A 72,089-nucleotide genomic window follows, 5' to 3' on the forward strand; every position below is an offset into this window, starting at 1 on the left:
AGAGCAATATTAGTACTACCGGATGAAAAGAACAAGAAATGATACAATACAAAATTTACAAAATTTACACACCAACAGCCGGAAGGAGGGCAGGTTAGAGGGGTGGCCCGGCCCGGCCTTAAACATCCTTAGACGGCCTCAGACGGCCCGCCCTTTGCCCGGGCTTAGCCCGGCGCAAGTCCCGCGCGCGTCCCGCATGCGCGGGTGTAGGTGGAACTATATACAGGGCGGGGAGGAGGGGGCGGGAAGAGGACCAGCTGCGGCAGGTTAGAACCGCGAGGCAGGCTGGTCCTCGCAGTCCCGCTAATGATTGTCAAATCCTCCGGTCAGCCCGAAATCACCGCCGATGTCTAGGGATGGCTTGACTGCAGGTGTCCTTCGCAGTGCAGGTAAAAACGCTACCAGGGACCAGCGCAGCAAAAAGAATCCACACACCAACTTGTCCTTACGAGCGGCTCCCGCGGAGCGGGGGCCGCGAGAGGTATTTAGCTGCGGGGAGGAGGGGGCGGGAAGAGGACCAGCTGCGGCAGGTAGAGCCGCGAGGCAGGCTGGTCCTCGCAGTCCCGCTAATGAATGTCAAATCCTCCGGTCAGCCCGAAATCAACTCCGATGTCCAGGGATGGCTTGACTGCAGGTGTTCTTCGCAGTGCAGGCAAAAACGCAACCAGGGACCAGCGCAGCAAAAAGAATCCACACACCAACTTCTCCTTACGAGCGGCTCCCGCGGAGTGGGGGCCACAAAAGGTATTTAGCTGCGGAGAGGAGGGGGCAGGAAGAGGACCAGCTGCGGCAGGTTAGAGCCACGAAGCAGGCTGGTCCTCGCAGTCCCGCTAATGAATGTCAAATCCTCCGGTCAGCCCGAAATCACCGCCGATGTCCAGGGATGGCTTGACTGCAGGTGTCCTTCGCAGTGCAGGCAAAAACGCTACCAGGGACCAGCGCAGCAAAAAGAATCCACACACCAACTTTTCCTTACGAGCGGCACCCGATAGTGAGAAATTACTACCATAATTAATACAGGCTTAGTTACAAGGCAGGAAGATGAAGCTATTTCCAAAGGGCTCTAGCAGCAAGTCTTGAATCTCCCACCAGGTGGCTCCTCAAAACTGATGAACATCCCTCCAGGGAATCACTGGCAACCAATATTTATGAGTTAACAATAGTAGTAAAGTTGTGGTCTACAGGAGCCTCTGTACTTGGGAAATGTACAGTAGATGGGACATGTTTGCTGCACTACAACTGCGCACATCCCTATCCCTATCCACACTCTAAATGACAAGAGCAAAGCCCACATTTTTTCTTTTCATAGTCAGTATCCTTATCCGTTTTTCAGTTTTGTTTCAGTCCTCATTATTCATTCATATCATACAAATCGCCATTCTATCACCTTGGTTCACCCTACAGTTGTGTGTATTGTTATATATGTGTACTTTGTTAAGTGTGGTTGTATGCTCCAGATAATATATGAGAATTAGTACTTGGACTAATGTTCCTTGGTTTTACCCCTATTTCTTGGATGTGCCATCTACTGAAACTTTGGAGTGACCTGGATTATTTTGTGAAGCATCTTGAGCTATATGTTGCACTGCTTTCAAGTGTATTAATTGACATTTGCTACACGCATGTATCTTGAAACTCTCTTTTTATAGTCAATGACCACAAAAGTGCCTCTCATGTCTGGGTCACAACCCTTGTGGCAGATCTGGAGCCTACTGGAAAATGAAAGACAGGCAGACTAGCTAGTCTGGCTCTTATCAATCAATCAAGTCATTTGTATAGCGCACTACTCACCCGTAGGGTCTCAAGGCGCTGGGAGGGGGGGGGGTGCCGTTACTGCTCGAACAGCCAGGTCTTGAGCTTCTTCCTGAATGAGAGGTGGTCTTGGGTCAGGCGCAGGTCGGACGGGAGTGAGTTCCAGGTCTTGGCAGCCAGGTGGGAGAAGGACCTTCCTCCTGTTGTCGCTCTTCGGATGCGGGGGACGGCGGCGAGGGCGTGGCTGGTTGATCTGAGGAGGCGCGTGGGAGTGTAGAAGTTGATCCTGTTGTTGAGGTAGCTCGGGCCTTGGTCGTGTAGGGCTTTGTGCGCGTGGGTGAGGAGGCGGAAGGTGATCCTCTTGTTGACCGGGAGCCAGTGCAGGTCTCTCAGGTGTCCGGAGATGTGGCTGTTTCGTGGGATGTCGAGGATGAGTCTGGCTGAGGCGTTCTGGATCCGCTGGAGTCTCTTCTGGAGCTTGGCGGTGGTTCCGGCGTAGAGGGCGTTGCCGTAGTCCAGTCGGCTAGTGACGAGGGCCTGGGTGACAGTCTTCCTGGTCTCGGTGGGGATCCACCGGAAGATCTTCCGTAGCATGCGCAGGATGTTGAAGCATGACGAGGAGACGGCGTTGACTTGTCTGGTCATGGAGAGGGAGGAGTCCAGGATGAAGCCCAGGTTGCGTGCGTGGTCCGTCGGTATGGGTGCGGTGCCCAGGGCGGGGGGCCACCAGGAGTCGTCCCAGGCGGAGGGCGAGGAGCCCAGGATGAGGACCTCCGTCTTGTCTGCGTTTAGTTTCAGGCGGCTGGTCGTCATCCATTCGGCTACCTCTCTCATCCCTTCGTGCAGGTTGGCTCTGGCGGCGTCGGGGTCGTTGGTCAGGGAGAGGATCAGCTGGGTGTCATCGGCGTAGGAGATGATGTTCAGGTTGTGTTGGCGTGCGATGGTCGCGAGGGGGCTCATGTAGACGTTGAAGAGGGTTGGGCTCAGCGAGGATCCCTGGGGTACGCCGCAGATGACTTCGGTGGCCTCTGACTTGTACGGTGGTAGACGGACTCTCTGTGTTCTTCCGTCGAGGAAGGAGGTGATCCATTCCAGTGCCTTGTCCTGGATTCCGATGTTGCCGAGGCGCTGTACTAGGGTGCGGTGGCAGACAGTGTCGAAAGCCGCGGAGAGGTCCAGGAGGATGAGGGCCGCTGTTTCCCCGTTGTCCATCAGAGTTCGAAGGTCATCGGTGGCGGCGATGAGGGCGGTCTCGGTGCTGTGGTTCGCTCGGAAGCCAGACTGTGAGGGGTCGAGGGATCCATTCGTCTCGAGGAAGGTGGCCAGTTGTTTGTTGACGGTCTTCTCGATGACTTTGGCCGGGAACGGGAGGAGCGAGATGGGACGGTAGTTCTTGAGGTCGGTGGGGTCTGCTGTGGGTTTCTTGAGAAGGGCGCTGAGTTCGGCGTGCTTCCAGCTCTCCGGGAAGGTGGCGGTGCTGAAGGAGGTGTTGATGATGTCCCGCAGGTGGGGTGCGATGACAGCGTCGGCCTTGTTGAAGACGTGGTGAGGGCAGGGGTCGGTCGGAGATCCGGAGTGGATGGAGTTCATTGTGCGGATGGTGTCTTCGGTGCTGATCGGAGTCCAGGTGCGGAGGGTGGTGGTGGGTGGCGTTGTTGCGGTTGTGGCTTCCGTTGGTTGGTTGCTGAAGCTGTTGTGTATGTCCGCGATCTTGTTGTGGAAGTAGGACGCGAGGGAGTTGCAGAGGTCTTGCGACGGGGTGATGTCGTTGTTTGCGGCGTTAGGGTTGGAGAGCTCTTTCACGATGTTGAAGAGTTCCTTGCAGTTGTGTGCGTTGTTGTCCAGCCGGTCCTTGTAAGTATTTTTCTTGGTGGCGCGGATCAGTTGGTGGTGTTTCCGGGTGGCGTGCTTATTCTGTCCATACATTAGTTGCAATGTTACTGTGTTACGTGTGCCTTTAAAATGTAAATACTTTATGTTTAAAAACCGATTAATTTTGTTCTGAAAACTCCATATGTCAGTTTTGCTTTTGCTTGTGGTGCCTTGGCTATGGTTCGCTCCTCCCACACTCTTCTCGTTGTGTGGATAATTGTGCTTAGTCGCTCATTTTTTCTTCAATGATTTCACACTCCATAGTCCCTGAAGCAACTTGTATCAGTCTGTTCGAGCAATGTTTGTTACAGCATTTTAATTGGGCTTAAACATCAGATAAGTCATTAAAATGCATAAATATATTTCATGTAAGTAGATGCTTTATTGCTTGATTAATTAATCATTACAAGAAGAGACAAGGACAAATTAAAACACAGAACAATCCAAGACTGTGTTAACCACAGTGGGTGGGTTAGAGCCAACAATTTTTTTGCATATTTCATATCCATTAAATCAATATATATGTACAGCTTACTGGGTAAAAGAGCTAAACATTTATGGATTCAGAATATACACATTACAAGACATGCATATATGTGCTAAACTGTAATTTAACAAATATTTAGCATCCGTCCACACAATTGGATATCTTCATTCATACAAACCTGCAAGCAATCCTTTATGGCTGGAACTGCTAATACCTGGGAGATTAGCCCTAATAGGCAATTTCTCTTTACACTCTATTCTTAGATTTTGAGGATTTCTTTTCCTGTATCAACAATCAAGGCTTGTGTTTTTCTCACTTACACAAAGTACAACCATGATATTTTTCTACAAAACGCAGCACTGTTCCTACAAAAAGAAATGGAGAAAAACAGCACACACAATATGAAAAAGCACCTTTTAGTATCTGGCTTGGTAGCACAGCTGCCTATTGATACCAGTTCTGTAAAATATGCATAGAGTGGGATTTGGCTCCTTCCACATAAGTATTTTTCTCTCCTCTCATGTTACATGCTGTTGGGTGTATTATTCCACCTTTTTGGAGAGCTTGCATATTAAAGCATGGATCATTATTTTACATCATAAAGTTACACTGAATAATGTCTCATTAAATTATTTCTCTCATATATATGATATAGACATGAACACATATTTTTGTATTTTTTTCGCTTTAGGGTGCTTTTTAAAAAAATATATTTTAATCAGGATTCAAACTGCAAGCCAGAACAGTTGGCTTGGCCCATGTTTGGTGCTTGCATATTATTTTCCGACAGAAACCATTTTCTTTAAAAAGAAAAAGACAAAAAGAAAAACCCTCTCACGGTGCAGAAGCTCAGCGATAATAGTGTGAAATAAACATTTAAGATTAAATAGTTCTAAAACATTAATTCCTCTGGGGGCGTCTGTTTATATTGGGCCAGGCACCCTTTGCCCTGCATTTAAACAGAATCTTTGGAGCAGTGTAACCCAAAGGCCCCTCACATTCATTCCTCCTTGTGGTCTGCTTTCTGTAAAACTTGCCAATTCACGCAATAATTTCCAAGTCGTGACCCTCTTTGACGTGCTTCTCACAGAAAGCATTTGACAAAGTACGCGCTTCTCTCACAATTCATTAAAACGGTTTACTGTTAACTGCCACCAAATTATTACAGAAACACAAACAAGTGTGTTTTAGGACCGCCTCGGTCAACTAAATTAAAGAATAAAACAGTTCTTTATTAGTGCAAGGTGTTCAGGATTAAATAAATGAACACTGAAAACATGCGTTCATGCTTTAATTGTAATGCCACGGTTGGATGCGCCAATCAAATATATATTTTTTTTTAATAGAAAGAAAAGGTTAGTTCCTTTTAGGAGCCTTTAGCTTTGTTCTCTGTACTTCCCGCGCTGATCCTTATCTGAGGAATTAGGTTGCAGCATGAGATACAGGCAACCACAGAAAATCTCTGTTAAATCACAGCCCTCAGTCTTGAGTGGCTAAGTGCTCGTGCCAGGTTACTTTGGGGAAAGAGGTATGCGCTGCCAGAGTTTATACAACAATGTTCCTGTGCTGGTAAATCTCCCGCTGCCACTCCCCCCACACACAAGACGAGATGCTCAAAGCGATTAAGACAAGTTAAAGCGAGAGCAGCTCGACCTTAAAAGCAAAGCGTTATCTTTGTTTCCTATCCTGCCTGCTGTAACGTTAATGATGTCTGGGCACTGACTCTCCAAGAAACTGTTTCTATATCATAGCTGATGGTTTTGATCGGGTTAATAAACTTCTTTGTCAGAATCTGCGGGGCTTATTTATAAGCCCCTTGTGCCGCGGTGCGTTACTTTTTGTGACGCTCTGGTGGCGCAGCAGCCTGCTTCGTATTTACCAGGCAGAACTAAGCCATTTTTTGTTTGGCTTAATGCTGCCTTGTAAATATTGTTCCCTTTGACGCAGTTTTCTGTGATAACAGGGCATGCAATGGGTGTTGCTGGTGGCATTTCCAGCAACATCCATGGCTTTTTGACCCCCACTCAGATTTATGAGAAATTACTACTCTGAAGCAGCGCCAAAAACGTACACCTTCCTAGGGGAGGCACAAGGGAGGCACAACGAGGAGAAATATTTGTATTTCTCCTCGTTTTTCCTTTTTCTATGCGTGCTGCATTCTGCAGCAAGCATAGAAAGAGGAAAAAGCCTCTTGTGATTGTTTTTGTGCAGGAACGTTTCCCTTCCTGCACAAAAACAATCATCCCCTCAACGTAGGCACCCTTGCACCATGGTGCAAAAGTGCCTGCGTTGGTGCACGACAGCACATTGTGTGCCAGCGCAGGGAAAAAGGACAGGAATGTGCTGTATCTGATAGATATGGCGCATTCCTGCCCTTTTCTTTTGCATTAGGGCAGCGCAGCAGGAAGGCCTGTGGTTGCGCCCTACGACAAAAACTCATATATGATGCCCTGCGTCTTTAAGATTTCCAGATTTTGCAAACATATGTTAGACACAAGTGAAAGCCATAAAAAATGGGTTTCTGGGAATTCCAAGGTCCTATTCATAACTTGAGGTGAATTTAGTATAATATTTCTAGAAGAAACTGTCATGGGCCTGAAAGTAAAATCAACAGTGGTGCAGTGCAGTTACGCACCAAGGGGCAGATTTATATTAACTGGCGCATCCCCAGGGATGCGCCAGTTAATGTGCGCCACAGTGCGCCACTGCTCCGCCATCCATGGTGCACCGCATTTACAATGCGGCGCACCATGGTGCAAGGCAGTGAAGATGCGTGACGCATCTCTCGGCGCACGGGCGGCGCATTGCAGGAGTCATGTCGCAAGTGCGACATGACTCCTGCAATGCACAGGGGCCACCTCTTCAATGTATGGTGCGTCACCCTTACGCCTGCTTCAAGCAGGCGTAAGGAATTGACGTAGAAAGTGACTGAGTGAAATCTCATAGATTTCACTCAGCCACTTTTAGGAGACGTTCCTGCGCAGGAACGCCCCCCCTGCGCAGGAACGCCTCCTCATGGTGCAGGGGTTTCCAACGTGACGCATCTCCTAGATGCGTCATGTTGTAAATAGGGCGCATTGTTTGCGCCGCCGTTGCGTCACATTACGTGATGCAATTGCGGCGCAAGGAGGCGCAAGAGCCTCATAAATCTGCCCCCTACTCTTTAACTGATTCACAAATATAAAAATTGCCATTTTGCGTTGGTCGTTTTAAATGCATAATTCTATTATATTTGTTTTGAATGATTTTATTTGAACATACAAGGACAAAATGAGCCAGAATGCTTTAGTAAGATGATTTACAGGCCACACACAAAAAATATAAAATAATGGCGTCCGTGAATAAAATGGAAAATAACAGCTATAATGACAAGAAAATGAAGGGGCGATTTATATATTGGGGGACGGAGAATTAGCCATCTGCGTGGTGAGGTACTTAACAACCGCCATGCCGAGGGTACTTTACCAACTGTATTTATATATGTACATCAGGCTAGCGGGCTGTGACGTGGGGGACCCGGATGAGGGGCCCCCTGGTATGCCTATTAATGTGTCTGCCCTTTTTGTCCAGCATACAGAGGCATGGAGTACATCTGATGAAGTACGACGACGGTCCGATGCGGAGGAGCGACTGGCGTACACCTTTAAGGGGGCGGATCCGGAATGGCGGCACGCCCTCCCCGAAGAGGTAAAACCCATCCCAGAATCAAGCCAGGTGTGCGAGACACCCGGAGGCGGAGTAGGAGACTGGTGGCGTGAGTGGAGAGACAGCGGAGCGGAGTGGACGGAGGAGGAAGACGAACGGAGGGCGGAGGAAAGACTGAGAACAGAGGAAGAGGAGGACGGAGAGAGCAGCACGGAGGCGGAGGAAGCAGAGGAACACCGGAGGACCTACGAGGGCATACCAGCGCGACCTCGGAGGAAGACGGGGAGAGAAGCAGAGGCGGACCGGAGCTACGACGAGACTCCAGGGGAAAAGGCGACTACCGGACCGGTGGACAACGCTGAGGGCGGCTACCGCAAGAAGCAAGAAGGCTCTGTGGAACGCGCATCGCCCAGCCACACTAACACGGAAGTGTGGCTCGACCAGGTACGGTCCAAGTTCACAGGGTGGGCAGGCATCAGGCGAGGGAAGCCCCCTTAATGCACGATCCTCCTCTACACACCCTTGTTGTTGTTTGCTGAGCACAAGGGATCACGTCACTGAGCAGGAAAAGTAGCGAGCACGTGTGTTTTCCTCACCCCCTACCCTCACACGAAGTATATCACAGAACACGTGTACTGAGACTTGTTCTCCTTTCTTTTTCACATACCGGCACGTCGAGGACTACGAGACGGCGGGACAAAGACCTACAACTCCCAGGAGGCATTGGGATCGACGCTCCGGAGGGGGAAGAACCACGACGGAGGAGGCAGAACAACCCCTACCCTTTTACCGGGTGCCTGTACAGAAACGCAGGCTGTATCAAATAAAAAAACCTGCTCTACCTCGACAACCCGTGTGCGTGAATCTATTTGAGACCCCCCCTGAAGCCCCACAAGTGGTGGAGAATGCGGGCATTCAGCCAGAAGTAGACATCGAGGACACAACGATGGACGCGATCCTGCAGGCCCTCGTGAAGGGCCAAGAACAATTGGCATGGGCGGTTGAGCAGCAACTAGCCGCCGCCCAAATGGACAGAGACACGTTCCGGAGCACAGTAGTACAGAAACTGGAAGGAATGAGAGGTACCGGCGACCCAGCCAGTCTCCCCTCCCGTGAGACCCGGCCCACCCCTACACCCGCAGGCATATCCCTACAGAAATACGTAAGTGGGGAGGACCCAGACGCCTTCCTAACGAACTTTGAAAGGGTGGCTCTGGCCTGTGGTTGGCCTTTAGACAAGTGGCCCTTTTTCCTCGCCCCATTATTGACCGGAGAGGCACAGGCAGCCTACCAGGTTGCCAACAGTGGAGGCACCACACCATATGCCCAGATCAAGACAATAATCCTAGATCACCTTGGCTTGGATTCGGAAGCATATAGGGTGCGGTTCCGTAAGGAGAGGGGACAAGCAGGCGACAACCCCAAAACATTATTCTTCAGGCTAAAAACCGCCGCTGATAAATGGCTGACCCCATCGGTGTGCTCCAAAGAACAAATCATGGATAAAATATACCTGGAGCAATACCTGGAAGCCCTTCCCTATGGCACACAGCGGTGGCTTCGCCAACATTCCAACTTGTCTACTGCCCAGGCCATGGAGATGGCATCCACATATGCCAGAGCTCAACCTCGTCTTCACAACGCGGAACCAGACAGACCTGCTAAAGGACCAGCCAAACCCGAACGCCGAGTAAGGGCTCCACCTGGACCCCTCCCTCCCCCTCCTCGACCATCGGCTGCCGAACCTACTCCATATCGAGGTCCGCAGTGCTTCGACTGTGGACAGTGGGGCCACATAGCTCGCCTATGCCCCCATAAACGGAACCAGGAAGAACCGATGGACGTCAACTATCTACCCAAGGCGGTGCTTTATTCAGCGGAATTGGGCGGCTCTTTTCACGTGAGTGTTTCGGTCAATGGGGTGGTGGTCAGGGCCCTCCTGGATTCCGGGTGTAAGCAGTCCGTCATACAGGCGGATTATGTGACTCCCCATCAACTTCTCCCTGAGACCAGTGTGTTCATAAAATGCGTACACGGGGATGTAAAAGAATACCCGATAGCACGCCTCCCCATTGGGTTGGAGGGTATGGAAACGATGTTCGTAAAAGTGGGTGTGATGGACGCCCTGCCGGAAACACTGATCCTGGGTACCGACAACCCCAATTTCCTGAACCTGTTCAGAGCCCGTTTAAGCCAGGACAGCAGCAAGGAGGGAGGGGTGACGAACCTTTTGTCTACGGGTCCCTGGGAAGGTGATAGGTCGTTTCGCTTCGCCCAAGCAAACGACGACACCCTCCTCAACGCTTGGGAACAAGCCCATGTCGGACTAACCAACCCTTCCCTCTCGTACCCCCGTTTCCTGATCAAGGATGATCTACTGTACCGACAGGCCTCTCGAGACGAGCCAACACAACTGTTGGTGCCCGTCTGTTTTCGTGAGCAGATAATGTACTATGCGCATACTCACCTGTTGGCAGGACATATAGGGAGCGAGAAAACGACCCAAAATGTACTCCGGAATTTCTACTGGCCTGGCATCTATAGCGATATAAAAAAACACTGCCAGACCTGTGATCTGTGCCAAAAGGCGAATACCCAGCGACCACAGGCTGTACCGTTGCAACCCCTTCCGGTCATCGGAACCCCGTTTGAGAGGGTGGGTATGGACCTGATAGGACCATTAACAACCACAAAAAAAGGTTACAGGTACGCTCTCGTAATTGTGGACTACGCCACCAGGTTCCCCGAGGCGTTTCCCCTAAAAACCCCCACCTCCAGGAACATAGCCGACAAATTTCTTGAACTGTTTTCTCGAGTGGGGTTCCCTAAAGAGATCCTCACGGACCAAGGGACCCCGTTCATGTCCAAAGTCATGCAGGAAGTGTGCCAGCTGTTAGGATTACACCAGATAAAGACTTCCGTGTACCACCCGCAAACAGACGGGTTGGTAGAACGGTATAACCGGACCCTAAAGACGGTCATAAAGAAAATGGTGGAGGTGAATCACACCGACTGGGATTCCTTGTTACCACTTGCCCTATATGTGATCAGGGGCCAAAGACAAAGTAGTCTGGGGTGTTCGTCTTTCGAGATGCTCTATGGGAGACAACCCAGGAGCCTGCTGGATATGACGAAGGAGATGTGGGAGACAGAACGCGGAGGAGAGACTAGAGCTCTGCTCGAATACAGCACGGACCTAAGAAACAAACTGGGGAAAATCCGGGAACTCGCTTTCACTCATTTGGCAGAAAGTCAGAAACAACAACAGAGACACTATAACAGAGGAAAAAAATGGAGAACCCTGAACATTGGAGAATGGGCCTTGGTACTACTGCCGTCAACGACCAAAAGGTTCCACACCGAATGGCAGGGCCCCTATGAAGTTATCGATAAGATAGGCAAGACGACCTATCGACTGCGCCTCACAGCAAGGAAGTCCCAGATTTTCCACATTAATCTGCTGAAAAAATGGCTAGGGACAACACCAGTGGCAGCACACCTAGTGAAAACCCCCAAATCGGTCTCTTCAACCACTATTGATGATTTGGTTGTCAACGAGGAGCTGTTGAAAGACGAGCAGAAGGGTCTCCGAAAAGTGCTGCAGAAAAACGCACATGTATTCTCCGACCTTCCCGGAAAAACTAGCTTGGCCGAACACAGGATCGACACGCCTGCGGGGACCATCGTAAAGCAGCGTCCATACCGGATCCCGGCGGCCAAAAGGGAAGCCATAGCCAAAGAGGTGGCAGAAATGCTCAGGTTAGGTGTGATACGACCCTCCAGGAGCGAGTGGTCATCACCCATCGTTATGGTGCCCAAACCGGACGGCAGTAGCCGTTTTTGTATGGACTTCCGAGCTTTGAACGAAGTGTCAGCTTTCGATTCATACCCGATCCCCAGGATCGATGAACTCATCGAGAAACTAGGCGAAGCGAAATATATAAGCACGCTGGACCTGACCAAGGGCTATTGGCAGGTGCCCCTTCGGGAAGAGGACAGGAAAAAAACGGCCTTCGCTACATCAGAGGGACTGTTCGAATTTACTGTCCTGCCCTTTGGACTGCACGGAGCCCCCGCCACCTTCCAGAGGCTCATGAACACGGTCCTACGGGGCCACCATCAATACTGCTCAGCATATCTAGACGACATTATAATTTTCAGTCCCTCATGGGACGCACACCTGCAGCATCTCGAGGTAGTTCTACAACTGCTTGCCTCCGCGGGCCTACACGTAAACTCCAAGAAATCCAGAGTGGGGTACCATAAGGTCAAGTACTTAGGTTACCTTCTGGGCCATGGGGTCATAGAGCCGCAGATCGAGAAGGTGAGGGCCATCGCCGACACCCCTTTCCCCAGAACCCTGAAGGATATGCGCGCCTTTTTGGGCCTAGTGGGTTACTACAGGCGGTTCATACCTGCGTTCTCAGAGGTGGCGGCCCCCCTGACCGATACTCTCAGAAAAACGAGGACCGGCCCGGACTTCCACAACCCTACGCCAGCCATGTGGAAAGCGTTCCAAACATTGAAGAAGGCTATCACCACCGGGCCCATCCTGACATCTCCGGACTTCAACAAGACCTTCGTCCTACATACGGACGCGTCTGACTTCGGCATAGGGGCTGTGTTGTCCCAGGACGCAGATGAGGGGGGCCTTCGGCCCGTCCTCTACATCAGCCGGAAATTATTTCCCCGGGAGGTCAAATATCCTACTATAGAGAAGGAGTGCCTCGCCATCCGGTGGGCGGTGGACAAGCTGCGCTACTACTTGGAGGGGCGCTCATTCCTGCTCTACACGGACCATGCCCCTCTTTTGTGGATGGCGAGGAACATTTCGAACAACCCCCGTGTCATGCGGTGGTTTTTGGCATTACAGCCCTTCCGGTTCCAGGTCCGGCACCAGAAGGGGTCCGAGAACATCAACGCGGACTTTCTGTCTCGATACCCTCTCCCCGATCGGGAGAATCCTGGGGGGGAGGTGTGTGACGTGGGGGACCCGGATGAGGGGCCCCCTGGTATGCCTATTAATGTGTCTGCCCTTTTTGTCCAGCATACAGAGGCATGGAGTACATCTGATGAAGTACGACGACGGTCCGATGCGGAGGAGCGACTGGCGTACACCTTTAAGGGGGCGGATCCGGAATGGCGGCACGCCCTCCCCGAAGAGGTAAAACCCATCCCAGAATCAAGCCAGGTGTGCGAGACACCCGGAGGCGGAGTAGGAGACTGGTGGCGTGAGTGGAGAGACAGCGGAGCGGAGTGGACGGAGGAGGAAGACGAACGGAGGGCGGAGGAAAGACTGAGAACAGAGGAAGAGGAGGACGGAGAGAGCAGCACGGAGGCGGAGGAAGCAGAGGAACACCGGAGGACCTACGAGGGCATACCAGCGCGACCTCGGAGGAAGACGGGGAGAGAAGCAGAGGCGGACCGGAGCTACGACGAGACTCCAGGGGAAAAGGCGACTACCGGACCGGTGGACAACGCTGAGGGCGGCTACCGCAAGAAGCAAGAAGGCTCTGTGGAACGCGCATCGCCCAGCCACACTAACACGGAAGTGTGGCTCGACCAGGTACGGTCCAAGTTCACAGGGTGGGCAGGCATCAGGCGAGGGAAGCCCCCTTAATGCACGATCCTCCTCTACACACCCTTGTTGTTGTTTGCTGAGCACAAGGGATCACGTCACTGAGCAGGAAAAGTAGCGAGCACGTGTGTTTTCCTCACCCCCTACCCTCACACGAAGTATATCACAGAACACGTGTACTGAGACTTGTTCTCCTTTCTTTTTCACATACCGGCACGTCGAGGACTACGAGACGGCGGGACAAAGACCTACAACTCCCAGGAGGCATTGGGATCGACGCTCCGGAGGGGGAAGAACCACGACGGAGGAGGCAGAACAACCCCTACCCTTTTACCGGGTGCCTGTACAGAAACGCAGGCTGTATCAAATAAAAAAACCTGCTCTACCTCGACAACCCGTGTGCGTGAATCTATTTGAGACCCCCCCTGAAGCCCCACACGGGCATATCTAGCATGTCCAGGGACAGCTGTTAGGGTGGTACCTGGCAACGCATCGAAAGTTTGATGGATGGCTCCATCAACATGATGGAGCCGCACATCAATCTTTCATTTTTTTTAAAAAAACATAACCCCAAAACACGATTTTGTTTTTGAAAATAAAAAGATAATGTCTCCTTGACATGGGAGTTATCCCACGACGACGGGGACATTTTGCAGTTTTCACTGCCCCTTACCGCTAGGGTTTTCCTGGCAGTGACAGGAAGCGAAAACTGACCTGTATGTCTATCCATCCAAATTATGTGGGTGGACATACAAGTCAACCTTGGACGGCCCTTATTACATCCGGGCCATCGGAGGGATGTAACCACGGCAAAGATGGAGTAGATTCCACCTTTATTACACCAAAGGCCCAACGACCTTCAAATTGAGTGGACAGACTAGGCCGGCCCTAATATATCTGCAGATCCTGAATAGCCCTTGGGAAATCTTTAATATCGCAAGCTTTTTAGTAGCAGCAATCAGAGCAAGGAAAAAAGGAAATAATAAGAGTGTGGGCTCATGGGATTTGATTTTTTTAAATGCACATCTATCCCTTAATGATGAAATGTTTAGGTGTAAGTCTTCTCTTTTTTAATGTGTAATTGATTCTCTCCCTTATAACATGTATTTTATATCTTACCGTTTGTATTTTTAGAGATGTATTTTTTATGTGTATTTCAAGCTGGGATTGTATTTTATCTATGATGGATTATGTGTAAATCTTGTTTTCTTGTTTTTTAAGTGATGGGTAGCTTAACATGCTTTTATGGTTTTGAATAACCGAATTGAATAACCGAATGAAGTGATTTTGACTGACTGACTCAGTGGGCAGACTTATATTGGAGGAAAGGGTACTCCATCGCCATTGTGTCAGTCTACTCTTTCAATCAACATATAAATTAGTCCCCAATACAAGGTTATAAAATCGTAATAGTACTGACCAAAACGAAGCAAGGTATATATACTGTATATAAATGGTAATACACCTGCAAGAAAATTGCTCAAAAGAAAAAAATATATGTTCAGTTTTGGAATCTGAGAGTTGGAGGAGAGGGGAAGTGTTGTCACATAGGCCCAGAATACATTTATAGAGGAATTCCATGAGGAGATTCAGGGTGACCAGAATTATCATAATCAGAGCTAATTTCCTCATGTAATTCCTGCTATTATGAGTTATTCTCCATGGAATCAAACATTAGATTTGATTTTACCAGGACTTGGTTTTCCCAGATCTATGATCTTAGCAGATTGTAAATGTGGGTGCGGTAAGGAAGAGTGTGAAGGAGTAGGGAAGGAAAGGGGGAGATTAGTTCTAGGAGGGGAACACTAAATGCTCTCCCTTGTCAGAGATAATGCCAGTGTGGAGCAGGAACACTGTTTGGCTGCTGGAAAGGCCAAGGCTTCATGCTGGCATTACCATATGGCAAAATCGTGTCTGGTGTTCCTGCACACTGAGCCAGTCCTTAGCAGGCACCATGTAGCCCTAGAATGACTGGTTTACGGGACATTGTTTTTTTTAATGAAGATGAGGATTTCTTGTATGAGGGTATCAGGTCCACGGGGTTGGTATGAACCGCCTGCGATCCAAGTTATTTTTTCAGCTGGTTAGAGTTATCTTCATGTTTTAATTTGATTGGTATGCATGCCAGTTTGTAATGATATCTACCTTGAATGTGGAGCCATCTCAGTTTTTTAGGGGAAAGAGGTTGGATTTTGGGATTGCCAGTAAGAATGGAGCTAGTATAGTATACTTTGGGAGAGCACCAAAGCTTGGTTGCACCCTTTCAATCATGTTGTGGTAAAAAATGTTGATGCCCAAAATGTGTCTTTGCTGGTGATTGACATTTTAGCCATGTTGTTGCTTGTGCAAAGTTATCTGTGTCCAGAGTAAAAAAACTTGATCTGGCTCGCTAAGTAATTGAAAGTGTGCAGTCAACAATTCTTGTTGAAACCAGCCATTTTTGAAATAGTGTAGTTAAAGATTGAATTAAGATGAGTATGAATTCATCTTTTTAGCATCACACTTGAGGTGATGGATGGCAAGCCTAAAAAGGAGATGGCTTAGGAAGAGGAAACCTACTGAAAAAGTTAGTTATCATTCACGTATTGGTGATATAGTATGAAAGACTTTTGAATGCAGGTATCCAGCAGTTCGAGAGAGAGGTTTAAGAAGATGGAAACCATATCAGATCCTTGTGGAACTCCCTGAAATACTGAAACAGGGTTTGAGAAGGAGCTGCCCATTTTTAATATGCTGCAAGCAATTTGGCAGATGGGATTTGAACCACCATATTTAGAAATGTCTGTTGGGCCAGCGGGCATATCTATTATTTCCATTTAAACACCTTGCCTTCGAATCCCAGAAGATCCTTAAGATGAGGAATGGGAATGATATAATTAACCATATCAAAGACCACCAATAAACTACCAATATGATTGGGGTCTGCTATTCAGTATGTGTAATGCATAATTGATGCCTTTCTGGATAGCAGCTTCAGTTCAATGTCCTGCTCTGAAGTCTTATTGCATGTTGTCAAGAACACAATTAACCTTGTGGAACTGTTTCGCTTGATTGTTAACGCAGCAAGCAAAAAGACAGTGGAAATTATTAGCATGCCAGAGGCCTGCCAACGTTTTTCAGGTCTGGATTAAACACAGTTTTTGCTGCATTGTAAGTCTCATGCTTTCCAAAAAATCCAAAATAGAAATGTGTGCCCGGACTTTCAGTCAGCCCTTTTCTACAACTAGTCTGTTCAGACGTCATTTAAATTTTGCTTATGCATAGCACAGCATATAGCATGGGGAAATGTGCCAGCTCATTTCGTCCATTGGCTATTTTGTGCTGTGAATGATGGCCTATTTCCTGATTACGAGTACATAACTACCAGAGCCGGTGTGGCTGTGTTGCTGGATCCCGCCTTTATTTTGACATTTTTACCAAATTTTTGCATATTGCATGTTAGCAAAACAGATTATTAATAAAACAAAAAAATACAATCTTGCCTAGGCCACATCAATTGGCTTTGACAAGGCTTGAGTCAGAAATGGAGGCACATGAAAACCTCTAAGAATTCCAGGAACATTCTTTGTGAGTGAAAGATACATAATGTTGGAACAGTGTGGCACATATCTTTGGCTAGGTTGGGCGTTGGGCGTTATCTGTTAAGGACTAGAAACAGAGAAAGTCTGTTGAGTATCCCTCTTGAGTGGCCTCCATGTCAGAGATAAGGACAACTCCTCTCAATAGCCATGGTTCAGCCCTGCATAGAATACTACAAATGAAAGCTCTTAAGGGTCTCTTCAAGTGAGTCCTAGTTAAGAAGAAAAACTCACAAAGGAAAAGCACATGCTGTGTCAATCTTTTAGTTCTTGATTGAAGATGAAAATACAGCTTGAGAAATCAGAAAGACACCAAACTCCTCTCCTTAACAGCAGAAAAAATTAAAGAGATAGGCAATATCAGGAGTAGAATCCAGAAGAAAAAGACCCAACCTGCTAGAAGCAAAATCAAGGACAAAATTAATAGTAATAGGTGAAGATGACAAAGAAAAATCAACATACAAAATGTGGTGTGACATAACCTCTTGTCATACATTCTACTGTGCATATTCTTCAAGTAGAAACTGATATTACAGGAAAAAACTGCTACATCTCTGACTCAGAACTTATGACATCCTCCAATGGACAATCATTTTAAAAAGGCTGTCTATAAGTTTAGTTTCTAGCCCTTTCCCAGACCTCCTGCTCTTCAATCGACAATGAAGAAGAAGCCCTCGTTTGATATCATTAAGGCTACACTTAATTCTTAAATTCCACCACTATCCTTCACACTAATTGCTTCACATTACTTGGAGAAACCCCATGCTGGTCACCTTGCTTGTGGAGGAAGGCAGAGAGGATACTGAGCTTCCACCTGAGTGCAGTTTTTTACAACGTTCTAATGGAGAGCATCTGGAATGCTTCTTCTTCCTCTGAGCACAAGCAGTCTCTGGTAAACTCTTTCCACTGTCTCCTGGACAGATTTTGGTACCAATGTGAAAGTGTTGAATCCCCGAAACAGTTTGACGTTTAAGTTTGCAGATGGTGTTAAAAAGTGCAATTAGAGATATCTCTTTAAAAAGTGACAAAATGCTAAAAGTTTTCCTAGGAAGTTTTGGCTTTGGGGTGTGAGTAGAGATATTAAGTGAGGATTCAATGATTTGACATTGGCATTAAAAAAGTTAGCAAATTCCAAACATTTTTTAGAAGAATTTTCAGTTAGGTGTGTGGAAGTGGAACTGGTCACAGCTTTAACCATCTGAAAAAGCGTCTTACGCCTGCTTTTAGCTGAGTCAGTATAAGGCTTGATAATGAAGACCTCGCTTGGAGAATACAAATCCTGCATGCTTTTCTGCTATGTAAAGAGTGCAACATACAATTTAAAAAGATTGCGACACCAGCATTGCTCAACAGAATTAATGTTAACATCTGAGATAGCAGTCTAGCTGTCCTGGATAGCCAATGACATCACAGTTGACTGGGTACATTTGATCTGGTCTTACCCATTTTTGCAATGTTAAATATATTTACTTTTCTCATGTGTGAAAGATTCTAGAAACTTTTTTAAGCAGCCTTATGACTGAGTCACCAGTGAGACTTGAATATTTAAGCTGCAGGCGTAGAATTTAAAATAGAAACTGGTGGTAGTAACAGTTATTGGTTTCAATCCCAAATTGACATTCATAGAGAATTCACAGAGAATCTATAGTTGGGGGTAGGATTAAAATTCTCCCGTTACTTAAGACTGTGGTTTTATTTTTGCATCATGAAACCTATTGCCTGTTCAAATGCATGTTCAAAGGTTTTACATGAAACAAACCGTCCAACTTGTGCCACTGAATGCTTCTCATACTGACGCCAGAACATGAACCCTTGACTTTCACTCTGAGGGCATCATTGTGATGCTGGATGGTCGGACCGCTGACCACTACTGTGGCGGTGGGGAGAACACCGACATGTATGTCACCACTGTGATGGAGTAACCCATCCACCAAGATCCAAATCAGGGCCTGTATGCCTGAGGGCCGCCATGTGGGAATACTCACATTCAATACAGTAGACCTAAGTTGGATATTGTGACAAGCCAATGATGAAGGCTATAGGTCTGATTGATTAATTGGAAAAAGTTATTTCAGATGGAATAGGTATGATCTGTTTATTATGAAATGTTACGACAAAGGCAGTAGGCCTGATTTCTTCATTTGAAACACATATTTTAACAGTACTAGGCTTTTAAGGGTGGATTATTTTTGTAGTGATTTAAATCCTAAAGGGAGGTATTTTTCTCACAGGAAATCTCACATATTACCTTTATTTGCAAGGATTTGGGAATTGATTTCCTACTTTGACAAACCATAATGGTACAAGGTTTACATTGCACTAGTTCTTTGTAGAATCTCTTTGGAGGGCATTGCAAGATATGTTTCCTACTATGATATGATATTGTAAGCAAAAAAATAATTCTAATACATAGATAGATAGATAGATAGATAGATAGATAGATAGATAGATAGATAGATAGATAGATAGATAGATAGATAGACAGACAGACAGACAGACAGACAGACAGACAGATAGATGGATGGATGGATGGATGGATGGATGGATGGATGGATGGATGGATGGATGGATGGATGGATGGATGGATGGATGGATGGATGGATGGATGGATGGATAGATAGATAGAGCGACCGCTGAGCCTGTAACCAGGCGAGGTCGCCCCCACACACCCCTGCTACTGCCGCGCTTGCCTTATCTTGCCTTCAGTTGCCTTCAGTTTTGGTCTGCCACCGAGCCACCCCAAGACGCACCCACGGACCCTTCACCTGTCAAGCCTGCAAGTTCACCTGCCTCCGGACCTGCACCACAGCCACCAAGCCGAGAACCAAAAACAGCCACCTCAAGTGCATCCTGCTCAACACCTGCTCCATCCACAGACACGCCATAGAACTTTGGAACCTGCTCGACACAACAGCACCAGACGTCGCCTTCCTCACAGAAACCTGGATGAACGCCTCCTCCGCACCCGACATCGCCATCGCCATCCCAGACGGATACAAGATCACCCAGAGAGACCGCACCAACCAGACTGGAGGAGGCATCGCCATCGTACACAAGAACACCATCCGCATCACGACCGACTCCAACGACACCTTCGCCGCCGCCGAGCACCTCCACTTCCAGATACACACCGACCCAAAGACGACCCTCAGAGGCACCCTCGTCTACAGACCCCCGGGACCACGTACACAATTCAGCGAAGACATCCCAGACTTCATCAGCCCGCACGCCCTCCGCTCAGCTGACTACATCCTCCTAGGGGACCTCAACTTCCACCTGGAGAACGACAAGGACCGCAACACCGCCACCCTGCTGGACAACCTCGCCAACCTCGGACTCAAGCAACTGGTCAACACCCCCACCCACTACGCCGGCCACACGCTTGATCCTGTCTTCTCATCCAGCAAGCACATCACCACAGCTGCGTCCACTTCAGCTTCAGAAGAACCACGACCCACCCCCACCCGCAACAGGTTCCTCGCAGGAGCTGGAGCAAGATCACCGCAGAGCAACTCACCACCTCCCTCAGCCAGAACCCACCCGCCAGCACAACGGACCCCAACGAAGCAGCACGCAACTTCACGCAGTGGCTGACCGCCTGCGCCGACGACCTCGCGCCACTGAAGAACCCTCCCAGCAGACCCAGAAGCAAGAAGGCCTCCTGGTTCACTGACAAACTCAAGGACTCCAAGAAAAACTGCCGAACCCTCGAGAAAGCCTGGCTCCTCGACCAGACCACAGACAACATGACCACCCAAAAAAAGGCCACCCGCAAGCATCACCAGCTTATCTGTACCACCAAGAAGAAATCACTGAAGGAACGACTGGACAACAACGCCCACGACAGCAAGTAACTCTTCAGCATCGTCAAGGAGTTCTCCAAACCCAGCTCCGGCAACAACGACATCACACCTTCACAAGATCTCTGCGACTCTTTCGCCTCGTTCTTCCACAGCAAGATCGCCGACATCCACAACAGCTTCGGCGCACCATCCACGCACCCAACCGCCGAACCAACGCCCCCCACCGCCACCCTCTGCGCCTGGACCACGGTGACCACCGAAGACACAGCCCGCAGAATGAACACCATCCACTCCGGATCTCCAATCGACCCCTCCTTCAACACCGCCACCTTCCCGGAGAGCTGGAAGCATGCCGAGCTCAACGCCCTACTGAAGAAACCAACAGCGGACCCCACCGACCTCAAGAACTTCCGCGCCATCTCGCTCCTCCCTTTTCCTGCCAAAGTCATCGAGAAGACCGTCAACAGACAGCTTGCAGCCTTCCTCGAGACGAACGGATCCCTCGACCCATCGCAGTCCGGTTTCCGAGCCAACCACAGCACCGAGACCGCCCTCATCGCAGCCACCGATGACATCCGAGCCCTGCTCGACAACGGGGAAACAGCGGCCCTCATCCTCCTGGACCTCTCTGCAGCGTTCGACACTGTCTGCCACCGCACCCTAGTTCAAAGCCTCAGCAACATCGGTATCCAAGAAAAGGCACTGGAGTGGATCATCTCGTTCCTCGCCGGAAGAACACAGAGAGTCCGCCTCCCCCCGTTTCGATCCGAGGCCACCGAAGTCATCTGAGGCGTTCCGCAAGGATCATCCCTCAGCCCCACCCTCTTCAACGTCTACATGAGCCCCGTCGCAGCCATCGCACGCCAACACAACCTCAACATCATCTCCTACGCCGACGACACCCAACTGATCCTCTCCCTCACCAGAGACCCCGCCACGGCCAGAACGAGCCTACACGAAGGGATGAAAGACGTCGCCGAGTGGATGAAGAACAGCCGCCTGAAACTGACCTCAGACAAGACGGAAGTCCTCGTCCTGGGAACATCGCCCTCCGCCTGGGACGACTCCTGGTGGCCCCTCGCCCTGGGCACAACTCCGAAGCCAACAGACCACGCACGCAACCTGGGCTTTATCCTGGACTCCTCCCTCTCGATGACCAGACAAGTCAACGCCGTCTCCTCATCATGCTTCAACACCCTACGCATGCTCTGCAAGATCTTTCGATGGATCCCAACCGAAACCAGGAAAACGGTCACCCAGGCACTCGTCACCAGCCGACTGGACTACGGAAACACCCTCTATGCCGGAACCACAGCCAAGCTACAGAAAAGACTCCAACGCATCCAGAACGCCTCCGCCCAACTCATCCTGGACATCCCCCGACGCAGCCACATCTCCGGCCACCTGAGGGACCTGCACTGGCTCCCCGTCAGCAAGAGGATCACGTTCAGGCTCCTCACCCACGCACACAAGTCTCTCCACGACCTGGGCCCCAAGTACCTCAACGACCGCCTGACCTTCTACACGGCCACCCGCCAGCTACGTTCCACAAGCCTCGCCCTCGCCGCCATACCACGCATCCGAAGAGCCACTGCCGGAGGTAGATCCTTCTCCTACCTGGCGGCCAAGACATGGAACTCCCTCCCCATCCATCTTCGGCTGGCCCAGGACCATCTCGCCTTCAGGAGACAACTCAAGACCTGGCTATTCGAGCAATAGCGGACCCCCTCCCCCAAGCGCCTTCAGACCCTTCCGGGTGAGTAGTGCGCTATACAAATGTCATGATTGATTGATTGAGATAGATAGATAGATAGATAGATAGATAGATAGATAGATAGATAGATAGATAGATAGATAGATAGATAGATAGATAGATAGATAGATAGATAGATAGATAGATAGATAGATAGATAGATAGATAGATAGATAGATAGATAGATAGATAGATAATTTAGGGATTGGTGCAACTTCCTGTAGCGTAATAACACAATATTACGGGATAATTATGCAAGATTATGTGAGGATCGTAACTCTGCATTTAGCAGTTTTTTCTTAGTTCAAAATACACCCTTTCATCCAAAATGAATCTCAGGATGTGCTAAGAAAATAGTAATAAATACAAGAGAACAGGAAGAGGAGCAGCAGCAGCCACTCAAATTCTGTCGCTATGCTCTTGGGTAGTCATGTTTACCCTAAAATTAATTCACATTTGGAAAGTAAGTGACGGCCTATAATTTTCAATATTTTGCATCACAACATGATGCAAAATTACTGAACATTATTCCGATTACTCAGACGTAATAAAAATGTTACCCAGGCTATACAGATATAGGTATTCCTACATATGGAGGCATTTACTTTTTTTCATTTTATTTTGTATTTTTGTATTGATTAATTACAAACCAAACGTTGGGGCATCACAGATTAATATATACAGAGATTTCATCATAAATAAAATATACATTCCTTAAACTTTTCAATTAGAAAATGAGAAGGGAACGCAACAAAAACAGATAGTTCGGGTATCATGCAACAGATTGTAAATATAGCTCTTACACAAAATCTGATGCCCAGAGCACATATGAAGGCATTTACACTGTGCTTCTATCCATGAAAGCACAAAACATGAGGCAATCATCAGTCTACTGCAGCCATTGGCTCTCTGGCCCTGCAAGTGATGGCACTTGCCTGTTCACATGTATGCATCCACCTGAAAATGAGTTTCCTTAAGTGGCAGGTCAGGTGGGCCAATACCTTAGATTTCCATTTTCTGCTTTTATAGGTCATCTTTAATTTCTTTACTTCTCTCTCCTTTTTTCACTTTTAGAGCATACTACATCTGTCCAGACAGGGCTAATGGGCCACTTTCTTGCTGATCATTTCCTCTGCTTAAGATGAATCCAGCATGCTCACTGCCTCTACCCCAGGAAACTATCATGGAATGGTACTGCCAAGACTGAATCATTGTTTTAACCATTCCAAGATGGCCAACACATAGGTTTTAAAAGTGGTGGTTATGCTGGAATGCTACATAATAATACATTATGTCTAACAGTACAAGACAGCCACCAGTTTCTATGTTTAATTGTATGCCAAGCTGTGCCACGTTTAGGCAGCAACATGTTTTATTTTTTCCACGTTTATTCTTTACATTTTTCTTGCAACCCTTGTTTAATGTATGTGTGTATTTTGCTGTGGTTGTGTTGGTGGGTGAATACAAGAATGATCCAGTGGATGGATGCTTGGATGCATGAATTCAAAAATGAGTGACAGAGTACATGTATGACATACTGAGTGCCTAAAACAATTACCAACAGAAAAGGCATATTCATTTATAAGTCAGACCTATAGGCAATGCAATTGCTTGTTTTTAAAATGTTTTTCATTACTGTGTGAATTTTATCAAGAAATATGCTTCCATTGAATCCAGCAAATTACAAGAATATTGTTTTAAAAAACCCTCATCACTATGCCTCTGGCAAAGTAATTTTTAATGTTAGTGACAAAATATTTTATTATGTACCTGTACAGGCTGGCTCATACAATTAAAGAAAATTGCATTTGGTATAAAAGGACTCATTTTGGGGGTTTTCACTGTTATAAAGGACGTTTCCGGTCTTATATATAAATACCAAGACATAAAACTCAGAACCTTTATTGCATTCCTTGCCTTCAGGAGGACACCGATCAGTGGGCTGGATGGGGATAAAAAGTGTTAGATAGTGCCTTTTATATTTCCTATAACTAGCCAGTTTAATGAGAAAATGTACTTCTAAAACGTCGTCAGATTTAATGGAATTTGCAAGGATACACACATGAACAACCACTTAATGCAATGCAAGAATGTAGAAACAAAGATTTGCGTTTGCTCGGCCTTTGTCCTACATACAGATCTCAGGAAAGACATTTACCACAGAAATTGCCTCAGCAATGGAAACCCCACAAGAATGTACTTTAATGTGGAAATGGAATTTAGTAAAACATGAAACCACATCAATGCCAGCTTCTTGGAGTGAAGTCTAGTCTTTTTCAGGTCTTCCCTCATAGCTGCATCTTGTACCATGCACAGCTGCCTCTCTCCTTCCACTCAGTGCAGCGCTTAAAGCCCCCACCCCCTTTTGAAGTACACACTTTTTGTTGTAAAAACATGTTCTTAATCATTACTTCCAGATGAAAGAATTCTCATGAGGTCTCTGTTTCCCTAGTTTGATTTAATCTAAAATCTATTTAGGACCCTTTTTGCGACTGGGAGTAATTTATGGGTAATTCATCTGAGGTTCCTGAGCATCCAATATTTTTCTGAAGAGTACTGAGGTCCAAATTGTCAAACGGAATCTAAAACTACGTTTGCAGTAACTTATTTAGTGCCCATAATACTTTTCTGTGCTTACCTAATTAACTTTACAATGATTAACTCATTGGAAATTGGAAGTCTGAGCTGAAACTTTTCAGTTACAGATTGATTTCATGCTGTGGCTGCAGTGAGGACCAATTCACAAAAAATTAACTAGTCCTTATGAGGTTAGATATATGGTGCAATGTGTTCAGTTTTCCACATTACCTGTGACTAATGTTGGTACATTCAGAAAAAATATGACTTTTGCACTAAACCTGGCATGCCTGATAGCTCGAACTCTACAACGTGGAGGATTAATTTGCAACTTCACAGTTCTTGTTAGGGGAAACAGCATTTAGCTCACACTCTTAAAAATGTGGATTTTCTGGGGGTTTTTCCTCATACTTATTGCTTAACTCACACCTACTTGAAGTTGGTAAATGATTAAAAGGACAATGACGGTGGGACATGTTGTGGTATGTCCATGGTGCCAGTGTGGTGGACAGCTAACGTGGCATTTGCATGCTTCTGGGGACTGCGGCGCCTGCCTCTCATACTCAAGGTGAGTGAGAGTGTGCCCAAATATGAGTGGGTTGGGTAATGTTTCTTTAGCATACCATGAAGGGCTATTATGATAGTATAAAGCTCATGATAGTGAGATCACTCCTTTTTTTATACATTTAAATGTTATCTCACCTTCTTTGTTTTCTCTTTTTGTGTCTTCTCGGCATGGTATTTCATGTGTGCTGATGTCTGTTTCACCACAAAAGAAGAGTGAGAGGACTGAATCAGTTGATATCTTTTATTTTTTAAGCACTCACCCTTTTGAAGCAGTAGCGAAGTATAATATTGGTCCTGAAGAAGCAGTAGATACCGTTAGGATCTATTAACTGTAGAAACATGTCGACCTTACCGTACATTCAGTAGATATTTGTTTTCAACTACTGTTACTTTGCACTCTATGTTTTTAACCTTGGAAGTGGTTTGCCTCCTAATAAAATTGTTCTGGAACCACTATCCAATCTTAATAGAGCACTTTCTATCAATCACGTTTTTTGATTAGCACTGCTTCCAGTTACCACCTCACATCTACATATGCCCTGATATTCCAAGTGTTTATCATTTGACACCTTTGGAAGAACTTATGTCTACAATATGGACATACCACTTTGTGAAATGGCCCAAATGATGATAAAAAGGGCGGTTCAGTGTGCGTAACTGATGGGAACACAATCACATTGTGATCAGTCCCAATGTATTCCACTCAGTTCACTGAGGTATAAGTTGCAGACTAGACACTGATAGATCACAGAGTTACTTTAAACCCACAGTTATTTTTTGGTAGTATAATGCTTCTGGGGTCGTCAACAGTGTTGGCAAGCAAGTGGTCACCTGTAAGGATGTCCCAACAATGCCCACTGTGTCTAGTATGTGTCATCCCTTATCACCAATGTTATATTCTAAGTAGGGTTGGGTGAAATCTCCCTGTGTTTCTCTTGGCACACGAAATCCCTGAAATTATGCTATTTTACTATGTTATTACATGCTAATCATGGTAAAAATTTACCATGAGTACTTAAGAACAATGCAATCAACAGAACGTAAGCAGTTGTTGTTAGTGGTCTTTTGGTTTTCTTGCACGTTTTTTTTGTATGAAACGCATCGTCGCATTCAAAGTGGATATGACGGAACCTTTTAAATGGTATTTTTGCAATTTCTCATATTTTAATGTAATTTTATGTCATTTTTCTGAAATTTCATGTAATTGCACAATATCAAATTATGTGATTTTCACACACTCCTTATCAAGAATACATTTGCCTGCTCTATTCAGAGTCCGGCGGATCGTCATGTTTCCACCGGTAGTGCCTCTCCTGGTTCCACTCACTGAAACCTTATACCAATTGCCCGAGTTGACTTGGGTCATAAGTGTAAGTGCATCAGACTGTCCGCCCAATGTCGAATCAACAGTCTGATCCACTTTTTAAATCATTGTGTCAGCCAGGAAAAGCCTGGTGGTAGTCCCAAAGAGGAAAAAAGAAAAAGGACCCACACACCCTGGATAAAAACTCCTATGGTCTAAAGGGCTGCCCCAGCTGCGGGCACCCGCCGGGAAAGATGAAAGGGCAGCAGGGGGCCCGCTCCTGTTGTCACGGCACCCGCATTGTTACCTCATAACGTGGGTTCATTTCACCGCCTCGGAGGACCAACAGCTCATCGAATGGACGCCGTGGCCAATGCCTGCCCAGCCGGGAACCGGGAACAGCTCCCCTCTCATCTACGCTGCCTGTCTTCCTCCTCCCTGCCTCTTTGTGGGTTCCCCTGGTGACGGGCGTTCAGGCTGGGGCTCTCTCCTCCTGACCCTCCTGATTCTACAGCCACTGCTTTCCACTACCGCTGGCCCGCCTGCCTCGCTGGAGGCTTTGGTGGGGTGGGAACTGCGACGCTGCTCTCCGGGATTTTCTGAGCCTGTCTGTTTCCAACCCTGCCAGTGAGGCGCCCCCTCTGGCTCGAAATCTGCGGCGTTCCGTTCTCTAGACTGCTGCCCTGGAGTCTGTGTCGATCTCTTTCCAACCTGGGAGATTGAATTAGACACTGTTGCCACCGCTGCCTGGGACCTGTGCACATGGACGGTGCTTCGGAGACCGCCTGCCCCCCCTTTGCCTGTGTGACTCCATTTTCCCTTCTTGTTCTTCCTCCGTTGGTTCGGCTCCCTGGTTTTCTTTAGACTTGGCCCTCGTAACTTTTGGACTGGAAACACATGTGCACCCCGCCATTTTGGGACCGTCTCCTGTTGTCGCTCTTGTCCTTGGTCCACCATCTTGCGAAACAGCAGACATTCTACTGCCCTCCCTTGGTGCTGTGACTGAGTCCCCCCTCCGACCCCACTTAATGGTACTCTGCTCTCCTGTTTTTTTGGGTCTTGACCTGAGAAAATCTACTATTTTTATATATATATATGTATATAGAGATAACTCTAACCACTAGTATATGTAGTAGACCTTTGTACTCTCTACCATTCCTATGTGACTCTTAGAGTTTATCCATTTGTATCTCTTCCTTGAGTGACTTTACAACTTGTACATTTGCACATTTTTTTTCTGTTTGTATTTCTTCCTTGTGTCACTTTACAACTTGTACATTTACAATTTTTTCTGTTTGTATCTTTTATGTAACTCATGTAATCCTAAGTCCTTATGTATCGCAACTGGTTCTTATGTAAAGCGCTCTGACACCTTCGGGTAATGTTCGCGCTATATAAAATCGCATTAAATAAAAATAAAATAAATTACTTTCGTCTGGGCCACTCAGTTACAGTCATCTAGCACCACTTCATCTTGTTCATAGGTGCAGCACCTTCTGTAAACCAGAAGACGCCTTGCGAACTGGGATCCTCAAGAGGAATATAGGACCACATATATCAACATTAGGAATAGCCATTACCTAGTCGCGATTTTCTGCAAATTGCAAATAGGTAATCGCTAGTCATAATGTATGAAACTCATTAGCGATTCCTAAGGAGTCCCAAATTGACCTTGCTGATTAATATTAACAAGGTAGGTCACAATTTGCAACCCCCATGAAATACTAAAATCACAGGAATGGTGACCTGCTAGGGTCAGCAGACCACCATGTCCGTGATTGCTTTGAAATAAAGCAATCATTTTTTTAAATGCAGCCCATGTTCCTGAAAGGAAAACGGGTTGCGTTTAAAAGAAAATAATGAAAAGTTTTCTTTAAATTCTTTAAGAGCAGGCAGTTGCCCTTGGGACCACTGCCTGCCAAGGACCACTGCCTGTTCTTAAAAGAAATGTTGTCACCATTCCCAAAGGGGAAGGGGTCCCTTGGTGACCCCGTCCCATTTGCGAATGGGTTACCATTAACTTGAAGTTGGTGGTAAAATGTGAATGTTTTGCGTTTGCATTCACGGTTAAAAAACATTCATGCATACCACTGCGATTCGGTATTTGAAAGAGATGCCCTAAATATGCCCCTTCCAAATACCAGTCGCAAACCCGTTTTGCAATTCAGTAACAGGTTACTGAATCACAAAATAGAGTTTGATACATAGGAAAAGCCTTTTTGGCATTCGCATACAGGCCAATTCTACTAGTTGGACTGTATACAAAAGCAAAATAGCTTCATACTTGTGGCCCATAGTGTTCAATTATTTCCCAGTTTTACATTTAATAATGCATTGTTTGTTTATATGGTTCCATCTTTTGGGCGGAATATTTGTCATATTAACCCCTCCGTTGCGCTGAACGTTCCGCGCTGGTGCGGAACGTTCTATTGCGCGGGCGGGGCCGCGACATTCAGCGAATGTGCGCAGCACTACCGAGGTAGTGCACACGACGTCCGCTGATCGTGTGCAGCACTTATAGGGTTAAATCAGTTATTTTTCTCAAAGATAACATGTTTTAAGAACGTCACAAATCATTTTATCTTTTTTGCTTTGTATTAATTTGCTTTAAACAGATGCAGGCTCTACCTGATGACAAAAGGTGAAGCTCACTGTAGCTTCCTAGCTGCACTCTTTTAATATTAATTCATCACCACCTTGTCTCAGTCAAATACCACAAAGCAAATTTCACCAGCTCCAAAGAATGCACTTACAGGACAAAATCTACTGCATTGCGACATCCAATTTGTGACCACACCCCTGTGGAATTCAGTTTCCAAGTTACAGCACAGGACGCATATTTTGGATATCTCAGAAAGCATGTCTCTATTAAAAATAAATAACTTACAAGCATTGACTATTTAATACAGAGAAGAGAATGCCGCATGTTGCTCACATATTTGGCACATAGATATACAATATTTATTTTCAAAGTATTCACTACTTTAAGAGGGATTTGATTTGGGATATTTCCTGTTTGTGTGATAAACTGTTCTTTTTATCTGTAGAATGTTGTGATTGATGAGGAACAATATAGTCTCCAATTTGTTTAACACACATCACATATCAGGAAGATGGCTTAAAACAATTATAGAAGCAGTTAAAATTCCTCTATATTCTGCAATATCGAAATGTGTATTCTCATGCCAGATTTTTCTCTTGCTCCAGCACTGAACCTTGATTGTATGCAAGACTTTAGTAACACTAAAAAATGATGTCACAAAAGTTAATTATTTTGGTTCACGAGATATGCTTTAAACGTTTGACATTTTTTAAAATGCCCCATCTTTTATAAAGTCTGCAAAGGAACAAAATCAAGCAATTATGTCGTAATGAAAATGTCTGGCTGGGTTTGTGACAGAGCTGAAATGTGGTTAAGGAAAGGCAGAGACAACCCTGTTTACTAATGTTTACATAACATGATAATCTTGTGCTGTTACCTTTGGCCTTGCAATTAGTGTTAAGAGCGATAATGTCAGAGCTGAGAGAGAAATATGATTCCCTATATCATATCAGAAGGTATTTTCTTAAGGCTGGCGGTTTTGACCTTGGTGGCTCTTGACATCTCTAAGTAGACTCAGCCTATTTATTTCTTTTTTAAAATATTTTTATTGTGGTTTCATTTACATAGAACATAATTATAAAGACATACAAAAATATTTGGCCGTTGGTCTCTTCTTCTTTTTTTGGCACATAAAAATACATGTCCTGAGCAACTTGTTTGTGTCTGTTGGGTTTTTGGTTACAATACCCTCTTGGTTGGACATATCCGTGTCTGCTTTGCATTGGGCATACATTTCGTGGTTATTGCTTGTTCTTAAACATATAACAAGAAAACATATAACATATAGTTGTCTGCTCGTTGGAGATCGGCATGTGGTACCATACCTGTTTTAAAAGCAGGTGCATGTGCGGGTAGTGTCTATGGTGGCTTGAAAGGGTCTAGGACGATGTCTAATGAGGACCACATCTCTCTGTTGGGTTTCTTCCATGGAGTGTGTTTTAGAACTGTGCTGTCTGCTCCCCTTAAGAATGTTACCCAGTTTAGTCACCCCTTGAATGTCGCCTTGGAGGTATCTTTCCAATTGGCTAGTACTATTTTCGTGGCACTCGTTAGGAGGAAGTCTAAAAGGTTTCTATCTTGTTGTGTGCTGATGTCGGTATTCATGTGTGCTGTTGTTAGAGTGCAGAACTCTTTCTTTAGGTTGCAGTTTAGTGTCTGGTTTGTGAAGTTGAACACTTAGTCCCAGAACTTTTTTATCTTGTTGCACTGGAAGATTAGATGCTCAAGGTCTCCCGTTGTGGTGTTGCAGTTCCAGCAGAGGCTATTCTCTCTTAGGCCTAGTTTCGCTAGTCTAGCAGGGGTCCAGTGTACCTGGTGCAGTAACCAGAATTTTGTTTGTGCTAGTGCTGGAGATATAATGTTCTTTGTGGGGGATGACCACATGTTGGCTGATTCTTGTTCTGTTAAATTCCTGCCTATCTGGGCTTCCCAGTACTGTTTGTTTTTTTCATTGAGTTTCGAGGAGGTAGGGCGTAGGAGTTTATACAGGTGCGATACATGGTGTCCTGTCTTGTTCAGATTTTCCATAAGTTGGAAGATTGAGGGTGTTTGATTGCTAAGGTTCGCTTTTGTGATCGCTGTTTTGATGGCCAGGAAATTGTAAAGCTCCACCTCTGGGAGGTTGAACCTGCTCTTTATGGTGTTGAAGGTGAGCAGTGTGCTCTCCTCCTCTAGGTGAGCCGGGTGTGAGAGGCCTAGTATCCTCCTCGTTGATGGATGGTGGATGGATGGATGGATGGAATAAGACTTATATTGCGTAAACTTAGCCCGGAGGGGCATCAAGGCGCATACTTACACAGGAAAATAGGGGCCAAGAGGGCAGATACAGCAAGTAGTAGGTTAGTAAGCCTGAGAAAAGAGCCAAGTCTTCAAGAGCTTCCGGAAGATCGACAGGGAGGGTTGGCTAGACAATTCAGGGGGGAGACTATTCCATAATTTCGGGGCAATAGTGGAGAAGGCTCGACCACCCCATCTAGTCTTTTTAAATCTGGGGACAGCAAGGAGATTTTTCGAGGAAGACCGGAGCGTTCTGTTAGGGATGTAGGGACTGATGAGGGTTTTTATGCCATCCGAACCAGCACCAAACAGAGCTTTATGTGCAAGACAAATGATCTTAAAGGAGATCCTGGCTTGTATAGGAAGCCAGTGGAGATCCTTCCTGGCTTGGGTTACCGATGAACGCCTAGGTAAGTTTAGGACCATCCTGGCTGCAGCATTTTGGACAGTCTGAAGGCGATGGAGGGATTTCTTATTGATGCCCCCATACAACGCATTGCAGTAATCTAACCTGGAAGACACCAGGGCCACAGTTGACTGCTTGCGTACATCAGGCGACAAGTATGGGGCAATCTTTTTAAGCATCCGAATGATGTTACAGCAGGTGGATACTGTTCTATTGACCTGAGGGTCAAAAGAGAGGGCTGGGTCTATTAGAACACCAAGGTTCCTAGCCGAGTTCTTATGTCTAGGGGTTTGCCTCTGTATTTTATCTTGGGGTTTGCCCAAAGTGCTACCCATTTTTGAGGCTTACTTCTAGTTTCTGATCTACCTTAAGGAGGGCCATTTTTGTTATTTTGAAAATAGGGTTATTTTTGAGTGATTGTTTATTGGCAGTTAGGAGAGTGAGGGGGTCTGAGTTATTGAGGATGGCTTTCTCTAGGGCTAGCCAAGTGGGTGTGTATATCTGATTTTGTACTAACCAGTGCAAACCCTGCCTGGCAATACAGGCTGTTTGGAATGTCCTACGGTCTGCAACATTGAGTCCTCCTAGTTCTTTTCTCAATCTTTGTTTTTGTAGGGCTAACCTGGGTTTTTTGTCTCTCCAAATAAATTTGTTAAGAGCCTGGTCTATTTTCTTATGGAAGTCATCTGTTAGTGCTAGGGGGGGCATGCTGGCTAGGTAGTTGACTATTGGTGTCACCATCATTTTGACTGTCTCTACTCTTCCCCACCAGGTGATGAATTTAGGCGCCCAGTTTTCCAGCAAGCCTTTTATCTTTTTCAAAGTGCTCTCTTCATTTTGTTCAAGTGTGGTTCTTAGGTTTCTCCCGAAAATGATTCCTAGGTATTTAATCAATTGCGTTTGCCATGTCAGCCCCGAGTCCCCTAGTACTTCTTTGGCTGTGTGGATTCGTTCATGGGCATGTACTCATATTTGTCTCTATTTAATTTGTACCCGGAGTGGGAGGCATATGAGTCAATGGTGCGCATGAGCGAAGGTATTGATTCTGTAGGATTTTCTGTAATGATCAGCAGGCTGTCAGCATAGGCCGCTAGCTTGGCCGTCGTTTTGTTGATGGAAATGCCTGCAATATTCTTGTCAAACCATCCGTTTCTCACCACGGAGAGGCTCTTCCTCCTAAATAGAAAAAGTTCTACAAAAGGTTAAGTGCCCACAAACCTACAAGATTGTGGGTGTTCTCATATTTGTTGAAATAATTGCAAGCAGCACTGTGCCACCAGGGAATGGTCAAGCCAGAGCACTGAAAAATAGGCTGAGTCACTGATCACTAACCACTGACCAGTGCAATCGCAACGGTGGCACTGATGAGTGCAGCGGACACCCAGGATCCACTGTTGCACTCCGGGGAAGAGCAAAGGGACTCGGACTCTGAAACTAGCTCGAGCTCAGTGGAGGATGCCAGCCAGACCCTGCTACATGTAATTCCCAGATCGGCGGACGACTTGATGTGAAGTGGCTCGCGCAAGCAAGTGTTGACAGGTCTATGTTGTGGGGAAGTGGACATGATGTTCGTATAGCCCTACACATTGGCAGGAGGGGTCCCTTGATAATTACCCGAGACATTTATGCCGGGGGGTATCCTGGGGGGGTGGCGAGGACAGCTCTCCTCCAGGTGGACATTGACCTAGCCACCACTTGTGAACTTTGACTGTTCAAGCACGAGTGTACATGATTTGGATGGGGGAAACGTTTTCACTTGTCCTGGGGAGAGGGAGTTGGGATGGTTTACCTAGTTTTAGTTGGGGGCACTGCTGCCGTCCTCAATGGGGTGCCAAAGAGTATTGCGTGAAGGCTCGCATTATACAATATTGGGCACCAGATACAGGGTGGGGTAGGGGAAGCCAGATGGAGGGGGAGAGGCTAATTTATAATGCACACGCAGACTGACTACAATCTTCTTTCCTGGAACATCCAGGGGATGCACTCAATGCATAAACTGTACAAAATCTTCTCACAGCTATATAGACGGGGGGTCCACATAGCAATGCTGCAGGAGACGCATACACTAGCATCAGAGGTGGAGGCACTACATCGTAGGTGGAGAGGCCTGGCATACTACACCACGTACTCCACATTTGCCAGGGGAGTGTCTTCATTTGGATCAGGGCGGGAGTCCCCTTCCAGCACACTGCTCACAAGGTGGATCCGGAGGGCCGAAACACATTGGTCACTGGATGCCTCGATGGTCAAGACATTACACTCATCAATGTCTATGGCCCGAACACAGCGCAGGGGGCGTTCTTGGAACAACTGTCGGGGACACTGGCTCCATACCTGACGGGGGAAGTTATTGTGGGGGGCGACTTTAACTTTATAGCGGACCCAGTCCTGGATCACTCGCACCCACTACTTAATGATGCCCCAGTGAATAGGATAGCTAAGATGTTTAGGGATTGGCAATCCCGTTGGGGACTGGTAGACACGTGGCGAAGAACGCATCCAGGGGACAGGGTATACTCCCACCTCTCTTATGTACATGACTTACACGTCCGCTTAGATACCTTCCCATATTCGCCAGATATGCACACCCGACTCCACAAGACGGAATACCTTACCCGAACGGTGTCCGACCACACCATTCTGTTAGCCCGACTACAATGGGGATATAAACGTCAACCCATCCCCACCTGGTGCCTCAAGCCGGAGGCACTTGAGGACCAAGTGTTCCATAACGAGATTAAAGAGCACATGAGCACATCATCACATATTTCATGGATAATGCACACACCACGGACTCTAGGGTGAATTGGAGGCCTTTAAGGCAGTGATTAGGGGGCGTTGCATGGCATCGTCCATAGGGTTGAGACGTACACTTTGGACGGACGTGGAAAGGGTAGACCGGGTGTTGAGGGAAGTGGAGTGCAGACGTCCAAATGCTCCAGACCTACGGCAAGAATTGCTCGAAGCAAAAGAGGAGGTGGCAGTAAAGGAGGAGCGATTGAGGTGCTTTGACTACCGTGCCTACATGGATAGAACGCACGCAGAGAGAGATAAGGCGGGCAGATTACTGGTGTGGCTCGCTGCCCCTACCTGTAGGGAGCCTGCCATTCTAGAATTGACGGGACAAGGAGGGCGACATCTGTATCAGCAGGATGACATTAATGAGAGTTTCCGGGGGTACTACGAGCACCTGTATATGAGCATTGGGCCCAGTGGGGAGGAGGACGTGGAGGAATATTTGGCAGACCTGCCGATGCACGTCCTGACGGACGAGGAGGTGGAGTCCCTCGGGGCTGCAATCTCAGACAGAGAAATCCGAGTAGCTATCAAGGCAGTGGCTTGAGGGAAAACACCGATCACGGATGGGCTCCCTAAAGAGTTCTTTGCCACGTACTTAGATGTACTGACCCCCAGGATGGTGGAGATGTACGCGGAGGCCAGGGAGAGGGGCCACCTGCCAGGCACGACTAGAAAGGCGGTGGTAGTCCAGCTTCTGAAGCCGGAGAAGTCTCCCCAATGGGATTGTTACCCTATATGGTGCCTCTAGTACATCAGGGCCAGGCAGGATTCATACCTCGTCGAAATACAACCCTAAATATACGCAGGCTATTGTCTATTATTGAATTAGGAACGGCAGCAGAGCTGAGGGGGGCGGTGTTCACCATAAACATGGAAAAGGCATTTGATAGCCTCGAATGGGGATTCCTATACGCAGTTTTGACCAAAATGGGCCTGGGAGAGGGCTTTATAAGCTGGGTGAAACTACTATATACTGATCCAGTGGCAAGGGTCCGCACGGGTCGCACAATATCGGAACAATATCGAGTGGAGAGGGGGACACGCCAGGGATGTCCCCTGTCCCTGCTGCTGTTTGCCTTCGCAGTAGAGGCCTTGGCCTGTGTGGCACGGTCCGGAAGGGAGAACCAGGGTGTTCAGGTGGGAGGTATACGACACCAGGTGGCGTTATACGCAGATGACCTCCTACTATTCTTCAATGATGCTGAGGGCGACCTACCGGAGACTAAGGCAATGATGGAGCGCTTTGGCTTCTTATTGGGGCTACGTGTGAACTGGCTGAAGTCCAAACTATTCCGCCTGGTGAGGGACGCGAGGCCCCCTCTGAATCTGGGGAATTTGAGATGGGAGCCCCGTTGCTTTCGCTACCTATGGGTGCACATATTCCACACGATGGAAGACATGAAGGAGGGCAATATAGGGAGGGCTCTCCGCACGCTTAAGGATACTATGGTCTTCTCGTGATGGGGCGCATCTCGCTACTAAAAATGGTGGCACTCCCCCGGCTATTCTACTTTTTCGTAACACTGCCAATCTGGATATCAGCGGCCTGGTTCAGGGAGCTGGACTCCTGCATGTCGGCTTTTGTATGGGGGTCAGGACGCAGAAGTGTAGCCCTTACTACATTAAAGTGACCCAGGCTAGGGGGTGGCATGGCAGGCAATGCCTGATATGGAAGCTTATTACTTGGCATGACAGCTGCAGTGGTTTACACAATGGATTGCGGGAGCCAGGGACCCAGATAGGGGGATGCCTCCATTTGCCCCGGATGGGCCCGCGGTGTTTTGAACCCTGCTGAGGACGATTAGACCCCAACAAATTGGCAGTAATGAGCATAGGGTGATATATTGCTGCTGGGGCAGATGCCTACAGAAAACTAAATCAAAGCGCCCATACCTCCCAGAGATGGCGTCGCAGCTACTGGAGGCTCTCCCTCACGGAGGACAGTGGCAAGGCCTGCATGAATGGAGTGAGGCTGGGTCGACAAAGGTCGGGGATCTGTTCAGAGATGGGGAGCTCCTTCCCTTCGAGGACTTCAGAGCAGACTGGTATATACTGCCAGGGCACTTCCTTCTAGATGGCGTGGTCACGGGAGCAATACAGCGCCACTGGGGGGCAGGGACGGCGGAACCTCCGCAGCATTATGCATGTGAATATATGAGCTTAGTGGGTGGCACCATCAAGGCGGTGGCCTGCCTATATAGAGCTATTGGACGAGACTCTGCGCAACCACTAGATAGACTGAAACACAAATGGGACGACGACAATGGCAGGCCCTTAGAGGATAAGGACTGGGACAATGTTTTGGAGCGAACTGCCAAAGTTTCTCGAAATGCCCGGTTTAGTTTAATCAGCTTTTAGATACTCCACCAGGCCTTTTTAACCCCAGAACGTATTAACAGATACTTTGCTGGTGCGGATGCTAGATACTCGAGGGTCCAGGAACAGGGGGCGACGTTTATACATATGGTTTGGAGCTGTCCCTCCTTAGCCGAATACTGGCGAGAACTGACACAAGTAACAGCGAGGCTGACAGAAAGGGTGGTACCATGCACACCGGCCCACGTACTGTTTCATTTATTTTCACACTCTGCTAAAACCAAAACCACATCCAGATTTCAGGATTTGGCATTTATTCTGGCGAAGCGGGAAATCACTAGTAGCTGGAAGAAGTCGGGGGCCCTGATGTCCTCAGGTGGAGATGCGAGATGGAGAAGTGGGCGGGTTGCGAGAGCAGGGTCCTGCTTAGGAATGCACAGCGGGGAGTGGGCAAACCGGAGAGAGCCCAGACCTGGGAGGGTCTAGTGACAGACTTAATGAAGCTGGGCAGGGGCTCGGAGGTTTCCACACCAGAGAGAATCCAACAGGCAGTGCACCCCCCGGGATAAGGGTAAGATGGGATGCCCCAAGAGAAAAGCAAAAATGGGTCTAGCAACGACACCCACGGAGGTGGTAGGTGATCACAACAGAAGGCTTGAGCGCGCCATCACTGCCCACGCCTGGAATATCAGGGAGCATACCACCTGATCGGAACAATACTTAGGGGGAGACAGCAGTGCGGGTAGGGGGGTGGTGGTCCTAGTTGTTGTTTAAGGCCTAATTTTTGGGATGCACAGCATGTAATTAAAAGGACGATGGAGCACTTACAAACTACCAAGCACAGAGGAGGCATAACAAGGACATCGACAGCGGCAGCAGGTCCATGAGTTGGATTGCCCGCTCAGGGCTAACGTGCACTGTTCATGTAAAGATATACGATGTATGAAATATAAAAGGCAATAAAGGTTGTTTAAAAAAAACAATGCATAAGTATTAAGCTGCAGATTCTTCCTGCTAATTAATGAAAAAGAGTACTGATTTTATTAAAGACATAGGGGCAAATATTACTCAATTCTTTTAATAATGTTTTAATTTTATAAGACATTTAATTATTCAGGACTACATCTCCCTTAATGCTGCTCAGATGAGACTGACACTAAACAAATAAAGAAGAAAATTAAAATTACCTCTGGGAGGGTCCCAACGAAGCGCTGGGATAGTACTCACCTCTGTGTCTTTGCCTTTAGTGAAATCAGGATTATCTTCACTAAATTAGGTAGGAAAATCTGCATTTAGTTACAAAACCAAAGGTTCTATTATGCACATTTAAGGTCCACATACTGCTGACAGTTAACCGTGATATATTGGTTTACAATAAAACGTTCTAAATGTAGAGACCTTAGAGCAATCAGCAGACCAGACAATGTCTTTCACCTGCACTAGCCCAGAATACCATAGCACTACTAGCAGAATGGGCCCTACAAAAGTTTATATGCACAACTGCTAAGGACATAACCGATTTTACCCAGTGACTACGTGCAACAGAGGAAACTGGAAAAAATATTTTACAAAAAGAGATCAACAATTTGGGAGAAGATGTTCTCAGGTCCCTCATGGCTTATACATATTGCTTAATACAGTGAACCACATAAAAATGTGGGGGTAAGGGAAAGAAGTATATTTTACAGTATTAAAAGAGCTCTTATAGTAAACATGAAACAAACCTAAGTTGGAGTAAAGTGCATTAAATTTATATCCAGTGATCTATCATCAAATACTCTCTTCAAGGATAGAACACATAGCCACATAATTAAATTAGCTGACAACAATTTTGATAAAAGAGTTTCATTATCTGGCCAAGCTGAAAATAGTTGGAAAACTAAATTTACATTAGAAGGGTAGGGGTAACGTGGTTTTGGAGGTTTTGAATACACAATTGCCTTCAACAATATACATACCAAAGGATGTTCTGCCACCTGTTTATCACTTACATTCTGCTGACCCTCAGAAATGACTGGTCATTAGTGGTACAATATGACTTCTGCTGAGTCACTAATAATGATAAGAAGTTAAGAACGGATGTGAAATTTATTGAGCCAGGGATATCTACCTCACTAAACATGAGCTAGACTTGCTATCTCAGGCTGATGGATAAGCATTGCTGGTTCCCAAAGCGCAAGAGGCCTAAATGAGATGAGAAAAAATTTCTGATATGCCTGTGATATTCCAGAATGCTGTTGCCCAAGCTTCTGGTCTGGTTTCCATCTGAAAAAGTGGTGCAGCTGAGCTGTTAACTGAGATGCAAAGAGATCTATTATAGAAGGACACCGGAAGTCATTGAGAATTCCAAAAACCACTTGCCATTGCTGTGATTGACATTCATCCTTTAATGCCAGTCTGCCAGTGCTGCACAGACCTGGCATGTTTTTCAGTCTCAGCAAGTTTTCTTGGTAAGACAAAACTCCCAAAGAAAGTTCAACAAATCTGCTAGCAGTTTTTACTTTATTTCCCCAAATGATTTGTGTATCTCATTGCAGCTAAATGCCCATGCATAGGAGAATTGTTTTTTCCCATTACAAAACTGCAAATTGCAAAGGCTCCTACAAGAATCTCTAACCAATTTATGCATATTGCCCACTCATTCCTTGACCATTTTTTCCTGGTGCGATGTTCCAATATTGGGCCCCACACCTCCAAAACTTGCATCACATTCTAATACTAGATCTGGGTATATAGGAAAGATTGCTCGATGCTCCAAGTGTCTATGTGATCAAGCCACCAAAGAATCCCTTTTCTGGCTTTGGAATCCAAAGAACCACATTTGAATACAATAGACCTATGTGCAATGTCATATCATTAGCTGTTAAAGGGTCTGGTAAAGAAAGGGACACATAAAAATTACCTGATTCGAGGAGGATTGAAGACCCACCAGTCTCACCAGTTGGAGAGATACTTCTTGAAGGCTTAATATTAACCTTAGTTCATTCTTGGTTACTGTTAACTTCAACACCGGAAGTTGTAATAACTCCTCCTGCGAGTCCACCACAAATCCCAGAAACTCCATTTGCTGGGAGGGAACTAAGGGATATATGTACTAATTTATGGTCTCAAAAGATTGGTCACAATATATGACCAGTAAATATTTATAGGAACTTACCTATGTACTAGCAGGTTAGCTCTTACAAATTCAAATAATGGTGGGTCGGAATCTAACTTTCAGGTGAGATACAAAGTGAAAAAGGCCTTGAGGCAATCCTGGCAGGGGAGATGTTCAGGGTCACACTGAAGCATGTGAAATACAAAAAACAGCAGAACAGATTTGAAACAAAGTAGCACACCAGCTGCAGTGCTTAAGAGAAAGCCTCGGTTAGAAAGGGAATCCCTTATCTAAATCACAACATCAAGAAAAGAGAGAGAAAGCTGGAGGGATGCTCTATTTATGACATATGAGTTACCTTTCTTTGGATTTTATTTCGTGCTCAGGAGGGCAGTATTAGGGAGATGCTCTGAATTGAATTGATACTACAAATAAAACAGGAAGAAAAATGTGCAGAATATCCTCTGTTCCTATAATTAAATGTTTCACTGTGATTACTCAGATATGGGTGAGAATTGAAACTTTTTTTTACATACGATGTTTACCTTTTCGGTATACTATCTATTTCCTTTACTTTTTAACATTTATAGAATTTTTACCCATAAATATGCTGTGATTTTTATTTCACTTTCCTAGCCGAGGAGAATATGAAACATGAGATGTTTTTTTTTATTGTGGACACTGACAAGCACTGGAGAGGTCTGTAGTACCTGGTGGTAAACAGATATATCCCCAAACAAATTAAATGTGTTTAGATCTGAGTTGAGAGGTGAGAGTGACTCATTGCACACTTCACTACATAGGTCTGTACATTCAATTATGTGAATTACATTGACTTGCTATTATTTCATAACTGGTACCTCGATATTATTCTATCTACGGCTTAGTGGGAATTCAAATTATCACTCCATAGTGTAGATGAATGGATACAATGTTCTGTCTGCAAAATTAGAACTTTTGATCAATCGCATTATGAGAGACGTCGGATGATGGCTTAGTTATGACCAAAACAGATATCATTCCCATACATAATTTCGCTTGCACTGCTTGAGCTTGAACAAAGTGGAAGATTTATTGAGCATCTACAGCTAAGTTGTGACACCTTCTAGAACTGCTTTGCCAACAGACCACAAGACAAAAGAACCTTGCAGGATTCAGGATTATAATCAGTGACAAAATGATTCTCCAACTATTCGCGCAACATTGATAACTGTTGACTTCGCTTTGACTTGTAAATTCATATACTACCTTTTTGCACTATCAACTGCAAATGCTGTGCACTTGTACTTGGCCCTCTATGGTATCAGGTATATATCCATATAGGCAACTGTTTCTAATATTACAAGTCCCTTCCAATAGTACCTAGGCTCTGATAAACAAAAGCACAACTAGCTTCTTGAAGGGAGACAGGCTATCTGGGATTGTTTTGTAGCATGTTTGGCACACAGACACCAACTAAAATATGGTAAACCTGGTAGCTCATCAGTGTGTATTGCAAGATCACCTAAACATGAAAGGAAACTAAAGGCATGGCAATGAATGAGGGTGTGTAGACATATGCATGATGAGAAATACAACAAATTCTCCTTGGCATACCATTTACAAACATGAAACACAAATAATGTGACTTCTTACACTTCGTATTCTTCATCAAAATCTTCAGTATATCCATCTAATAAACTATGGCCTTCATTGTCCCTGTGAGATGGTGCCCAATTATTTGGAATCAAATGGTGGGTCCTTGAAAGAAATGTAGTTTCAGAATGCTGGTAGAGACATACTGTTATCACCTACAATTGATTCAGAACAAACTCTTTTGGGCAGTCCTTTGTCTGGCAATGCCTAAGTCCACCCTATGTTTGCCTTTGTTGCAAAGGAAGGGATTGCATCCATCTGATATGTGTAAGGTATACATGCCAAACCAATTTCAGAGGCATATCAGACATGTTGTTATTTTCTATCATGCAGCTGGAACTGGTACTTCAACTGCTAGTGTTAACCATGCCTAAATTTGAAAGGCATCTGTCACACCACCAGGTGTAACTACTTTTACTCAAATCAGCACCCCCTCACCCTTCCACAAACAACTGTAGAATGACTTATCTCACCACGCAAAGATCTACACATCTCAAGACTGACCTGCAGAAAAGATTCCCATTGCCAGACATGAACACAGGCTGATCTCCATTGGACAATGGCATCCAGTCTATCAAGCAGGCATACAGAAATGTGGACTGAAGGTGGTCATCATTGTCCTTCACTGACAACTAATGCACAAGTTCCCTTTCGCCAAAGGAGCATTCTGGTCAAAAGCTGCTAAGTTCTTAAGCCTCCTCTTCTTTGCTCTGGTCATTTTCTGAATCATGTTATAAATCTGCATACCACTGCAGGTTTTCACTTAGACACTGTGGGGATATGTACAAGGAAGAGGCGGAGAGAGGCGTTAGCCTTCCTGGCTTAATGCCTCTCTCCGCCACCGCTGAAATGCAAGGCTGCACCATATTTACAAGAATGTGGTGCAGCCTTCCGTCTCCCCCTGCGATGGTGCTAAGTTTAGCAAATTAGTGGCAACGCAGGCACCCTTGCACCATAGTGCAAAAGTGTCCCTTCCTGAACATAAACAATCCTAACATGCCATTTTGTCACTGTCATGTGTGCTGCTTCGTGCAGCACACATGGAAGTCACAAATGGCATTTATTTTAAAGGATTTTTTATGTACAGGAAAGGACAGAGGTTCTAATAGCTGAATTACTTTTCCTGTAGACGTTTTTGGATAATTCAGATTGTCCTCACTGACAATTACTAAGAAGTCTTTTATTGGTGATATTTTTTCCTGGGCCTTTTATGTTTACACAGTTCTTACATTGTGGACTCAATAATGCCATGATCTCATTGAACCCCTAGTATTTACATAGGAAAAATTAAGCAGATCTACTGACCATAGGTTCCAATACATTGATTTGGCAAGTATTGGCATGTTTCTTATTTCTCTTCTTTATTGCGTGATTTGCTAAAAGCCTTTGCAACCATGTACAGAGACAGAAGGTCATTCATTAGATACTGGTTTTAACAATAAAGTTAAAAACGTTGTTATGCCCTAAAAACAAAAAAATCCTTAAATATTAACTTAGAGCTTTCCATTTTATAATTTGTTGCTCATCTCTGTTAGTCATAGAAGTTGAACCTAGTTAATAATATGGATTCAAGCAGTTTCTTCCATCACTTTTTCTTGTTCACTAGCATCCACAGTTGCAGGGTTATTCACAGGCATGGGCCTCAAAATCACTCACCAGGAGAAATCAAGCTGTACCTTACCAATGAGACTCAATAAGGCAGAAATACACCTAGGATTGCTTGTCTTTCAGTTCCGCGATGGTATGGCCAAGAAATGTAGTCTGAACAGCTCCTTTTGAGGAAGGGCCTTGTCTGATTTACATAAAGACCTTAACGTTATTTATTTGGCTAGAAACTTTTAAAAAATGCATGGGCCTCTCTGCTCTTGTCAGTATTGAAGAAGTAGTGTGTATTGTGTGACATTGCAATATTTCTGCAACAGGAGACCTATATAAGACCAAACCTAGGGAAGTTTTAATTGAAAAAATCATATACTCTGCAACTGCCTTTTTTTGATTTTGACTGAAATAAACATCATTAACTGAGATTGCCAAGAGATGGCTTCAAAAACAAAGTTCTGCATATCTAGTTTTAGTTCATTGTCATTGATTGTTATGTTGTTAACATTGGTAAAAGAAATTTAATTCTTGCCTACCTCTTGGTTAGGGCCTTAAAACCCTCTTTAGAGAAAATTCCTCCCTCGCTTCTTCAGAAGGCAACAACAATTAGAGAAATGCAATCCCTCCTAAATACATTGGGCCTCATTTATGACAAAATGATTCAGCCCTGCGCCGCAAGAAATGTTGCTGCACCGAGCGGCGTCATTTTAAAAGCATAGGGATGCATCATAATTACAACAATATGTTGACTCCATGTGCTTTCCCCTGTGCTGGCACACATTTGGCTGCCAGCAGTCAAAGCAGGCACCCTTGTGCCATGGTGCAAAGGTGCCTGCGTAGCGGGGATGATAGTTTATGTCCAAGAAGGGAAACCTTCCTGCACAAAAACAATCATTGATGGTGTTTTCCTCTTACTATGTGTGCAGTAGAATGCAGTATACCTAGAAAGAGGAAAAAACTAGGAGAAATGAAAGTATTTCTCCTCGTTGAGTCTCCCCTGGGGAGGCGTAGAGTTCTGATGCATTCCCAGGTTGAAGAAATGTTGTAAATCTGGGAATGCATCAGAATCCATGAGTGTTGCGTGGGAACACCTAGAGCAACACCCATGGCAAACCCAATTCATGCAAAGCGATGTGTGAAAAGGGGCCATATTTACAGGGCAATTTAAAGCCACGCAGGGTGGCTTTGTGTGGCCTTGTTAATATGAGCCAGCACACTGCACCGCCGTTGCGTCAAAAAATGTGACCAACCGGCGGTGCAAGGGGCTTGTAAATAAGACCTAGTGTTCCCTTTAAATGTAAAGGAAGGTATTTCAAAGAGGAATGTGGATTGCTATCCAATACTATACTTAATTCCCAAAAGGCCAATGTTGAATTTTAATACTAAATGTATACATTGAAACTAAGTGAAGGTTCAAATAATAATAATTCTGATTCACAAACATTACTGAACATGAACATTCTCTCAAATGTACAAGATGGAAATCAATCTTCGGAGCCAGGCCTATTAATAATGAATGATGAAGTACCTACTGTTTCTGGTATTGCCCTATCCTTGACTTTTAAAATAGCTTCGGAAGAGCAACTACTTGTCACTGACTGTAATCTCACTAATCTTATTAACAGTTTGGCCCTCTGATTGTAGAGGCTTAATACTTTGCATCTGAAAAAGTGAGCTCAGATATGGGTACAAAAGAAGTAAAATAAGTGGTTAGCTCAGCAGATGTCAAGCTTGTCCGATTAAAGGACAAGAAAGGAAGCTGAATTCATTGCAAAAACAATCTCCTTGTGAATAGTATAAATAAGGGAGAACTTACATTGGAAGAGCCCATTGAGTGCCGCCCTCCAGGCTAGCTGATTCTTGAGTGTGTCTAACAGAAACTCTGGTTCAAGGAGTTAAGTGGTAGCCATGGAAGCCAGTTTTGAAGGCCTCATTTGCCATCCTTCATACAGTCAAAATACATTCGTAAATGGAGTTCCGCGGTTGGAGCAGAAATGTATTGAGGAATGTGAATATTTAAAGATAGAGAAAGATCTGGTAGCCAATATATAATTAAAGGGACACATTATTGTGGTTATTTGGTAGAAACTCTGTTACCAAAAGAAAACCGGTTCTAATACTGACATTCAATGTATATCCTTTGTCGGCACCCTGGCAGTAGTTGTTACAAACATTCTCAATTGTTTAAACTTTAGGGATACTGCCAGCATAGAATGTTTGGCTAAGTTAGGTGGAAGATATAATGAGGGAGTGTGTTAAAATTTCTCTTTAATCCAAATCAGTTCTGGGCATACCCCAGGTACACTTGATTAGGTCTGCCAAAATAATGTCATGTACTACTTGATGTGAGAAGTTAGCCTGGCATATGATGTCCACTAGTTCTAGTGGGCACCTTGCACCAGCCTAATCAACCCTTATTGATGGTGGTTGTAAAGTCAACCTTATGTCCAAGATGTCCAGTCCCATGTCTCTTGTGTCCACCCCAGGTCTCAGCTTTGCTGTGGATTTGAGTCAGGATCAGAGAAGTCTGGAAGTCCAGTTTTTGTGTTGCAGAGTCTTCGAGTTCCGACGGGAGCCTTGAAACTGCAGACTGGTGAAGTTGATGTTGATGCCTGTTTGCACAGGGTGGTCACTCCTCGACCACAAGGTAGATGTCTTCCATCTTCCAGTCAGAATGGAATGTCGAAGGTCCAAGATATGTCTTTCAAAGATTCGTACAGAATAATCTAAAGTACTGGGGACACAGCTCCTATACGTATACTAAGAATGGGGGCTGGATTACCTGACTAGGCCCCTCCTATGGGTGGACCTGAGAAGGGGTGGTTACACCCCTTTCCCTTTGTCCAGTTTCGCACCAGAGCACGGCTGGAGTGCCCCAGCAACTGGTTTGAACTGGGCTATGCATGGAGCACCTTGTGTGCCCCAGGCAGTGTCTAGAAAAGCATCTGCTGATGCAGCCCTCCCTGCTCCAATACACAAAACCCTGTCTGGGGAGGTGCTGGCACCTCCCTGGACAGGAAACATATTGTCCAGGCCTCCCCTGCCGGAGTTTCGTCCAGCAGCAGGAGGTCAGACTCGTGTCTGTGGCAGCAGCATCCATTTTGTGATGTTGAGGCTCTGTTTAACTTTAACCGGGTAAAGCAGTAACTACATGTCTTCTCCCTTTAGAAGGGTGGAATGCTACCCCCGCCGCCAGGACTGGCGGGAGGGGGTAGTATTCCAAAGTGTTTGACACCTTACACAACATGTTTTGATAAACCCAAACCAAAGTTAGCATTAACCGCGAGGATTATAATGCATTTAAGAGTATATGGTATTGCTATATCCTAGAACAGCTGTAAGGAGATGGGTCCATGCTAGGGCACCCTCTCACATAAAACCAAGCACTCTGCCTCCAGGATTGTCGAGGCCTACCATAGGAGTGGCTTATAGGTGTATATGTGTCTATATATAAAGGTAGATATAGGGATACTATATCTAAGTATGGGGTGATTACACCACCTTACCCAGGCTGTGTGAACAGACCTGTGGTGTCAGTTTGGAAGGCAAACCAGGGGTGGCACAATACATGCTGCAGCCCCTGGTAGGCCTAAGGTGCACCTATGCCCTGGGTACCTATAGTACACTATACAGGGGCTCACAAGGGTGACCTACTAACCAATCTGGTATGTATCTAAAGTACATGATATCAATATAGAGAGAGAACAGCTGGGCTGTGGGTCTGATTAGCAGGCCCACAGCCACACTAAAGTCCAAAAACCAGAGAATCACAGCCAAAAATGGGGGTGACCATAGGAAGCAGACCCTACTCTCCTAAATTTGACAAATTGTATATTGAGACATGGATGGACAACTAGTCAATTCAGAAGCTTAGTCATTTGGTACTGTGAGTCATTACATAGTGCACAAGCATGGCAACACTGGATGACATTGAATGACAAAATGAATCTAGGTCTTAAGACTTTAGTATTACTGCCAGCACAACAATTTGCTCTTGTTCGACTTGGCCCTTTTTGCAGGGTCATCCCTGAACTTTTTGCCTTCCTCCTCTATGTTTTCTGACCTGTTGTTGGCGGTTTTATGACTCTGGACACTATACCACTGCTGATCAGTGCTAAAGTGCATATGCTTTCCCTATTGTAAATGTATATATGAATTAGTGATTCCATGATTGACTGATTTGGTTTACTGGTCAGACCCTAGTACAGTGCACTGAGTGTACCCAGGGCTTGTAAACCAAATACCGCTAGGGGGCTTACAGCACTGGTTGTGCCACACACACAGAAGCAGCCTGTAAAAGTGTGTCTCAGGTCTGCTATTGCAGAGCCTTTGTGCAGTCTGGTACTGCCATGCTGACTGGGCAAGTGCACCCACATGCCAGTCCCTACATCTTCCCTTTTTTATCAAATCAGACACCCCTATGGTAGGCCCAAGGGCAGGGTGCATTGTAAGTATAAAGTAGGACATGCCCTGGTGTGTGTGGCATGCCCTATTATTGAATTACAGCCATTTCGGTTTTTCACTAACACACCTATTCCCCATAGGCCAGAATGGTCAGTAAGATTATTACATTTTATAATCCTAACTGACTCAGGGAACATGGTAGAAATTCGAGTTTAAGATGCCTGAACTCAGAATGATACAATACATCTTTTAGTGAAGTTGGTTTTAACATTCTGTGTTTGAAAATTCCACTTTTAAAAAGTAGGTATTTTCTTGTCTAACTATACAAGCCTGCCTCTGCTAGGTTGTGTATTGCTTGTCTGGAGTTTGAGTGACAGGGCTGGGAGATTCCAGGAGACAGGGTGAGTCCGCCCAGTGGTGAATAGAGAGATCTGCATCTAGATGGGAGGGAGGAGTTGCACCTGGGACCTGAATAGGACTCTGCCTGCCCCCCACAGTGCTGGCTCCACCCCCTGTGATACGTCTGATTTCTCTACCCTGCACTGTGAAAGAAGAGAAAGAATCATGTCAACAAAGTGCTCCAGAGCTGTGCTTTCCCTCCACAATGCTGGCTCCACCTCCTTTGGGGAGTCTGATGTTTCTGTCCTGCACTGTGAAAGGAAAGAAGGAGTCATGTAAACAGAGTGCTCTAGAACTGGTTTGGACTGGGCAAAGGCCCCTCTGCCCTCAGAGGACAAATGATTTTGGGGAATAAGTATTGGGCCCCTGATCCCAAGAATTTAGATCACTTTTGGACAAACAAGAAGAAACCTTTGCTGAGGAGTGGAACCAGAAGAAACTGAAGAGAAACTATCCCTAAGCTGAAGTGCTGCTTGGGGGATTGGTCTGCAGTGGTTGCCTGACTGCCAAAGAGAGGAGAAAGGGACTTTGTCTACTTTCATCAACTTGTATGGATCTCCAAGGGTTAGGAAAAGAGCTTGCCTCCTGCTGAAGTCTCAGGGACAACAGACTTCAACCCCCAGCTCCCTGTAGTTCTTTGGAAGTGCCTGCTGCTGCTTTGGGCCTTCTGAGGGACTGCGTCATATTGCACCGCATCGAGAGAAGCGTCTCGCAATGAAGAGGAAGCATGTCGTAGTCGCTGCTGCTGCCGTCGCATCTTGGATGTCGCCGCTGTAGCTGTCGTATTGCACTGCATCGAGAGAAGCGTCTCGCAACGAAGAAGAAGTGTGTTGCCGTCGCTGCTGCTGCCGTCGCATCTTGGATGTCGCCGCTAAAGATGTCGTGTTGTCCTGCATCAAGAAAAGCAGCTCGCATGCACGGAGAAGCGTGCCACCGTCGGAGCTGCTGCCGTCGCATCTTGAATTTCGCCGCTGTAGTTGTCGTATTGTGCGGAAGCGTCTCGCAACGTCGAAGAAGAGTGTCGCATGCGAAGCTGTTGTCGTCTCATCGTGGAACAAGGGTGTCGCCGCTGCAGCTGACGCATTGAATCGAGACTTCTCACATCATCGGAGAAGCGTGCCGCATCTGGAAGATCTTCACATCTTTATTTCTTTGCACCGGAACTTTGCCGCATTTCCATCGCTGCAACACTTTTGTTGTGGAAGCGTAACGTATCGTAAGGCACATTGACTCAAAGTGTTGCATTTTAAGAACTGAACAGAACTAAGCTAAAACTACCATTTTAAGTACAGTATTGTGGCTTTTTGTCATTTATGGTCTTGTGTTAAATCTATATAAAGAAAACTTCTTTTTTTGTCTGCGGCAGGGGGAGCGGAGATCGAGCAGACGGCAGCGGATCCAGCTTCGGAGACTACGCTGCATGATCAACCCGATGTGTTGACGGGAGCGGGAATTGCGGAAGTGGCGGAAGCTGATACAGCTGGTACCGAGACGCGAGCAGTAGAGACTGTGGAGTGCTCTGAGCCTGTCGAAGTTACAGAGCAGGCGATTGGACTTGTTTTTATGGGCGGAGATGACGAGAACACTATTGAGGGATGGACTAGTGAAATGAAGCCGCCCAACCCGCTGCAACTCGCGGAGACACAGTTTAATGAGCAGGGAATGGTGGAAGTGATCATACAACCGGTAAAGCTATTGAGTGGTGCGGGCGAGTATAGCGATGCGCAGGAAGTGATAACTTGCTCGTCTAAAGAAGGGAGGGCAGATGTGCTCTCAAACATGGAAAAACCCGATTTATCATTGCCACAATTGCCACAATCACTACCTCAACCTATTTCTATTACTGACTCAATTCCACCTGAGCAAGGCTTGATGCAACAGATAAGCTCGGATACAGAGTTAGCTAAACAGACCGATTTGACAGTCCTGACAGGAGAGGGGAATGTATTACCCCCTATACGACTAGAGGCAGAAATAGAGCTCACATACGAAAATAATGGAGTTGCCTATAATGCTGAGCGAGGCCAGATATCAATGCAGCAAGGGGGGAGTATCAGCGCTCTAACCAGTACCAGTACAAGTACGCTACCTGGGATAAACAAAGGTGTTACGGCAATGGCAAAATTTGCAATCAACCCAAGCATTGGTGCTATCCCTAAAACAATTATGAGACCAAAGCCTCATAGACTGGCTGGCCCTACAAGGTCTATTAGATCAAACGACCTCATATCACAAGATCGTAGAAAACTTGAAAATAAGGGGGGCAGTAGCAGTATTAGCAGTATTAGACGCTTATCTGTTCAAGGACAACATAGGGATGAGTGTACCTCACCATGTAACAATGATAAAGAAGGGGGGGAATTCACTGTTACTGAAACAGACTTGAGCTCTACCTCGTCTCGTGACTCATCAAACAGTTTGCAGGAAACAGATGATTATCCCTCGCTATCTGAGTTATCTGAGTTATCTGAGGTGGAGCAGAAAGGAGCTGTCAAAAATCATAAGCACAGGGGGTCACACTCAAGAGTTAGTAGGCAATTGGCTGCGACACAAAGAGGTCGGCCTAAAAAGCTAAATTGGGATAAATTACCTTCATCACAAAAACAGCAAGATGGTGTAAGACGAGATGACTCACAAGAAGTGAAGACGATTAAGGAACAGGAGCGGGGGAAAGCGCAGGGTCATGATCAACAACAAGACTTTCCAGATCCAGATACAGACATTGATAGATTTGATCTTTTATTTTCTACACTCAAACAAATGCAAGAAGAAGCACGACTCGAAAGTAAAAGAGCAAAACGAGCAAATAGGAGAATACAGAGATCTCTTCATAAAGTAAATGAACTCTACACTGAATTTTCTGGTAGACTGACGGAGGTGGAGGAGAGAACTGGGAAAGTAGAAGATGAGGTGGTAAAGCTTCAGGAATTCAGACAGGGGCAGGAGAAAACTGAGTCTGATATACAGTGGAAACTTGAAAACTTTGAAAATAGGCAGAGGCGAAACAACATAAGACTGCTTGGGGTGGAGGAAGGGAAAGAGGGTGGAGACGTAAGAGCATACGTGGTGGAGTTGTTGAAAGGAGCCTTTCCTGAGATGAATAACTGGGACTGGGATAAAGTGGTCCAACGAGCACACCGATTTCCCCTGTCACAAAAAAAAGGCAATGTGAGTCCAAGAGCAATTCTTGTTTATCTTGGGAACTATTTGTTAAGAGAGGAACTAATAACTAAGGCTAAACCGTATAAAAAGCGTACATATAAGGACATAACCTTTTTTGCTCTCCCAGACTTCTGTCACACAACAGTTGAGAGAAGATGGCGTATGAGGCAACTTATAGTACCTTTCCAAAATCTAGGGTGTGAGGTTTATCTGCTGTTTCCATCTCGTCTTAAAGTAGGTTGCAATGGTCAGTTTAGAGTATTCTTTTCCGAAATTGTTGCACAGGAGTACTTGGCCTATCTCCGAGAAGAGAGAACACATAGGGAACGGAATAACAATTCCAATCGGATGGATGATACAAGACAAGTAGTTTCCATAACAAAGAAATAAAACGTTATTGGGATTGCGTAGCTGGTCACTATTTGACAAGGGAGTAAGGGAGAGTGGAGGAGGGAACGCCCCCTGGGGGCTCGGCTGTCACATATAGGTCAGGATTGACCTATTTGCCGGTAAGGGAGGGGGGGGTACTCGGGGGGGAACCAGGGGGGAGACAGGGCACGGCATGGCACGGCATGGCATGGTATATAAAAGAGAGAAGTACTTCAGTGAATGAAAAAACTGAACTGAGAGAATGGCCGGGGAAACGAAAATATGAAAAAAGAAAGAATAGAAATAACGATGATACAGTGCTTATGGAAGGGAAAAATTTATCTGGCGAGGGGGACAAAAGTGAGGAAATGGGAAAAAAGGTAAAAAAAGGAAATCATCTGTACAATATGTATAACGTGAATCAGTATGGTAACAAAAAAATGAATTATCTATGGGGACTAGATATGTAACGTGGAACGTGTGCGGGCTAAACGATACTCAGAAAAGGTTAAAAACTTCAATGTTATTAAGACAGATGAATGTCGACTTTATTTTTTTACAAGAGACACACATTATGACTTCACAAGAATTCTATCTAAAACAATTGGGCTATCAGGTATTAGTAAGTTCACAGCAGGGTGTTAAAAAGCGGGGAGTAGCAATACTATCTAGAAATAAAAATTTGCTTCTAAGAAAAAAAGCATTAGATCAATGGGGGAGGTGGGCAATGGTTGAATGTATGATAGATGGGGAATGGACTACGCTGATAACTGTATATGGATCAACTGAGGATGACCCGGAGATTCTTCAATTTCTAGATGTAGAGCTAGCTACTTGGGCACCCAGAATTATTATGGCAGGGGATTTGAATATCAATGGGGCTGACGGTCTGGGCTTAGGCTCATTCGGTAAATATTCTGGGAGAAAGAGGCGCGTCTGCCAAGCCTTGCAGGGACTAGTGGCAAATAATACTCTATCTGATGTTTGGGGGAAAACAAAAATGTTGGAAATAAGGGTTATACATATTACTCGGCCCCACATAAAATCTGTGTAAGATTGGATTATTTTTTTATATCAAACGTACTTATATCGGAATCAACAATAGAAAGACTCCCACGGATCCTAAGTGATCATAATCCCCTAATTCTTACACTACCAAAAGTAGCAAATATTCGAGAGCAAAGACAGTGGACTTTTGAAAGAGAATTATTGCAGGAAGAAAAATACGTGAATCATATGAAAGTATGGATCAAAGAGTTTTTTGATATTAACAGAGATAGTTCTACTGTAGGAGTAGTATGGGATGCTTTTAAAGCGGGGGTCAGGGGAGAAACCTTGAGCTTTAATTCTTATAAGAGAAAACAGGAGCAGATGAGAAATACTGAACTCGCAAAAGCAGTGCTTAAGGCTGAAGAGAAATTAGAGGAATGTATAGTAGGCGGTATTCCAGTAGATGATGCAATTATGGAACTTTTAAAAGTGAAAGGGGAGGCAGAGGGAGAAATCGCTAGAAAGGCGGCAAAATTATATACTGCAAAAAGAGAAAAATGCCACGAATGTAGCGAAACAGTCGGTAGAACCTTAGCTGTTCGAACAAGGCAGCAAGAAGCGATAGGAACTGTAAGGGAGATTAGGGATACTTCTGGTAGGATCCATACAGAATCAGGGGAAATAAGGGAGGTGTTTAGAAACTTTTATGAGAAGTTATATGAGGAATCAATAAGGGGAGATGCTACTAAAATTAGAGATTATCTACAGGAAATACCAGTGACTAGATTCTCGGATGAAGAGGCAGACACTCTAGAGGAAGTTTTTCAGGGGGAAGAAATTAAAAACGCTATTTTGAATCTCCCCTCTGGAAAAGCGGCAGGCCCAGACCAGATTCCGATAGAGTTTTATAAAGTATTTTGGGACATCTTAGAAGCTGACATGGTTAGGATGCTACAACAGGCACAAACTGGAGATTCAATACCTACCACATGGGGGGGGGCTGAAATAGTGATAATTTTAAAGAAAGGGAAGCCTCCGGAAGAACCAGGGTCATATAGGCCCATCACTCTGATGAACACGGACACAAAACTTTTTTCTAAAGTATTAGCAACACGATATGCTAAAATAATAGATAGAGTAGTGAGCAATAACCAGCATGGTTTTATACCTGGAAGAGGCACCACGCACCATACACGTAAGGTAATAACTTTACTTGATGCCACAGCAGTCTCAGGGGACCCAATGGCGATTATGCTACTAGATGCGGAAAAGGCATTTGACCGGGTCTCCTGGGACTATCTGTGGCATATTCTTGAAAGATCAGGAGTAAAAAAAAAGTATATTAAAGCAATTCAGGGGCTATACATAGATCCTGTGGCCTCTGTGCGTGTGAATGCGGGGATTACAACACAATTCCAGATTAGGAGAGGTACGAGACAAGGCTGCCCCTGCTCTCCATTGTTATTTGCAATGTATATGGACCCATTCATTCGGAGAATAGAGACCTGTGATAGAATTAAAGCACTGCCTACTCGAACTGGTTATTGCAAAATATTAGCGTTTGCTGACGACGTTGCAATAATTACACCAACACCTATGGAGGCTATTACACAAGTGGAAATAGAAGCTTTGAAGTTTGGGGAAATTTCGGGTTATAAACTTAATACTAACAAGACCCACATAATTAAAAACCACAACACCATTTGTATAGATACTCGAGTTGTCCAGGCAGGCACATACCTCGGAGTGTCTATCTCAGCTGATTTAGACCACTTAGTGGAAAAGAATCTAACACCCCTAATTAATAAAGTACGGAGAGATCTAGACAGATTAGATAATCTACATTTATCAATAGTGGGACGAACAAATGTAGTAAAGATGTTGATTTTACCTAAGTTTCTTTATTTTTTCAGGGCAATACCTTTACTATTTGAAGTTAAATTGTTCAAGAAGATAGAAGATATGATTAACAGATTTATATGGGCAAAGGGGAAAACCAGGAGAGCACTTAGATTTATGGCACTACCACGGGAGAGGGGGGGGTGGGCACTACCAGATTTAAAGTTTTACTATTGGGCAGCAGCCCTGCAAAATATGGGTGGCTTAGCGGGGGGTGCAGAATCTGATGGGTGGAATGAGCTGGGATCACTTGCAATTTATGGTTTACTGTTGGGTCCAGAAGCAGAAAATGTTTTTCTAAAATATACTGAAATCAGTTATTACAAAAGGACACGATTTAGAACGCTCCTAGCGGCTTATACTGTTTGGAAAGCCTTTACTAAAAGATTTGGGCTGGGGCGGTATAATTTCTACACTAGACTGAGAGGGAATCCAAACCTACCGGTGGAAGTAGTCTCTGATACTATATTCATAGAATGGGAAAGAAAAGGAATTAGAAGGATGGGTGACCTAATGGACCAGCAGGGTGTCTGCCAGTTTTCCGAACTACAAGCTAAGTATGCAATTGATAAAAGACAATTTTTTAAGTACTTACAAATAAGGAGTCTTTTGCACAACAAACAAGGTGGTGTGTCAGGATTCAGTAAAAATGCAATTATGGAAGTGATCGAAGCTGGCGAGGAATGCACTATAAAGAAATTCTATGCTGAGTTATTAAATTCAAAAGAGGATGATATTGAAAAATGGGCAAATAAATGGAAAGATAGTCTGGAAGTCAGGGAGGAAAGTTTCCATATGTCTTTGGAAATAGGGTATACACTGTTATGTTCAGCACCTCTCCAGGCACAACATTATAAAACATTATACCACCTATACCATACGCCTGCAAAGATAGCCCAATGGGGGGGGGACAGCAGGAACTAACTGCTTTAGATGTGGAAATTCAGAGGCGGATTTAATTCATGTATTTGCAACATGTCCTCATCTGCAGCCACTTATAAAGAACATACAGGGGTTCTTGAACCAAGAATTAGGAATAAACACTCACCTTACCCCCCCCAATAATTCTCTTGGGGATAAAGGAGGAGGAGAGACAACATCAGGATAGATGGGAATCCTTTTTATTCTTAGCTATGGCAGTCATGAGACTTTGTATTGCATCTGCATGGCTGGATTCATTACCACCATCATTTCACCAATGGTTGGCTAAATTACTATCAATATATAATTTGGAAACTGAGATATATGCAAGGAAAGGGAAAAAGGGAAGGAAAACCGGCAAACATATTTGGGATCCCATTACTCGTTGGAAAGAAGGGAATATGGTCTGAAAGGTTTGAAAATGTTTGAACAATATATACTTTGTTAAGAAGTTTATTACTATTGTTTAAGATACATTTAGATACGCTGATCTCGGCCCAATTTGGGGGGAAAAGCTTGTAATTTTGTTTGTTTGGATCTTATTTATCAGTGTACTTATCTGTTTATATGTTTTATGTGATAGTAATCTCTCTTTTTCTTTCTTTACATTCTTTACACTAAATATTACTTTTTTTTCTGTTTGAATATATATGTCATGTTTTATGTAAATATTGCCGTGCCCTGTATATATGTAAAAAAGAGGGGAAAAAACTTTTCATTAAAAATATTTTTAAAAAAAACAAAAAAGAAAACTTCTTTTTTATATAAAACCTGTGTGGTGTCCATCTGTAGTGTTGTCACTTGATTACTGTATGTGGTCACAAATGCTTTACACACTGTCTCTGAGTTAAGTCTGTATGCTCGTGTCAAGCTACCAAGGGGGGGAGCAGGGGTTATTTTAGGAGTGTACCCCCTTACCCTGACTAGAGGCAAGGGTCCATATTTGTCACAAGTACCTACCTGTGCCAACTAGAGACCCCCAAATCTAACCGCCCTTACTCTAGGAAGTCACTATATCAAAAAGGCTGCACTCACAAATATCAGATTCTGGATTATTGAAGCAAAGTCAATATCAAAGCAGCCTGATATCAAAAGAACAGCATATGTTCCTCTAAGCTAACTTAACACTGCACGATAGAACACAAACTTCTTCAGTACTTGCTTTTTTCAACAGTGTACTGATAAGTAGCCTATAGGATGGTTCAAGGATCTAGTAAACAATAGTACAATAAAAACATTCCAGAGGTGCAACCCTGGACACCACCATAGCACACAAGGAAGTGGTAAGTATTGACAACCTCCTTCCAGTCAAGTGGACAGACCACCACATTATTCTGTTTCACATCAACCAAACGGAAGTACCCCCTATTTGCACTCAGAAAACCACACAATGGTCCTACAACATAAATCAGATTCCCCTGGAGGATCTGGAAGATAGAGTGACAACCTCTCAACAGACGACCTTACTTCCCACTATAACACAACATTGCCATCCATCCTAGACTAACTAGCTCCCCAAAAAAGTTTAAAAAATCAGAGAGACTCCCTCAGGATCCTAGTTCAACAAATACATCAACACGGAAAGTAGACAACTGAGAGTGGCAGAACAATTCTGGACAACAAAACCCTCCTCATCCCATTTCAACAGTTCAGAAGGGAATGCAGAAAATATAAGAGCGTCATCATAAAAGAAAAAAGCGCATTCTTCCTTAAAGCTTAGATAACTCAACAAAATGCCCCAAGAACTGTTCAACATCATTAAACAACAAACTTTAATACCTGCAAAACGAAATCTCCATGTCTCCAAAGAACACTGTGACGATTTCGCAAAATTCTTTACTGATAAAATCACGAAGATAGAACTATCCTTAGAGTACCACACTCGGCCATCCTCCAAAAACCCTCCACTCAGAATAGAGGAAACCAATACACCTTTGTCCTCGCCAAATTCACAAAAAACAGGCCTTCACCCATGAGCCCCCAGAATATAATTTAAACCCAGGATCCCCCTCAACTCACAAGAGTTGGAGGAGATTCAACTCACTCACTGAGGATGACATCTCAGTTTATTGCGGCCTCCCTGACAAAAAGCCTTCACCACGCCCTAGCACCTCTCTCTGGACCAAAATAATAAACAGCTTCCTGAGAAATGGGCTGATGCCCCACTGCCTCGAACAAGGACAAGACACTCCCTTGCTAAGTTCAGACCAATCTCCAACCTTTCCTTCCTGGCTAAAATACTTAAGAAATGCATTCTCTCCCAACTCACCCAGCACATTGAGTTCAACAATCTTTTTGACTCACTGCAATAAGGCTTTAGAAAATGATGTAGCATGGAAACAGTCCTATTGAACATAGGTGATGACACACACAAGTATCTGGACACTGATAGATGCTGCCTACTTATCCTCCTAGATCCATTTGAGGCCTTTAACATGGTAGATCAAAACCTGCTTCTAGAATCCCCCTATAAATGATGGCCTGGTCATAACTTGTTCACCTCATATTTCCATAACTGCTCCCAACTGTTAAAAATGAATAACTCATTCTCAGACACATCCACCATAGCCAAGGGTGTCCCAGAAGGCTAAGACCTCTCACCCACACTCTTAAGTATATACATGGAACCCCTCACCACCATTCTCAAACAAGCAAACATCCTCTACCACCTCTATGTGGATGACACCCAGATCTACCAAGAAATATCCTCACTGGAAGACGTACTATGATTTAACTCTGAAATCCACCTCTTATGCAACAATGGCTGACCCCCAGGTCCAAGAGTGGATAAACTCCATTGAACCTTTGAACTGCAAACTGACACTGCCGTATTTGTCAACTTTTTGGGCATCTCCCTTGACCCAAGCCTGAGCATGAGCCAACACATAAGGAATACAGCTAAAAGTGCATTCTCCATCCTTAAACATCTACACAAAATCAAATCCTTTCTTCTCCTGAACGATCTAAACACTGCCACACAAGTGATGGTACTGTCTAGATTGGACTACGGGAAAGCCACGCTCACTGACTCCTCAAAATTGTACCTAGTTCCTTTATGAGCCACACTAATTACAGAAGTGTGGCCTCCCTATAAGATCTTTATTGTCGCCCGATCGAAGCCCTGCCTCACTAACAAAGTCCCCCACATTAGAAAACCTGCTTACCTCTCAAAGGCAGGCTAGACGAAAAATCTAAGAAACACCAATACTCTGCTTCTCATCCCACTAAAAAAACACAAAAAAACAGCCCTCACACGCTCATTTGTTGCAATGCTCCCAAAATCTGGAACACCCTCCCAGTTCATATCAGGACAAACCCCTCCTTTTTGAGCTTCAAACGACAATTAAAAGATCTTCTCAAACGACACTTCAACCACTCAGATTCCAACACCTATCCCGCCATTGGACTCTTTTCCTCATATTCACCTGTTTCCTCTCCATGAACTACTGTAACCTGACCCTCAACAAGTAATCTATGCTCTTCAACTTGGCCTTGTCTATTGTTTATTGTCTATTGTCTGTAAAGTGCTCTGATTCCACCAGGCCTTGCCGGGACTATATAAAACTCTTTATATGAATAAAATAAAAAGATTGTGGGCCAATAAAAACTTGTGTGATAAAGCCTTTTGTTGTTTTCAAGAATGAGGAATGCATCCGCTATGAGGGGCTTGTCACTTATCATATACATTCTGTAAGTTCTGGGTGAGGCCAATCTTTCAGAGGCTTGTCAATATATTTGAGTGTTATCTTTAATTGTGAGTCCCGAATTGTTTAAGCAGTATCAATGAATATAGTACATCTTTTACTATGTTCTCTGGGAATGGACAGGGTAAGATTGTAGTTGATAAATGTTTATAGTACCAACATTGACTCTGGAGGAGACTTGAAGGTTCTTTGACATCTGTTTATAAGCCTAGAAGAGAGAAAATAGGTTACCTATCGTAATTAGTGGGTCATTGACATGATTCTCTGACAGCAAACCTGGTAAATAAAGTAGAGAAAGAATGCCTAGATGATGTTATAGTTATTCCCCATTTGGTATCCTCTGAGAACATAATGACCTATAGAGCTGGTCAATTTGATGTCTTGCAATCCCATGAACTCAGGATATAGAAGGTCCTCTTTGAGGCAGAAATTCCTGTGAAATTGGCATTTTCCTCAGATATAAAGAAACAATTAATCAAATATGTAATTTTCTCATGTGATCTCTGGCTGAGGATTTCAATATCTCTCAGACCCATAATGGTTTGAAAACTACAATTTATGTTAGCCCGTTGAGGTTTAACTCCTTTGCTTAATTCACTAACCTCCACCAGTAATGTTAAATATTTATAATGCCCATCTTTAAAGCTTGACTTTTTCCCCCAGGTTTTCTGTAAAATTATGGTACCACCATAGACTGTGTTAATAGCAACTCATTGTGTGCCATTGTGTTTGATGCTTTCAAAGCAGTGTTTAATATATTGGGTAGCACATTAACTAGCAATACCAAATGTATTGAAGTGGGCAGAATATGCTAAGTGGTTCGTTAAAGACATTGGCCTGGCAAGAAAAAGAGCTCAACATTTGTCTAAAGATGGCAAATAGCAATAGGCAAGGTATTGTGGAGTAGACTACTACGGTTTCCCATACTAATTATATTTAAAAAATCGGTTGAAAATAAAAGGAAGACATAAAATGAAATGCGGATAAACTTGAGTATGGCTGGTAAAAATTATGAATCTTATACTGTTTGGCAAATTTTAAATTGGAGCATGAATAATGAAAATGGGCATTTCCAATCTGCTATGTCAGTGTCTATATGTCTGCATTATTCAACGTTGAATAACAAAGCAAGATTGTGCCTGTTTATGAACCAAAGGGTGTCCATACCAGTATTCCAGGAACCTTGAACTGTAAGCCACTAATTAATGACAAAAGTGTAGCTAAATTCAGGGGCATTGTGTGCTTGATCTAATTGTTACATTTCATAAGTAAAACACTTAGCCTATATTGTGCAGGAGTTGCCCTTTTTGACTTCAGCACATGAAGTAGGGTGCCATTTCTTACTAGTAGTTTAAATATAATTTTGATGCTTCCATTTTACCAGGTGCCTGGAAATTGAAACGTGTGGTAATTGTCATGTTAATTTAAAATGCAGGAAATCAGAAACCAGGAAATATAATCCTATTTTACAGACTAAAGCAGTTTCAAAGATCTTCAGAAGCATCTCAGTGAATAGTAATACATTGTAGATAGAAGGGAGGTGAAGTACTTCCCTTGGCCCAAGCTGTGATCCACAGACGTTGGGGTACTCTAGACCAATACTGAGGTTATATTTAATCATTAATATATGCAAAGTGTTGAATTTGAAAATCTATATTTGGTCTTTACTGATCTAATAGCTGCATTTGACTCTTTTTACCACCGTCTTCTATGGGATACATTAATCAAAATTGGTATGTAACCGTGCCGGGTTAAATTGATAAACTTAATTTTAGGAAAGAGGTGCACTGAGCAGTCCTTTCCAATACTTGATGTGCACCTCAAGAATAAGTGATGGTGTGTACTTTCTTTAATACTAAATATATTGATGAAAGTTTAAAGAGAGTAAAAAAAGGTATCCCTTTAGGATGATATTTTACTTGCCTGGACCAAAAATGCCATTATGGTCAGCAACATTATTTAGTATTTTGAATAACCAAGAAGTTAATGACAAATACATTAAAAACAAAATCAACTGATTTTGGGAATATTGGTTCTCTATTTTCACCTAAGTGCATTGATGGCAAGCCAATAGAGTGTGCAAAACATTTTTGCTATTTGAGAATTCACCTGTCTAATAATTTATCATTGATCTCACATACTGATAAAGCTACAAACACCCAAGCTCCTACCGGCCTGTGAATTTTATATTCAATAAGAAATCTGGTTGCCAAGTAGTTCAGGAAACCTTAGTAGTTTATAGAGCTAGGTATTTCACTGCAAAACTGTATGGTGTGGAAATGTGGGGCTTTATATAATCAAAAAAACTTAGCAGAACTTTGCAAAGGTTCTGGTGGCCTTATGGATGAGTTCTTCATCTTCCGGGGTAATGTTGGAACTGGGTATCAAAGGGTTATATGATGTTTCTGGCTTCATGTGCAAAATTATATTATAAGAATCAGTCACATTTACACTGATCCTAAAAAAAGTTTTATCTATGGAAATCCTTATCAAACATTTCTGGACTAATGCATGAGAATGATATGCTTAGCAATTTAGGGCTAGATGTAGGTATATAGGATTTACCGATTCGAAAATACCGAATTTTACCGATTCGGTATTTTAGAATCGGTAAATCCTATGTAGGTAATTATTAGGTAAAAATTACCGAATTGTTAAGATTCGGTATTTACCGAATCAGTATTTACCGATTCAGTAATTGCTATTCATTCCTATGGGCCTGGAGGCCCATAGGAATGAATGTCAATTACCGAATCAGTAAATACCGATTCGGTAAAATAGGGAAAGGGTCAAGGGTGGCAGGGTGTCACTTTGACACCCTGTTGCACCCCTGAATAGTGCTTGTGTGCACATGTGGCACACATACATGCTCTAAGGGCATGTATGTCTGTCACATGGCACAGTTGAAAATGTACAAATTTGCATTTTCAAAGGTATTCGTTATTTACCACCAACTAATAGTTGGTGGTAAATAACGAATCCTTAAAGCACAGGAGCACTCTTGAAAGTGCTTCCTACATGTCATTTACCGATTCGGAAGTTAAATGATGATTCGGTATTTACCGAATCGGTAAATTTGCAACCTACATCAGAAATGCCTATTACCGGTCGGTAACGGCTGATTTCGGCCGTTACCGACCGGTATTAGCCTTCCTACATCTGGCCCTTAGTTCCCAGCCACTGAGAAGGCAAAATATAAATGTTGGAAGTCAAAAGATTATGAAAAAAGCCAAGCATGAACAGCTCATTCAAAAGGAGATACATATAACCGTTTGGCAGGAGAGAGAGGTGTCTCTCAGCTATACCTGCCTCCCTGCTTGTATCCTAAATTATAATGTAGTAGGTTCATACGTTTACAACCTATTCCTAATTTCCTGAGCGTACAAAAATTGTTCATAAAACTGGAAACCTCAACCACAGTCCTACGGCATGCTCTTTTGAATGTCACAGTGTACTCTAATTTCTTTTACTTTTCCCCAGGATTGCCCTTTTCCCTGTCCTAAAAGGTCAGTTGTTTGTAAATGATGGCATTCTTGGCCTCATTCTTGGGCCGGTAGGTTAATGGTCTAAGTGGTGGCGATAGGGAGCCATAGAAATGTTGTGGCGACTGTTCTCTATTGCATTTATTTTGTCACCTAGGACCGCTGTCTTCCTCACTGTTCCATCCTTTTGACTCAGAGGACCATGTGTCCATCATAATATTAGTGGTTTTCCCTGGTGTTGGGGATTAATCTACCACAGAAGGATATGTGTTGTTATGAGTGCTTTTTTAAGATCCTTCTGTAGTTTGCACATTTTCTTGACTAGGTCAAGAATTCTTTCAATTATTTTTATTCTTTATTATTTTATTCTATTCTCTTTTTACATGTGACAATATAGACCATGGTTTTAAGTTGATTCTCATTTGTTAGAATCTTCACCCTTATAACCTCAGACAGTCATTTTGCTGCATTTATTAGCAGCCTCTTTATTATCTAGTGCCTCACCATGTGATGAGAGACCAATCCTTAAAGAAACTCATATCTTACAGGAAAACACTAGGTTTTTACATAACTATTAGGCCACGAGAGGCTGCATTCCCTCTTAGCTAATCAGTCATTATCACTCCACGAAGGGCTGTTTTGGTCTGAGAACCTTTCAGTTCTATAAGGATCTCCCAGTCTTCTAATTAGGTAATTGTTTATGCAATCTTCATGTCTTCCCAACAGTCAGTGTTGGTGGGTGGGGAGTGTAAACATCGATGAAACTGCATCTTTATAATAGGAAACTCCTAGTTGTTCCACCATTGGTGAGGAAGCATATTTCCAGAATGTGTTTATAAAGGATTACGAAGATTCCTAAAGGCTGCTTGTTTTGGGACCTACCACAGATGTGCATTGTTGAAATCTATAAACCACTTGGGGAAGTTAGAGGTGTTTCTCAAGTATATCAACCTCCCTTCCTGTATTCTAAATCACAACAGGGTAAAATAGGTACATATGTCTATAACCTGTTCCCTATTTCCTGAGTGCATAAAAAGATGCCCTACACATTACAGTTGATGCTGGTTCCTTTAGTTTGGAAATCTTTACAAAACCAGCAGATAGACTGTTTGGTAGTTTCCACGCAAGGTCTCTGACAAACAATTCTCTTTTCATTAAATTCTCAGAGTTTACAGAAATCATATCAAAAGAGAGGATTCTGACAAATATTCACAAATACTTACCATGAAATCAAACATAAGCACTACTCACAAATATCAATTGAATAAGCCTTAAAAAGCCCTTAAAGAGTGTTTACAAATAAGTACTATTCAAACATCATGTAAAACTGAGTATGGACACTCATATCTGTATGACTAAATGTAGCTCTCTTTCCAATTGGGTTAAAAAGATTATCACCAACCACTGGCACATTCTAAAATTTAGGACACATATCCTTTGAAAAACCCTTCAAAAATGGAAAGAGTCTCTGTTAACATTTGGTATACACATGAACAAAAATAAATTCTTGTGGTAACCAACCACTCAACATATTGGTCTGCTGCCAGTTAGTGGACATTTTCTGTCCTGCAACCGCAGCATTTATCACCTGAAAAAAACCTGAAAAAAACTATTAACTTTGCAGAGAAAGTCCCATGGACACAGAAAAGGCACAAAAAGTGCAACTTGTGCAATGTAATATATTTGATCTCCTGCCCGTGTGTGTTAAAATATATTGCCATGACTTCTGGGAAGATATACACCAAAGAACAAAAAGTAATTCTTGGGGTAATCAGCCACTCAACATATAGCTCCACAAACAGTTACTGGACACTTTCTGTTCAGCAAATGCAGCATTTATTACCTGACAAAAACCTACAAAAACTATTGACTTTGCATGGAAAATGCCATGGACACTGAAAAGGCACATAAATTGCAACTTGTGCAATGTGATGCATATGGTCTCCTGCCCATGTGCGTTAAAATATATTTGTATGACTTTTGGGAACATACACACCCATATTTGCAAACTTAACAGCACAGTCAGGTGCAAGAAACTATCAAGCAAAATAACCAACCATTTTCCAGAGACACGATGAACATTATATCCACTGAGTTGTAATCAAACAATTATTTGGCAACATACCAGACCTCACAAGATCACTATTAGACATGGAACTGCAATGGATTTATAGGCTGCGCATCCACGTTTCAGGGATGAAAAATGAGATTCCGTGGTCACTAATCAATAGTTATAGCACATATACACCTGACATTCTCTAGGAGTAAGGTGATGCCAGGACAGCACATTAAGAAACGATTGAGGTATCAATCTTGGAGCTGTACCTCACGAACATGAGGACTTTTACTACCAGACTAATTTAGAGTCAAGTCCATTATTAAGGTCTTTCAAAAACCTAGACATTACTTTTCATTTGTGTTTCAGGATATCACAAGACACACAATAGTGAGATACCATTGAAACGTGTTAAAATTAATATAGGTAATTCACTGATTTCCTTAGCCCTCCTCGTGTACATTAGGGCGTTCATATATAGAAATATTCTGAGTTGAGTACGAGTAGAAGGACGTTTACATGAAATATCAAGAGTTGGTATGCTTCATATACATTTAACGTTTTCCCAGTATATAAATAACAGCTCCACAATATTAATTTGGAGCAGATCGGGTCTCTATTGTAGTACCATTTGGGCACATCACACCTGCAACGTAAGGCAAGGTTAGCGTGTTTGCAATATCATGAAACTGTGCCTATGGAATAACTCTTGCATGTGCATTGGCATCATCACGTCTGACTTGGCCACAGAGAGGTGAGTTGAGTCTTACGTTCATAAGAGCCAGCATGTCTCAACCGCCAATGATCATACAGGGCTTGAGCTAAATCAGGTAGCTGGCCAGCATGAACTCCTTGAAGTAAGTCACTCACCCTTCTACACCTGTTCCTAACTGGTACTCGTTACCTGAGTAGTAACTCCTTTCTGTCCAATTTTAATTGAGATGGATTCAGTGTTGCTGGAACAATGTTGAGAGTGGGGGGCTTCCATCAATCTTACATCACTGAACTCATAGAGAGTGTGGAAAATCCAAGCATCACACAAAAGGCAAATGTAACAAATGAGCAATACCCATTTAGCAAGAAAGTGGTACGGATGTAGGCCCACAGTTTAAGTCAGGTTTGCATTACTTTTTAATGCAGACCCAATGCAAAATGTTTGTTTGTATTTACAATCTAAAGCAAATCACTATTTGTGTTGGATTGTAACACAAAGTAACACAACCCAGCACCATTCCCTGGCTTGTGTTATTTTGTGTCAAGGGGGCATTCCATGGGTGGAGAAGGGGCATTCCCATGAAACCAGTGATGGGTTTTGACATACATCCTTACCTGAAAAGAATTGTAGATAGGTATTTGCGCTAATTTAATTAGGAGAAACATTTAATTCCCCTAGATTTTCCTCTTTGCATTTGTGCTGCATTCTGCAATACACAAAAAAAGAGGAAAATGCCTTAAACCATAGTTTCTGTACTGGAATAGACTCCTTTCATCCACAAAATCTACTGCTGACTACAAAGCAGATACCCTTGCTCTGTGTTGGTGCAAGCAACCAAATGAACACCATCACAGTAGAAGAGCAGAACAGCTCAAAATCTTAGAAGATATGATACTCTTCTGCTCTTCTATTGATGCACTATTGATAGCAACTTTACTAGCAAAACTGCCTCATTTCTGCATAAAAAGAGCCCTATGTTTGATGCTGGTGGTGCACTTTGGAGCACACTGTTGCAAATATTTTACTAAAGCATGGTTTGGTTGTGCACTGTTCTTTATAGATATCACATTCTTCATTGGAATGGCCACTAAATTTGTACAGACATTTAGCTTATTGATAAAGCTATATAGTGCACAAATGTTAATGTGTGGAAAGCAGGTTTCAGAGAATATTTGTCATTTGCACATCATCAAGTAAGGTATTTTAATTTGTTTTGATCCTATTCAAATCTGTTTTCCTCACATCTTAGAATTACATAAATGCACTTCATTTCTGCTTTCCTAACTGCTGATATATTTTTAAATATTTGTATAATTCTTTTATAAGTATTTATATTTTTTGTTAGAAAAAAAAAACATGCTTCAGCCTTTAATTTCACACTTTCAGAGTGTGCTACTATCACCTTTATCAATTTGTGAATTCTTAACTTTCATGCGAAAGCCTCCAAAACTCTCCAATCCAATCATTAGGAACACATGTAAATTATTGGTTTCTGTTAACTCATATTCTCCCACTGACTTATGAACCTTTCTAGACTTTACAATCTGGCATAACCACTATAGACAAATAGAAAATAGACCTATTTAACGGTTGGCATGGAGGACCAAAGGGCTAAATTGGGTTAATCAATTGTAAAACAAAGATTCCTTTATAGCTTTCTCACAGGCCTAAATACTCATTGGTTTACCTTCCACTTTCCGCAACAGATTTATAATCCTACAGAACATCATTTCTCAAGCATGTACCTACTTTCAAACTCTTTCTTCACCTGGTTTAGTATCACATAGTAGTCTTATTAACCTCTTTCATTCAAATCCAAAGGCCTCTTGCTTTTATTCAGTCTTGCAATGGACCTCTAACTACAGACCTAAATGCTGAAACAAACTCGCATGGGAAAATGATCTTTCTATTAACTTACCTATTTCTTCCTGGAAACAGATTTGGATCAAAATCAGGAAAACCTTCATGCAGCAAATACAAAGCAAACACTTTTTTTCATATACAAAAGACTTTTTCTAACACCCACCTTCCTACACAAATTTAACTCGGACATTCAGGATACTTGTTGGACATGTTCTGCACTGCAGGCTGACTTGAAACTTGATATTTACATGCAGTTATATTTCCACTTTCTGGGTACAAGCTTGGGGTCAAATTAACTCCATATTTTTTCCAACATACATTATTCTATTTCCAATGTGTTTCTAGGGAGTGTATCTGATGCATGGGCAAATGTTTTGTTTAATGCGAAAATACTGGTCCTCTTGTTCGCAATTCCTATTCAGCAAATAACTTGACACTGGAAAGATTTTACCGAACTTTCATCAAAGCATGGTGGTACGCAGCCTGTTACAACCATAGATTGGATACTGCTTATATTAAACCTATGTCTTTTGATTTAAAACAGCAAGACCGGGAGCGTGGTCTCACTACTCATGGAGTGAGATGCACGCCATTAGAGCTCCGGGCCGCCGCCGCACATAATAGCTATTTTCAGCGCTGTTCTAACCTGAAAGCGGCTCTGGTCGGTGTGCATCCATTGCGGAGTGGCTGGCGCTCCTCTGTGAGGGTTTGGAGGATTCCGGTGGCTCCTGAAAGCGGAGACCCTGACGCTCCAGGACGAGAAGCCTGGGGACGATCGTTAGGCCCGCCATCTTGAGCGCCCGGGCCCGGCGCGGCTCCTGCCTCACTTTGTGTGGACTGGGGGTGCTGAGACGCCTCCTGGTGGTCCTATAGAGATTGGCCGGGACCCGGCGATTCCCTGATTTGGCGGGATCTTCAGCAACTCCCCGCCAGGAGAGGTGACGTCTGGCTGGTGGGAGCAGCTTTACGGACGAGGCGCCCGCCATTTTCAGCGCTCGGAGCCTGCACTGCGATGCTTGACCCACCTTTGACGCCTTGCAATGCTGGGGATCTGCTGCGCCGCCCCGCGACACGCGAGGGGGCCTGCGACTGAATCGATGCAGAGAGGCCCGCAATCGCCTCTTTCCCGACACGGCACCCGCCACCTCCGGCACCCCGGACCTGCTCAGCGATACCTGCCCTTATCTGCAGCTGGGACAAGACGGAGGCCTGCTGCGCCGATCAGGGGCGCGCCCAGGGCCCACAAAGGACTGGAAGTTGGGAGGCTCCCCAATACCGCCTTCTTCTTGCGAAGGCCTGGGCAGAAGGTCGGGTGAGGCCTAGAGTTGGGCGCCCGCCATTTTCACTGACTGAGCGCAGAATCCCTTGGAGGCAGGAGGGGCCTAGAGATCTACTGCGACCCCTGGGGCCCTCGGTAGCACCGGAAGGAGAGCGGGTACTGTAGGGGCCCAGTCCCCCTATATTCTGGCTGCCTCGTGGGAGACGCTGCAGGGGGCGCCCATCAGCCCTGCTGTGTGAGCTGTTGAGAGGGGTGGAGCGAGGAGGGAGCCTACCATTTTGCGGCCAGAGTGCGGCTGTGACCTCATCTGGATGTTGGTGACTGGCTGGAGGCAGCGGGCCCCGGAGAGCGGGTCCTGAGCAGGTATGGTGGTGGGGGGTGCCGTCGTGGCTGCGGGGGGGGGGGGACAATACTGCGTTCTGGGTGGCCTGACTTCCCTGCACTTCCGCTGTCATCCTGGGGTTTGGAGCTGTGCCCTGGTTATCCATATACATTTTTTTTTCCATGAATTGATTTGTTTCCTCATTGCAACCCTTAACGTATGTAATCCTTCCTTCATTGACATTTTTTCCACTTCTTTGCTATATATGTTCTTGTGCCTGAAGGTCTCTAATACCATCACAGTGGCTTAATGTAATGGATCCTGATGGTAATCCCTAAGCGGCTGCTTTCCATTTACTGGCACACTATGGATCCTAATGGCTCCACCTCATGGAACTGTGATCAACTGGGCTCACCATTATCCAGAAAGACAGATGTATGTTACAGGTTGCCTTCAGTAGAAGTGAGTCACACATTGACATGATGCCATCAAGGTATTCTTCAATAAGCTATTGTTATTTATGCCACCATAGGACCCTCTTTCAATACTATTCTGTTATATGCCATTTCTCCTTTACTCCTGCAACTCAGATATTTCAAATTTGTACTCTTTCACATTGAATATTGGCTGTTTGGATGTACTATGTTATATATAATAGTATAAAATATTCATTTTGTTTTCCTTCTCCGAAACCATACGTCAATAATAATAATAATAATAATAATAATAATAATAATAATAATAATAATTATTATTATTATTATGATTATCATACGTCAAGGAAAAGTGAAGTTGTCTAAGTTGCAGCTTCATTTAATTGTTCTTGAACTTCAGAAGCTTTAAAAAGTGCATAGGTCAAAAAAGAACAGCTTTAGCAGCCATTCAACGTAATGGGAATCCATGCTGACTGATTTTCAAGTCTGCATTGGGAAAAGCATGGGCAAATACTGCCCAGGAGCTGTGACATCTGATCCTACAACACTATCACATCTCCCTCCCGGAGACCATCCTGTCCTCCACTTCTACAATATCCCTTGTTTCAGAAGCCACTGCCCCAAGCAAAGGCCCTTTATTCAAGCTCCCTCCATCGCCGGGCCCCTGTTGTACCCGTACCCCTAATCACTGTTTTGAGTTTCCGGGTGTTCCACACTTTGTTGTCAGACGGGACGTCCAGCAGCTAGAAATCAGCAAAGTTGGTGGGGTAGCGTGAGTAAAACTTGATAAGCTTGTCTGCCTATACAGGGCAAATATGTCCCAAATTTGAGGGCTAAGAATACATTTTTTCACATAACTGGGATACATATGTATGGACTATTGGGGACTTGCTTGATAATTATATCTTCATATAGCCTTCGACTCATAAGTTGTGGTGCTCCATGTGTACGGTCTGTGTGTGATATAAAGATGTCTGTTGTGGTTGTATCAACCCACTGAAATGTCACAGATCCTCTTCTGGCTCTCCTTTACAGGGAGCCAATGATCTAGACTGCTTTCACATCTTATGCTGGCGTTTCCATATCCGCTAGAAACATTGAGTAAATGTGCTGAGGGGACTTGGTTGTCATTTATGGATTCAGGTGGCACAGGCTCTGCTCTGGCTCGAGCACCAGGTATGAGCCAGGGCGAAATATTTCCCTTTTAGTGTTCAGTTCTTGCATCTGCCAAATTTGGAGCACCCAGAAACGAACTGAATGTTAGTATTTTGCATAACAAAGGTATGCACGTGTAAGTCAATTACCTTTGTGAAGAGTTTGCTAGTAGTTTTTCTGCTCTGCTCTTTTTGTACCTTGGTTAGGGTGATTGCGCTTTCCAGATGCAGTGAACACTATTAGCTTAGATATTATTGGCAGGATTCCTGGGATGGTGTTATCAGCAGTTGTTTGGTTCTCAGAGCAAGCAAACATTGATTTTAGGGTATTATTACCTGCGTTTGTTTGCTTTATGGCAGGCAGGTTATCGAATCAGTATTTGTTCAATTTGGGAACGATAACTCCTGCTCTGTTAGATGAATGCCCAGCCTTTTCTGTGCCAAAGTTCCAAAGCTTTCCTGTTCAGGTTAAGGCGTGTATGCACTGGGAGCCCTCAAGATTTTATACATATGAAGCACCAAGGCAACAGGTGTGTACAAATCAAAGGTTATAGGTTTGAAGCACTGCAAGTAGAAAATGCAATGGAAACTAAAGAATCAACACAAGTTTCAGCACTTTTTAAAGTTAACCCATAACTTAATTTTTGCAGCTTTTCCACAATTGTATTTCCATATAACGGTCATGTTTCACCTCAAAAACAGTTCCACAGATCTGCACAAGATTTGCTCCATAAACATCATAATTAGGACCAAGAATCTATCTTGTTGTATTGTGGATTGCAGATTACTTTTTCACTAATACAAGTTTAGAAAATTATCTTTCAGTACTTGCAGTGGTGACAGGTGATAGGTGAAAGACAGCCATCGCTGTTCTCATAACGCTGCAGAAGAATGTTTGTTTTAAGCATACACTAACTACACGGTGAATCTGTACTTCTACAGTGACCCAAACCCATTGGAGATTTGGCTTTAGTCAAACAACTGTCCAAATCATTTGAGTAACTAGTTATTTCAGATGATTACGATGAAATGTCACAAGCTGTGCTTTCTAGTTGATTCTCATGGCATCCTAGCCCAATTCCCGCTTGGTTCTTGGTGCTTTTTGGAGATGTCTTTCATCCTGGAACCGATTCATATTTTCTGCACCAGCCATGCCTCATGTTTTTGGTTGTGATGGTCTATACGCATGTTCATTTCTGTGAATGGCAATGACATTTCAGGCCCATAGTGCCTATGGAACGCCCTTGTATGAACATATCTGGATATTGTCCAAAATGTAATGATTCAGAG

This window comes from Lissotriton helveticus, chromosome 10 (assembly GCF_964261635.1).
Source record: "Lissotriton helveticus chromosome 10, aLisHel1.1, whole genome shotgun sequence".
NCBI classification, from domain to species: domain Eukaryota; kingdom Metazoa; phylum Chordata; class Amphibia; order Caudata; family Salamandridae; genus Lissotriton; species Lissotriton helveticus.